At 51.8% G+C, this 70,315-nt stretch overlaps 1 protein-coding gene across 1 annotated transcript; it reads left to right on the plus strand.

Moving 5' to 3' along the window:
* The first annotated feature begins 20,068 nt into the window (after positions 1-20,068).
* SLC34A2 (solute carrier family 34 member 2) lies at positions 20,069-46,320 on the plus strand. Its single transcript, XM_002709262.5, has 13 exons — positions 20,069-20,352; positions 30,167-30,272; positions 30,377-30,511; positions 31,316-31,444; positions 32,888-33,031; positions 34,448-34,559; positions 37,195-37,390; positions 38,389-38,484; positions 39,191-39,311; positions 40,870-41,037; positions 42,186-42,302; positions 42,395-42,519; positions 43,946-46,320. The coding sequence occupies exons 2-13, from the start codon at positions 30,170-30,172 to the stop codon at positions 44,573-44,575; spliced, it is 2,076 nt and encodes a 691-aa protein (XP_002709308.1). The 5' UTR covers positions 20,069-20,352; positions 30,167-30,169; the 3' UTR covers positions 44,576-46,320.
* The last annotated feature ends 23,995 nt before the right edge of the window (positions 46,321-70,315 follow it).

Here is a 70,315-nt window from a genome sequence, read left to right on the forward strand (position 1 = left end):
AGCGAGGCCCTCACATGGGGGAGTGGAAAGGGGCCGTTCAAAAACCCAGAAAGGGCTCTGCCCCATGGTCCAAGCAGCCAAGGTCACGCCTAAGATCCTCACCCTGGTGATGAGGTTCCATTATATGAATCTGTGAGGCCAGGACACATAGAGTCCACAGCACCATGTGTTACCGTTTTGAATTCAGCATTTTTTGTCATATTGTATCATAAAGTGTTTTTCTGTTGCTATTTTTATAGCTTTTTTTTTTTTTAATTTATTTGACAGAGTTAGACAGTGAAAGACAGAGAGAAAGATCTTCCTGCCGTTGGTTCACCCCCCAAATGGCTGCCACAGCTGGAGCTATGCCTATCCAAAGCCAGGAGCCAGGTACTTCTTCCTGGTCTCTGACTCGGGTGCAGGTGCCCAAGCACTTGGGCCATCCTCCACTGCCTTCCCAGGCCACAGCAGAGAGCTGGACTGGAAGAGGAGCAACCGGGACAGAACTGGCACCCATATGGGATGCCAGCGCCGAAGGCGGAGGATTAACCAAGTGAACTACAGCAGTGGGTTAACGCCCTGGCCTGAAGCGCCAGCATCCCATATGGGCGCTGGTTCGAAATTTATTTATTTGAAAGGCAGAGTTACAGAAAGGCGGAGGGAGAGAGAGAGAGAGAGAGAGAGGTCTTCCATTGGCTGCTTCACTCCCCAAATAGCCGCAACAGCCGGAGCTGAGCTGATTTGAGGCCAGGAGCCAGGAGCTTCTTCTGGGTCTCCCACAAGGGTGCAGGGGCCCAGGCATTTGGGTCATCTTCTGCTGCTTTCCCAGGCCATAGCAGAGAGATTGGAAGTGGAGCACCCGGGACTTGAACCGGTGCCCATATAGGAAGCCAGCTCTGTAGGTGGTGGCTTTACCCGCTGTGCCACAGCGCTGGCCCCCTGCTGTATTCTTTCTATCCCTGCCACTTAGATTTTCTTTGAGAGGTGCAGCGGCGGGGTTGGTGGGGGGAACGCCAAGGGACTCTCATCCACTGGTTTACTCCCCAAATGCCTGCCACAGCTGGAACGGGGCCAGGGCCAGTCAGAAGCCAGAAATTCAGCCCTGGTCTCTCAGCAGGCAGGAACCCAACTGCTTGAGCCGTCGCTCTGCCTGGCGGGATCCACATCGGAGGAAGCTGGTCAGGAGCACAGGCAGGGATTGAACTCAGGTACTCTGATTTGAGGCTGGGGGGCGGGCATCCTAACTGCTAGGCTAGGCACCTGGCCCGATGCGATTTTCTCACAGTGCCTGAGAGTAGTCTATTTAGTGGGAGTGTCACATCACTCAGCGCCGGACCTGTGGTTTGCTTCTTTATTCCTTATACTACACATTTTCATATGTGTTTTGAATCTTTCTCCAATGTGGATTTCTGTGAGTGTAATTACTAGATCAAAGGATGAACTTTAAAAAAATAGTATTTATTTTCTTTACTTAATGTATGCTAAACTGATCTTCTGTATTGAAAATGAATCCTCATGTGAATGGAAGGGGAGAGGGAGTGGGAAAGGGGAGGGTTGCGGGTGGGAGGGACGTTATTGGGGGGAAGCCATTGTAATCCATAAGCCGTACTTTGGAAATTTATATTCATTAAATAAAAGTTAAAAAAAATAAAAAAATAGTATTTATTTACTTGAAAGGCAGAGTTATACAAAAGGGAGAGACAAAGAGAGAGTCAGAGATCTTCCATCCACTGGCCCACTCCCCAAACAGCCATCACGGCCAGGGCTGAGCCACGCCTAAGCCAGGAGCTAGGGTTTCCATTTGTGTCTCCTACGTGGGAGGCAGCGGCCCAAGCACTTGGGCCATCTTCCGCTGCTTTCCCAGGCACATTAGCAGGGAGCTGGGTTGGAATTTAAGCTCCACGCCTCCACGCCAGCCCCCGCGTGAGTTTCAGATGGTCTTGCCAATGCTGTGTCTTCTCTCCTGGCCTGGCCCAGGTGGCCTGGGCTCTGCCCACAGACAAGAAAGGAGAACAAGAGATCCAGCCGAGTGTGAGCTGAACCAGACAAGAGAGGATTAATCCAGCCCTGGAGAGGGAGATGGGCTCAACAGGGTTAGGGAGGCGGCTGGCCTGGGTGGGGCTGTTCAGCCCCTAAGGTGGGAGCTGAGTTGAGCAGATTACCGGGATTGGAGGTTGGAGGCCTGGGTGGGGCTGGCTGTGCTCTCTATAAAGCCTGGGGCCCTCCCCTCTCTCCGGCGGTTTCCAGCTGTTCCTGATAACATTCTTCCCAGGTAGGAAGACCTCTGTGGGGGTGGTCTGAGGGTCCTAGCACCTTTGCCACAGTGTGCTTGGTTTCCCCAAGTTCTGGGTGGACGGAGGTGGCCTCCGGGAAGGCAGTGGGGTCACCTGTGGCAGGCGTGTGAACGCCAGGCACCCTGGGCTCTGTGTTGGGGTAGGGCAAGGGGTTTGGTCTCCACGTCTGGTGTGGTGGAAATACGCGGTGTGTCTCTGCGCTCCCCACTGTTGGAGGGCTTGGGTCCCCTCAAGAGGCGACTCCACAGATTCGTCCCAGGCCTGTGAGAGGCTGGCGGGTAGTGGTGCCTCTGGATTGGAATCCTGACTGGACCAGAAACTTGGGCCAAATATCCTAGCCCGGCAGCCCAAGATGCGTATCTACAAAAGGGAGATGACATTACCAGATAACTTAGGGCTGTTGTGGGAATTAAACCCAGAGCCTTCTAGAGATAAGAAGCAATAGGTTGGAGTGTCCTAGGCTCCTTGCTTGATGTAGCAAATCTGCACGATGAACATTTTTTAGAAAATATTTATTTATTTATTTATTTGAAGGGCAGAACTGCGAGAGAGAGAGAGAGAGAGGTCTTCCATACACTGGTTTACTCCCCAGAAGGCGGCAACAGCTGAAGCTGCAGCTACCCGAAGCCGGGAGCCAGGAGCTTCTTCTGGGTCTCCCACGCGGGTACAGGGGCCCAAGGACTTGAGCCATCTTCCTCTACTGCTTTCCCAGGCCATAGCAGGGAGCTGGATCAGAAATGGAGCAGGCGGGTCTCAAACCGGTGCCCATATGGGATGCCGGCACTGCAGGCGGCGGCTTACCCGCTACGCCACGGCACCAGCCCCCACAATGAACATTTTTAAAAGTCCTTGGGAAAATGGAATGACAAGAGCACGTGTGTTTTCCGTGAACTTTTTTCAGACCCTGCATATTAATTAACGCTGAAGGGAGTTGGTTATCCAGGTCAGGGATTCCCACAAACACCTTGGAAGACGCAGGGCGTTCTGGGGAAGGTGGGGGGAGGGGTCCCTACTCGGATCTTTGGCAGGAGCTCTCAAAGGCTGGAAAGACTTCCAGGTTGTCGGGTCACTAGCTTCAAAGACTGTTTAGTGACAGAGACTTGGACAAGTTTTGAACCTCGTGTTCCCAATTTGTGTGGCGAAGGCTTAAAGACTAAGGATTCTTCCCAACTCTAACATTCCATGAGGTTTTTTTTTTTTGTTAGGGCAATGGTGTTTTGGGTTAGATTAATGCTGTTTGCATGTGAACTTGAAAGCTTTTAGGGCATGGCGTACCGTCTCCACTTTGCCTAACGCTTCACATTTGTGTATCCGTTGCCATCCTGCCTTTCCTGGGTTGACTTGCTTGGAACTGAATGCACTTGAGTTTCATTTATTATGTCAATAAATATCCATGGACTATCTATTGTGTATCAGGTGCTTGCTATGCCCAGAGAATAAGACAACCCCCCCCCCCAAAATCAGGAAGCTTATAGTCAATGGAAAAAGTAAAAAAAATACCGCTCCCTCCCCCCGCAATGTTATGTAGTGATAAGTTTAAAGGAAAGCAAGACAGGGCAAAGTTAGGGGCGAAATAACGCACAGGTAGTCAGGGAAGCCTTCTCAGAAGAGGTGTCATCTGAACAGAGACATGTCCATGAAGAAAACAAATAGTGTAAATACTTGGGGCGTTTAGGAAAAGGGACTAGAAAGACCAATGGCTCCGGAACAGGAATGTGCCTGCTAAGTTTGTGGAACCAGCAGGAATGCTGATAGGACCACAGAGGACGGAAATGAGGTTAGAGCAGTCTCCTTTGATCTTAGGAAGACTTTTTGTTGGAAGTGGGTTGGGGAGATACGGAGAAGTTGAGTAGAAAGGACACAGTCTAGTTTATGCTTCGTTTATGCCAAGGATCACGTTAGTTCCTGTATTGCGAGGAGAGTGTGCGGGGACAGGCGGGGGAGGGGTGGGCGTGGATGCAGAAAGACCAGACATGACCCTCGAAATAATTCCGAGAGAGTGGGTGGTGGCCAGGCTAGCAAGGTGCCGGAGATGGCGAGACGTGATTGCCTTCAGAATGTGTTTTGAAGGTAGAGGGATTGGAAGGATTTTCTGATGTGTTGGATGCGAGGTGAGAACGGAAGGCAAGGGAGAACGAATTCAGGCTCCCTAGGTTTTGGGCTGAGTGCCTGGCTGAGTCAGTGCTGCGATGGGGAAGGCTGGGGGAGCCAGGGGGTGGGGGTGGGGGTGGGGGTGGGTGGTGAGTCAACTGTGAAAGGTAGATGTGGCTTCCGGTGAAGCACTTGGGGTAATAGTCCAGTAGGCGGTGGGAGGTTCATGGCCAAAGCTCAAGTCCAGACTGGAGATGACAAATGAGGGTGTTGTCAGCCTGTAAGAGCCACTTAGGGGCCAGCGTTGTGGTACAGTGGGCTAAGCCACTGCCTGCAACGCCAGCTACCATATGAGCACCAGTTCAGGTCCTGGCTGCTCCGCTTCCAATCAAGCTCCCTGCTAATGCACCTGGGAAAGAAGTAGAAGATGGCCCACAGGCTTGGGTCCCTGCCACCCATGTGGCGTTCCAGGCTCCTGGTTTCCACCTGACCCAGCCTCAGCCAGTGTGCTCATTTCGGGAATGAACCAGAGGCTGGAAGATACCTCTCTCTGTCTCTCATTCTCTCTGTAATTCTGCTTTTCAAATAAATGCGTTTTTTTTTTTTTTTTAATTAAGAGATATTGAAAGGCATTTGAAGACGATGGCAGTGTTTTCTAGCTACAACGCTGACTCATTACTGGATCATGAAATTGATGGTGGTTCTGACGAGTACTTTAAGAGAAAAGCGATCGGGTAGTTTAGCCTAGTGGTTAAACTGCCTGTGTCTCACATCAGAGTATCTGATGTGACCCCCAGCTCAGGCTCCCGACTACAGCTTCCTGCTAATGCAGATGCTGGGAGGAGCAGTGAGGGCTCCAGTGACTGAGTTCCTGACATGTGGGTTGGAGCTCTGGGTGTTATTCACAGCCCCGGCCTGCCCCCTGCCTGGCCTGGCTGTGAGGGCATTTGGAGAGTGAACTGGCCTAAAAGCTCTCTCTTCATCTATCTTTCTATGTTCCTCTGCCTCTCAAAAAAATTTTTTTTAAGATTTATTTATTTTTATTTGAAAGGCAGATACAGAGAGGGAGAGGCAGAGAGAGGGGTCTTCCGTGTGCTGGTTCCCTCCCCAAATGACCTCAACAGCCAGGGCTGAGCCAGGCCACGGCGAGGAACCAGGAGCTTCTTCTGGGTCTCCCACACGGGTGGCAGGGGCTTAGAGCACTTGGGCCATCTTCCGCCGTGTTTCCAGGAGTCTGAGCAGGGAGCTGCATCAGAAGGGGAGCAGTCAGTACATAAACCAGTGCCCATTACGGGATGCCGGCGCTGCAGACAGTGGTTTTAACCCACCAAGCCACAGCACCGGCCCCTCAAAATTTTTTAGTAGAAAAAACTTTAAAAGAAAATTTCAGAGTGTGTTTTACGTTTCCAGGTTGGATGTTTTGTGGAGTATTCTATTTCAGTTGTACATGCTTCTATGTGCATGAACTAAGGGCATAAAATGAGTTTCTTCCTGTGACCTTGGCTGCAAAAATTTGAAAGCCATTGACTAAGAGGTGAGTGGCAGGGGACATCATGAAGGAAGAAGCAGAGTGCAAAAAGTCTTTCCGGCCGAGAGAGGCGAGGTGAGCACCCAGTGGTTGGTAGCTGCTTACCCAGGTCCTTACACTGGGTCCAGGGATGAAAGCCAGCGGTGGCATTGATAAGAGCTCCTTGAGTGGCTTGTTGGGAGCAAAGCCTGGCTAGAATGGGTTCAAGGGCGAAAGGGATGGAGGGAAGAGGTGCAGAGAGAACATGGAAGATCTTCGCAAGGGATTTCGCCATGGAGAGCGAGAGATGAGGCGTAGCTAAGGCAGGCAGGTTGTGTGAGGCCATCAGAGGTGGGGTAGCTTCTAAAGCTGGAAGGAGACCCAAGCAACGCCGATGGGAAAGATCGCTGTGGAAGGGAGTGGCGGTTCCCAGGAGGGAGCATGCGAGACAGGCAGAGACCCAGTGCCCCTGTAAGCGGCTGTGACGGGAGCCCGGAGTGTCAGCCATGGGGTGTGGCACAGTGCGGAATAGACGGGTACACATTTAGGAACGGGATGGGAGAGGACAGCACCTACCGCGGGCTTCTGTTCTCTCAGCGAGATTAGAAGCAGTGTCCTCAGCCGACGGGGGCAGGAGGAGTCCGATCCCTGTTCCCTTACCGTACAGGGCACTGAATTCTGTGGCTCACGGCCCACCACTGGAGCACGCCCCTTCCCCTCCACCCAGCCACTGTGGAGGCTTGTTGGGCATGTCCAGGTGCTGGCTTCACTCTGGCCTCTCCAGGGGCTAAGTGAGTCCCCGCTTTCCCGAGGGCCCTGTATTTGCCACTTCGGCTCATCACTATAAAGTGAGCTCACCAAGAAGGCGGGTTGTGGTTCCAAAAAGCAGAAAGCCTCATGGGAATTGAAGTCTGTACAGCTACAAAACAGGGACGTGTAGTGGGATGAGCAGGTGCACATTCGGAGAAATTTGTCACTGGGCCGTTTGGCCATCATAGAGACGTCAATCATAAGACTGTGCTCAGCGACCTAAGATGTCGCTAGGCAGTGTAGTACGGGACTGCCATCGTGTACACGGTCCGTTGGTGATGGAAACTTCGCTATGCACCACGTGACTGCTGCACCAGCACAAGCCCAGCCTTTTGTAGGAGTAGGAAGGGATGCCCTGGTCTTGGCCTCAGTTACCGAAGCAACCGCTGAACCCTTCTGCGAAGGAAAACATTGGCAACCAGAAGGAAACGCTTCTGCCGGAAGAAGCGGCTGCTCATCTCGGCCACAGCCCTTCTGCCCTAAACCTCCCCCGATGGTCCGAGCCCCTTTATGATAGAGGTCTTCGTGGAACTTTTCGCTTTCCCCAATACAAGGATTGGATCGGATTACCCCAGAGGCTGGGGTACCACAGCCCCTGGATGAGAAAGGGCTTCTCTGGAAGTTTCTGGAATGAAGTGAAATTTGATCAGCCTGGCCGTAAAGGGGAGGGACTATGACTTGTGCAGTGACCCCAGATGGGGAGAGGCGCATTTTCTGAAATGAGACTGGCTTGTGTCTGCCCCATGGGGCTGCCTCTGCCTGTTCCCATGAGACACTGTCAAGGATCCTACCCCCTGCAGACCAGAAAGTGTGAAGTAGCAATCGGCAGGAGCAGGTTCGAACACTCCTTGGCCTTTCTCAAGGGTTCAAAGCGTCTAGCAAAGTAAGGAAGAGAGCTCAGCTTTCCTGAGTCCCTTGAAGGTCAAAGAGCTTGCATTGTTCCTATGAACTGGCAGCTGTTCCCACGAGGGAAGGGAGAAGCAGATGGGTTTCCCGGGGTAGCCACCCATCATAACTCGAGGACACCTGTATCTGCTGAGCGGTAATGCGGATCGGAGTGACTGGTAAAGCCGGAGCTCAGAGTGTTGCCTCCGTGGTGCAGGTGTAGTATCTGTGTGAGCCGGGACTGGCCAAGGGCTGAGTTCATGGGCTCGAGTGACAGGCCTGATGTCACAACAGTTCTGCGAGTCACCCTGCTGACTTCCTCCTCAAAGCGGCAGCCGCAGCGTCAGCTGACTGTCACCACTAGGAATTGTGGCCAACATGGCACTTTCTCTCACATTTCTGAAGTCAGAAATTAAAGACATTTGGGTGACATTTCAGCATTTTGAAGTGTAGGCTCAAATTTTTTCAAAAGCACCCTCAAACACAATGCTCCCAGTGGCAACACAAGAAAGTTCACGGAACGGAACATGGAATTTATTTATTTATTTTGCTTTTTTTGTTGTTGTTGTTATTTGAAAGAGTTACACAGAGAAGTAAAGACACACAGAGAGGTCTTCCATCTTCTGGTTCACTCCCCAAATGGCTGCAACGCTGGAATGGGGAGGGTCTGACATTGAAGCACTGTTGTGTAACAGCTAGAGGTAAAATCTTTCTGTGGTCTTGCTGTGTGCTGAGCCTGGCTCTGGCACTGTTACTTGTGTCAGGTCACACGGTATGACAGTCCACGAGACTGTCACCTTCACGAGGTCAGGGACCAAGTCTTCACTTCCTCTCCAAAGCCAAAAGAACAGCTGGACACAGTAGGTGCTCAATAAAAGCTTTTAGGGGCCGGCGCCGTGGCTCACTAGGCTAATCCTCCGCCTAGCGGCGCCGGCACACTGGGTTCTCAGCAGAGAACCCGGTCGGGGCGCCGGATTCTGTCCTGGTTGCCCCTCTTCCAGGCCAGCCCTCTGCTGTGGCCAGGGAGTGCAGTGGAGGATGGCCCAGGTGCTTGGGCCCTGCACCCCATGGGAGACCAGGAAAAGCACCTGGCTCCTGGCTCCTGCCATCGGATCAGCGCGGTGCGCCGGCCGCAGCGCGCCGGCCGCGGCGGCCATTGGAGGGTGAACCAACGGCAAAAGGAAGACCTTTCTCTCTGTCTCTCTCTCTCACTGTCCACTCTGCCTGTCAAAAAAAAAAAAAAAAAGGATAAAAAAAAAAAATAAAAGCTTTTAGATTGCTTGCTGTGGGAGGATCTCTGTCTCTAGGATGGAGATGACCCTAGGGTCATCTGGGCTAGGAACAAGGGACAGGGGGGCCCCAGGTGCAAGAATGACCATCACCCCAGGGCAGGTTGCAAGCTGGACTCAGTCATGATCAATTAGCCTCAATCAAAGAAAACAGGGCAGCAGGGGACTGTAGAGGAACATTTGCAACTTAAAAAACAAAACTGGGAGCTGGCACTGTGCCACAATGGGTTAACACCCTGACCTGCAGTGCCGGCATCCCGTATGGGCGCCGGTTCAAATCCTGGCTGCTCCTCTTCCCATCTAGCTCCCTGCTAATGTGCCTAGGTAAATAGCAGAAGATGGCCCAAGTCCTTGGGCCCCTGCACCTGCATGGGAGACCCGGAAGAAGCTCCCGGCCCCTGGCTTCTGATCTGCTCAGCTCTGGCTATTATAGCCATTTGGGGAGTGAGCCACTCGATGGAAAACTCTCTCTCTCTCTCTCTCTCTTTCTCTCTCTGTGTCTGTCTCTACCTCTCTCTATAACTCTGTTTTTCAAATAAATAAAAATAAATCTTCAAAAACAATCAAGCAAACCAAAAAAACCTGATTTCAGGGTGGGCCTGTGGCCTGGCAGTTAGGATGCCCTTCACCGTATCCAAACACCTGGTCCAGTTTCTCAGCAATGCAGACCTTGGGAGGCACAGTGATGACTCGGGTAACTGGGCTCCTGTCTCCATGTGGGAGACCTGGAATGTGGCCGTGACTTTGGTCTGGCCCAGCCCCAGCTGTTGCAGGCATTTGGGAAGTGAACTAGCTGATGGGAACTCTTCTCTCTCTCTGCCTCTCAAGTAGATAAATAAAAAATTAGAAACAGCAACAGCAAACAAAGTCTGATTTCCTGGGGCAAGATCCAAACGTGAGCTGAGGCTGGAGGTCCTGAGGCCCTGACTCATAAAGCTGTAGTCTGTATTGCTGCTTGCGAGATACATGCATGCATAGGGTGCAGTGGGAAGGCTTGAGAGCCAGAAAGGCTGGGATTTGAGGCCCTGGCTCTGCTGCTAGTTGCACCAGATGCGTAATAAGAAACATTGAACAACATTTCCTGGGCTCCTGCTATGCATTGTGATAGCACTTTATGTTCATGAAATTACCAGAAACAGCTGTAAGTCAGACCCAGCTCTCCATGGGTCATGCTCAGGACCTGTTTGTAGCTGGGCAAAGCATTCTTTCTCTTACCAGTGTCCACTATCACGGGTGACCCGTGCATGGGGTCCTTGCCAGGCTCTTGACCCTGGCTATGAGCAGTCACCATCACCGATTTCCTAACTTGCGGTTTTGGTCTAGCTGTGGCTGCGACTCTAGGGTGTATGAAGAGGCACCAGCATGGTGTCTGATGAACGCAAGCATTCAATAAATGGAGCCATTCCTGTTTGGAGAGTTCTTGGTTGATTATACCAAACAGCCTCATCTGAATACGCACGCAAGCATGTTTAGAAGTAGGCGGAGCAGGGAGTATCCCTTTGTTTTGTTTTTTAAAGAATTATTATTTTATTTACTTGAAAGATAGAGTTACAGAGAGAGGTAGAGCCAGAGACTTCTTCCATTCCACTGGTTCACTCTCCAAATGACCGCAACGGCCAGAGATAAGCTGATCTGAAGCCAGGAGCCAGGAGCTTCTGCCAGGTCCCCCATGCGGGTGCAGGGGCCCAAAGGACTTGGGCCATCTTCTACTGCTTTCCCAGGCCATAGCAAAGATGGATCGGAAGAGGAGCAGCCAGGACTAGAACCGGCGCCCATATGGGATGCTGGCACTGCAGGCTGGGGCTTTAACCCACTGCACCACAGCGCCGGCTCCAATACATATGTAGTTTAAAATGTTTGAGAGGAAGGGAGATGCACAGAGAGCTCCCATCTGTTCATTCACTCCCCAAAATGCCCCCTTCAGCTAGCACTGGGCGGGGCTGAAGCCAGCAGCCAGGAAACCATGACTTGAGCCATCTCCGCTGCCTCAAGGGGTCTGCATTGGTGGGAAGCTGGAGCCAGGAGCCAGAGGCAGCAATCAAACCTGGGCACTTGCATTTTGAGACCCGAGTGTCTTAACTGCTAACTTAAATGCCCACCTCCGCTACATATTTAAGCGAGATCGAAGTGAGCTCTAATTATGTTAGTCCTGTGCGGTGTTCCTGTAGCGTTTCTCCATTTGAACCTGATTCTTTGAAGGTGCTTTCTTGTGACGATGCAACACATTATTAAACATTTCTTAAGTTCTGGCCGACACCAAGGGGAACTGAGCAAACCGAAAATTGGGCCGCCACCGCCGCGGGGCCTCCAGGGAACTCCTAATGAAGGCGAGAGTTCAAAGCCGTTTTGTTCCGGTCTTGATCCTGGCGCATTCTCTGGGGCTTTCATGCAGGTGCGCTTCAGTTCTCTTATCTGCAGCACCGGCAGCTGGGAGGAAGGGCGGCGGCAGGCGGCGTGGCCACCTCTGGCCTCAGCAGTGGGGACCTGAGCCAGGAGGTCCCGCACGCGGCCACCTCTTCCCCAGGCCCGGCCGGCTCCGCCTCTCGCCTGGCTTTGGCATCTGGCGGCCTCTGGGTGCTGGGGCCTTTGCAAGGAGCAGGGGTTTTCCCATCAGCCTGAATGAATTCCTGGATTCTCTCGGGCGCTGTGACTCAGAGGGTGAGGCCGAGAGAGAGAGAGAAGTGAGAGCTGGGAGCAGAGAGAGAGAGAGAGAGACAAGTGAGAGCCGTGGGTGTCTTTCTCTGCCGGGACAGCATGTCCCAGCAAGAGTGTCATCCCTCCCTCCTCTGTGGAATCTCCTCGCTCTCGCTCTCGATCTCTTGGCCACCCCTGCCTTGGGAAGAAGACCATCAGCCCCCAGGAGTGAGGCAGACATCAGGAGGAGCAGCAGTGACTGGGGACAAGTCACAGACGCTGAGGGGTCAGGCACGGGGCCGGGGTCGGGACACCTGCGAACCTGTCCCCCGCAGCATGGACACAGGCTGTCCACACACAGGCTTTGTTTTCCTGTGCCACATGGGTTTTACTATTTTTTTTTTTTTTAAATAACTTCCCCCACAAAACCCTGCAGCTCTGACTTCTCCAGAGAAGTCCAAAGACCCAGCAGCACACCCCGTCTTGTCAGGGACAATGGGCAGCTGAGGAGCAGTGGCCACCACAGGGCATTTGCTTTCTGCATCACGGAGCCCCCTCGCTGCCCCCTCCTCCAGGCAGGCACCCGTCTGTTTCCCGGTCTGCTAAGCAGCACTGGCGGCTGAGGTTCCCCAGTGCAACAGCAGTGCTGCCCCCCCAACCCCCCAACCAAAGACGGCCACATTTGGGGAGGCCAAGTCTCAGGCAGCTGGATTTCCGGGAAATAGCAGATCTTTGAAGGAGACTGGGGAGTCTCGGAAGCCTTCCTGGCTGCTTGGGCTGAAGGGTTGGGTGCCCAAGGAGTAAGTGGGTTGCTGAGAAAAGCATTTCCAGAGAGGCGGGGCAAGGGCGGGGCAACCCTGCTGCAGGCCACGCCCCCTTCCCCTGAGGTCCCCTGTGTGTGCATCACAGGTGCGCTCTTTCCACAAGTCACAGGGGCTGGGGACTACCCTGAAATCGTTGGGTCCGCCGGGCGAGTGAACGCCGTGTTCTACGTATTTAACATAACCGTGTGTGTACGCACGCATGACGCTGATACAGTCCAACCGGCATCCGTCCATGTAGCTCTTTACAATCACAAATCGCTTTCCTTAGGTTTCTTCCAGAATGTTTTCACCTGTGTATGAGTTAAGTAGGGTGAAGTTGAATGTTGCCCCCATTTCACAGGTGAGAAAACTGAGGCCCAACTGAGGTGGCTTGCCCATGCTCATCAGTAATAAAACTAAATGGATGGATGGGTGGACAATGATTTTAAACCTCCTGTTCTCATGCCCACATTAGTGCGCATGGATATATGCACTAATATTTTATTACATAACCTGAAATATGAAATCCTTTAGTTATCCTTGGTAATGTTGGTCTCTGTCTTCTAATTGTTTTTAAAGATTTTATTTATATATTTGAAAGGAAGAATTACAGGGAGAAAGAGGGAGAGAGATGGAGAGAGATCTTTCATCCACTGAGTTCATTCCCCAAATGGACCCAACAGCCAGGGCTGGGCCAGGCTGAAGCCAGGAGCCAAGAACTCTGTCCAGGTCTCTGACACGCATGCAGGGGCCCACGCACTTGGGCACATTAATGGGGAGCTACATTGGAAGTGGAACAGCTGGGACTCAAACTGGCATTCATATGGGATGCCACATCACAGGTGATGGCTTAACCCACTGTGCCCCATGGCTGGCGCTTCTAATTTTTTTTTGAATCTGTACAAAGCTACAGCTCTGGTCTTTCTCAGTGTTTGTCACTGGCTCCTGGTTGTCTTGATATGAGGGTGTATGATGTACCGTAATGGACAGTAAATGTCCAGCTTTCCCCACTACCCTAGTTCTCTTGCTAATAACACAGTCCTGCACATTGGTCAGGTCTAACGACAGGTCTGTTCCGGCTTAGGCTGGTCTGGGGTGAGAAGGGCTGCCCCGGGTGCTAACCTCGCTGCTTGTGGGCTCCCAAGGCAGGGCAGGGGTCACATGGGCAGGAGACAGGCAGCACTGGAGAGAAAGGCTGTGATGTGTGGAGTTGGTACACATTCATTTTCGTGGTGGCCAGTTGTTCACCACCCTCCTTACCGTGAGCAGCATCCAAGTACAAAATAGTTTGTTAGCAGGGCCACTGGGAGCTGTGGGAGCTGAGGCCAAGTGGGACCAGTTGTTGCGGGGCCAGTGGCATCTTTGGAGCTCACACACACACACACACACACATGTGTGCGCGCACACATACCTCTTTTCTCTTTCGTGGCTCCTTCCACATTGGGTTCTCTAGGTTTTTGCTTTGTTTTGCAGGTGGGGTGGGGGTGGTTGCCTATGATGGGAATCAAAGCTGTCTTGCAAGCTGTTGGGAGATGTCCATTCTGAAGCCGGGTGGGCCCAGACACAGCGGAACCCAAGGGAGAGTCAGTGGTTCTAGATGGCTTGCAGACAGACTTCAGTTGGGAGCTGAAATTATCTTATCTTTGTTTTGTTGACTTATCATTGTGAGTTAACTGCAGATAACGTGATCATAAGTTATAGTGTCTAACTTGGAATCCCCGTGGTTAAAAGTGTTGAAAGTGAAATAAATCTTCAGGGAGCGATGCTGACCCCCAGTCCCAGGAAGAAACCATTTGTTTGGTCTATTATGGAAAAATATAAATCACAACATCCTCTATGGAGGAAATCAAGATGACATGATAGTGGGGGGGGTGCTTAGTAAACTGTCTCAGGATGGGAATGATAAGGAGTGTGTATGTAAAAATCTGGGAGGAGAATGTTGTAGAAACTAGAGGACAGCCTGAGCAAAGGCCCTGGGGTGGGAATGGGTGTTGGAAGCCAAAGGTGGACCAGAACGGCAGGGAAGCTGCCCCTTTGTCTGCCTTGGACTCCTGGCCACCACCCAGCAATGATGAGGTCCACAGCTGGTTACCCCAGGCCCCCTCTGTGGCATCAGCCTGTTAGGTTTGTTCTGGTACGGTGTATCATTGTCAGAGAGGAGTTCAGTGTCATTGCCTGCTCCATGGTAGAACCCAGCCCAGTTCCATATGGTAGGAATCAGCCTCTGATGATTGAAAGTTGGTGTTATTAGTTCTGGATGTTAAAAGAAAGTTCTAGATAATCAGACCCAGTGGTCCAAGACTTATGTACTCTTATTTTACACACAGTCAAAATGACTGCTAATGAAATGGATAAAGAGGTGAACAGTTTTCTTAATCCACAATAAATTATAAATTGCAAAATGACACTAATGCCGGATGTGATGATAAAGTGGGGAAGCCTGGTCATAACTCAAGTGCCTATTATGGTCTACCTGTTAACGCTATGCAGCAAGGGGAGCGGAAGAAAAATTACTTTAAAAAGTGACAGAAAAAAGAAATTCATGAATACACATATACACACAAGAGATCTTCCAAAAGTTCATGGAAAATGGAATTACAGGATCTAAGCTTATCTTCATGCAAGAAAAATTGTCAATGAATGCATACAAGGGATCCTCAAGTTTATGGAAAATGCACATTATGAAAAAACTGTCTCTCAATGTCAAGAGTTTTGGCACCAGATGCGTTTTTAATTCCATTTCCATGAACTTTTGGAAGTACTTGTCTGCACACACACACACACACACACACATTTCATAGTCTGTGCCTATGCAGGAGATATTAAGACATCTCGGAGACACTTAAGGAATACGGGGCTGTCGCTGGGTCCTGTAAGTGACCATAGGTCATGCAGACGTTGTTAAAATTCAGTTTGCTCCCAGCAGGAAAAGGTCTTGGGTTTTTATTGTATAGTTGGTTAAACATTTATGTGACACATAAAAAGCTCTGCTTAATCTGGAGACCTTACCCACTGGAAGGTACATAAATTCTGAACAAGGCAGTTTAGCCAAAGAGCGTGGATTTTAGTTGAAAGTAGAGATGTCGGAGCCAACTGACCTGGATTATGCCACTTGCCAACTGTGTGACCTCGTACAAGATACTTAATCTCTGTATCTCAGTAATCTCTTCAATAAAATGGAACTAGGACATTTATCACCGTAGGAATGACTGAATCAGCCTGCGAGAGTGCTTACCGCAGTATCTGGCACACACTATGTGAGCCGTGGCTCTGCTGACGAGAACAGCATTCGTGTGCGAGGAAGCAGCTCGCAGAGAGTGGCTGCCACAGGGCTCAAACCCCCGCAAATCTCCCGGAGCCCACCTGCCCTAACCGCTCCACTGGACCGGCCTCTCCCCGTATGGGTCCACTGTGAAAGCTCTTGCAGCGTGCATGAGTCCAACTCAGTTTCACCACAAAGCAAAGGAGCACAATCAAGCAAGAAACGAGTGGGGGCCTCGAACATCCTTCCCCCTCCTCCTCCCCAGTCTTAGTCCCTTTTCCCCAGTCAAGGGAGAAAGCCCCTGCTTTTCTCCAGAGTTTGTAACCACTTATGCGTGCATGTGCCAGCACTGAGAGTTCTAGCTGCTTTTGGAATCTCATCTAAGTGGAAGCAGACAGTATGGACTCGTATGTCTGCCTTCTTTGACTTAACGTCATTGTGGGACCCATCTGTTTATTTTTTATTTATTTTTTTTACAGGCAGAGTGGACAGTGAGCGAGAGAGAGAGAGAGAGAGAGGTCTTCCTTTTGCCGTTGGTTCACCCTCCAATGGCCGCCGTGGCCGGCGCACCGTGCTGATCCGAAGGCAGGAGCCAGGTGCTTCTCCTGGTCTCCCATGGGGTGCAGGGCCCAGCACTTGGGCCATCCTCCACTGCACTCCCGGGCCACAGCAGAGAGCTGGCCTGGAAGAGGGGCAACCGGGACAGAATCCGGTGCCCCAACCGGGACTAGAACCCGGTGTGCCAGCGCCGCTAGGTGGAGGATTAGCCTATTGAGCTGCGGCGCCGGCCCCCCATCTGTTTAGTTCCATGCAGCAAGGAATCGTTCATCTGCATTGCTGTATATTATCTGGATGCTTTTGTCTGCAAAAATGGTGCTTTCATGGTAGTATTTCATTGAGTGCTTTCTAGTCACACTCCCTTCTATCCATGGAAATGGACGTCCGAGCCGCTTCTAGGCTTTGCAGTGCCACGTACTCTTGGTGAACATACACACATATTTCTCTTGGTGCATGTCTGGGAATAGCCATCTACATCTCTCTTTCCATGCTGCCTTGCCTGTCTCTGAAAACTATCTTTTCCTTTATGGTTACTGCATTTTTGTATGGCGTGTAGGCAGTCTTCTCCTACCCTGAGTTCATGCATATATGGTTAGGTTGTCTTCCAGAAGTTCTATTGTTTTGCCTTTAAGCTTTAGATGCATTTCTTGTGTCTGTGTGGTGTGAGGGTTGGGGTCCAGTTTCACTTGTTCCCATTTGGCTATCCATTGATTGCAGATTATCTTTACCCTACAGCTCTGCAGCGATATTATTGTAAATCCAAGGGTCCATATACCTCCTGGGCTGTCTATCCTATTTCATTCTACTCATTGCACAGTCTTCTGGGTAATGAAATACTCCAGTAGAGGAAAACAGTGTAAGAAAATAGGAAAAACTTTGCTAATTATGTGGGTGAGACCGATAAAACATCATTCTGGATTAAGAGCTTAACTGTGACATTTATCAGTGCTATGACATGACGGAAGTTTAAGTTCTCTAGGGCTCCATTTCCTGATCTTTATATATCTAGCTCACAGAACTACAGGAAGTAATGACTTTAAACTGTAGAAGAGGACTTGCACATGGCAACAACCTAGAGCCCACCTCCCTTCGATAATACTGGTCACAAACTACCTTGGTGTCAAAACCCCTACCTTGAACTGATACAGAAAATTGAGGTTATTCCACTTAGTGTCAGTTCTTACACTTTTTAAAAGCCAGGAGCCAGGAGCTTATTCCAGGTCTCCCACATGGGTACGGGGCTCAAAGGATTTGGGCCATCTTCTTCTGCTTTCCCAGGTCATAGCGGAGAGCTGGGTAGAAGGGGAGCAGCCAAGACTAGAACCAGTGCCCATATGGGATGCCGGCACTGCAGGTCAGGGCTTTAACCTGCTGCCCCACAGTGCCGGCCTCAACACTTTTTTTTTTTAATTTATTTTATTTATTTATTTATTTATTTTTTTGAGAGGCAAAGTTACAGAGAGAGAGAGAGAGAGAGGTCTTCTTTCCATTGGCTCACTTCCCAAATGCCACAACAGTCAGAACTGGGTTAATCTGAAGCCAGGAGCCGGGAGTTTCTTCCGGGTCTCTCACGTGGGTGCAAGGGCCCAAGCACTTGGGCCTTCTTCCACTGCCCTCCCAGGCCATTAGCAGGGAGCTGGATCAGAAGTGGAGCAGCCAGGATTCAAATCAGTGCTCCTGTGGGATGCCGGTGGCACAGGCGGAGGTTTAACCTACAGCGCCAGCCCCAATACTTATGCATCTTACAGTAAAGCTATCAATGGTTTGACTGCAAGGTGCTATCCGGATCCCACAGGAGTGTCTGCATCTTCCTAGAAATGGAAAGTTCTAAATTCTGAAACTCCCCCAGCCTCAAGGGCTCAGTAAGGGATTTGGGTCCTGCATTAGCTCAGAGCTGTGTAGCCCCGGGAAAGACTCTGGGTCCCAATTTTCCTGTTAATGATATCATTTAATCTCATTAAATTCCACTGTCTATCTAAGACAACAATAGGCACCAAAAAAGCATGCTGATACGATTCTGGAAAATGATATAGGTTTCAGAAGTTTGCCTGTAAACAGAGGATAAGCATATACAGCACTAAATGGTGATAGAATTTTGTATTTGAGATGGAATGAAGATAGGAAGCCATTCTTCAACAAACTATGTTCCCCTAGGGGAGAGATTATAGAGTGATACACACACACCATCCTGACCGTCATCGACCTTTCTTCTACATTTTGTGTAAAAAGTGCCGTGCAAAAGGACAACCCCAAACCAGAACCAGACAGACACCACCCTTGGTGTATTCCTGAGGTCGGCACAGGCTAAGAAAAAACAGCTGGGTTGAGCCTGGCTTTTGCCCTTTCAATCAGTACACAAAAGGGAGCTCCCTCTTTCTTTCTCCCAGCTTTTTGGCATTTCAGTCTTGCTTGCATTAGCTCCTGGTTGGGAGTGACATCAAAGCGAGAGATAAGCAGCTGGGGCTGTACCTGCCATCAAAGCCCACAGCCACTGGGAAGAGGCCCAAGGGGAGGAATGGGAACCCTGAGCCTGTGGTCTCTGCCGCCTGCCTGGCACTGGGGCGAGGAGGAGAGCAGATCTCAACAGCAAGGCTCTCTGGGAAGACAAGGCTGGGGGCGAGCCCAACGGCCCTGCACCTGCTGGGTCCCCTGCGGCCAGAGCCGGCCTGAGGGGCGGGGCTCCTGTGCTCGTCACCCGTGCACTGGGCCGTGGCAAGCACTTGGTGGAAAGGCACTGGCTGGTTGGCCACTGTCTCTGAGGACTGCCTTTGAAGTCCAGCACCCATTCGCAAAGAAGCAGCAGCAACTCAGGTTGACTTGATTTCTCCAGGGCCCGCTCTCGAAGGCCAGTCTCCTGGCCCCAGGGTCGATGTGGATGGCGCTTCTACTTGCAGAGTCCACACTTCCCAATGGACCTAATGACGACTTCCCATCCACCTCCCAATGCCCAAGGTTCCCCGTGAGGCACTTAAAACACATTCAGTACTGCTCAAGTGCCCAGTTCAGTTCTACACGCTCCCAGTATTGTAACTCCTCTTACTCCAACAGAAACCACCATTCCCATTCTACACATGAGCAAACCGAGGCAGGAGAGCAAGGGGCAGAACCGGAAATCCACGTCACAGTCTGGCCCCAGAGTCAGGGTGCTTAACCCATCTGCCCTTCAGCCCCAGAGATGGCCAGGCTCTGCAAGTTCCTGGAAGCAGTGCTGCGGCTGTCCTCCCCTGCCCAGTGCAGACGGCTCTTGGGTTTGGAGTGGAACCAGCCAGTTCCAACGGGGCACTTTCATATCGTGTGTGGGCAGCCGGACAACTGGGCAAGCAACACGAGAAGTCTCACTTTCCTCAGCCATTAAACAAGCGAAGGGATCTGGGTTTCTGAATGAGGCTCAGCTTGGCTCTCCTGCTCAGCAAATCCTGGGTCATCCTGTGTCTGTCCCCTGACCCCTCTAACCTCAGCCAGAAAGGTTAGCCTGGCGGCCCCAGGGAAGGCCGTGAGAGACAATGTCCCACAGTGCTGGGGGTGTAAGCAGCAGGCTGTTAACCGTAAGCAGGAGGAGGGGCTCTCCCCGGGAACCGCGGGGCCGCATACCTGGGACACAATGACTGGGCAGGATGAGTGCAGCTGAGTTTGGCAAGCTCCCCAAGCTCCCGGCGTACCCAGCCCCTTTGCCTGATAGACTCAGAACCTGAGCCAACCACACCGCCCTCAAGACCCTGAACAATCCTGGCATTGTTGTTTTGGGGGGTAGGGGGCAGATCTGAGTTTCCCACTGGCTGCTGTCTGTGGCGCTAGACTCCCACACCGTGGCTCTTTGGGAAGACAAGGCTGGGGGGGAGCCCAACGGCCCTGCACCTGCTGGGTCCCCTGCGGCCAGAGCCGGCGTGAGGGGCGGGGGCGCGGAGGGCGCGCGGGGCGCGGCGCGTTCGGGGCCGTTCGGCGGCGGCGGCGGCGGCGGCGGGCCCGTCTGAAGTTGCTCCCCGCAGTCCGCAGCCGGGCCGGCCGCCGCGCTCACCTCCCGCAGCGGGCGAGGTCACGATGGGCTCATTAAGGCGGCAGGTAGGCAGTGCCCCGGCCGCGGCGGCGGCGGCGGCGGCAGGCGGGCCTGGAATGTGCGAGGGGCGTGATGACAGCGACTGCCGCCGGCCGCTTTGCGCAACACCTTGGCTATATATAACCGGGGCGCCGCGCAGCCGTACCTGGTGCCTCCTCCAGTCCCTTACCTGCGAAGGGAGCGCTGGTGAGTAGCCGCCGGGGCGAGGGCGCTTCCCAAAACCTTTCACTGACTTCTTCATTCTTTCAGCTGCTGGGACATCGGGCTGCAGGAGAGAGAGGAGAAAAAAAAAATCACAATAAACCTTTCCGAAATTTTCAGATCCACTTGTCTTGGGAACATGACTCCTGCTGCACCGTGGTTGGGGACTGTGGTATTGGCCTGCCGCCCCTGGGCATTGGGCTAGGGCTGTTTTGAGAGTCGTGGTCAGAGGAGGAAGGAGAGCTGGGCACTAGCTGGCTGTCGGGCTCAGTGCAGGTCCCCGTGAGCCCCTGGGCTGGCTCCCCACCCTGCTTGAATGGGGACCAGCTCTGTCCTGCCTGCCCTGAGCAGTCTCAGTGGTGGCTGCCAGGTGAAAGGACGCCCCCAGTGTGACTTCCACGTGCCCTGGGGGCTTGTTTGCAGAGCTGTTTATCTAAGGCCTAAGGGACAGACCTGGCTGGTGCTCTCATCAGCACAGGTGGCCACCGCCAAAGGGCTCTGTCCCTGAGCCCTGCTGGGGAGGACAGAGCCCCTAGCTGGTGCTTTCAGAGCCAGAGGGTACCAGGCTGGGGAGATGGCCCCTAAGGACGTGTGTGCGTGCAGGGGGTTGGCTAAGGGGACCGAGCATCTTCAGGCCCTCATAGGAGGCGCACGCTCGGGGGGTCAGTTCAGTTCCTGAGGCAGAGGCCTGGCACAGGTGGCTGGCACCGAGGGGCCTTGGGGTCTCCTCTCTTGTCCTTGGTGGGGAGGTCTCTTTCTTTCTCGGACTGGCTGATTTCCGCTAGGCAGCCTGTGGATTCCGTGGGATCCCCTCTTGCAGCTAGTGAGGTTGCCCAGGAGGTTTCTGGCCTGGGGTTCCTGGCTCCGGCCCGTATCTGTTTGCTCTGTCTCCTGTGCTGGGAGCTCCTTCACTTGTTGTGTTGGGTGCTGTTGGGTATTGGGAGAGCGGTGCCTCCAGGGAGCGACCATTGTTTCAGGTTCAAAGACGGAGGCTTCTGTCCTCTGGCAGCTGGTAGTGATCTCGTGTCTGCTTTCTGTAATTTTGTACATGGCTGGCAAGAAGGGCAATGCTCTGTAAAAGTTTTAGATGCTACACGAATTGCTTCCTTCTAGGACTTCCCCCAAATACTCAGCCATCTCATCGGAACAGGTCCCCAGGGGGTCAGGGATGGGTGCTGGATGAGTGCTGGGAGACACAAAGTGGCCATGAAAATAGGCCGACAGTTCTGGGGATCAGAGTGATTGGGAATAAACTGAAATCTAATACCATGTGCCCCCACCCCACTGCCTGCCCGCCCTGCAGTTCTCACCTGCACACAGCTCCACCTCCATTCTGGGCCCAGACCAATGGGAGCAGCAGCAGGGAGCAACCAGGACAGCTCAGGAGATGAATTGGAAAATGCGAAAAGATGGCAATATGTTGAAGATGTTTGTGTGGACACGTTCCACCCCTGTCACCCCTCTAATACAATGCCAGATAATTGAGGTAGTTGCCCGTTACGGGTGGGATGGATTTTTGAAGTTGAAAGACAATGTGAAAGTGACTAGGGCGTTGCGCTTGGTTATCAGGTCCAAGTTTAAAGTGATGGGACAAGGTCTTTAAGATCCCATCAGCACATCTCAGCAGAAGTCTCAACCAGGGAGGCCCGGGCCGATTTCCTTCTTTGCCTCCACTGTCTCAGACATACCTCTTCCCTCTGTCACCACCACCACCACCCTGTCCTTGGCAGTATTTCCCCCCTATCCAGGCAAAGGGTAGTCACCATCACCCGCGTGGCAATTTTTCAAGCCTTGAGTCCTTGGGCACACTGAGAACACTGGATAGTATGGTTTGAATTCTCCTGAGAGGTACAGTGTTGGTGTGACTTTAAAACAATCCGTGTATCCGGGCCTCAGTTTCCCCTTCTACAGAGTAGAGATAACGTTGGTTCTGATACATAGTGTAACTTTACCTGCAGCCGTGCACGGCTGTGAGATTAAATCAGTTCATTTGTGCACAGGACTGAAAACAGCAGCTGGGCGGGCTCCTGTGTGACAGACGCTGTGCCATGTGCCCAGTTGCGGTGGGCTTCCTCCCCGCACTTATGACGCCCAGTCCTAGTAGGAGGATGAGTACCTTTATCTTGGTCTCACTCCAGGGGCCGGCTCCTCTCCCCACTTCTGATGCCCTTGGCCATGGAGCTGCTGCTGCCCAAAGCACAGTGGTCCCGGAACAGGTTCTGCTTGGAGAAGCCCCGATGATGTAAAGTGGAGGGGGTGCGTGGCGGCCAGGTGCCCCACTTCCCACATCCCTGAAGAGCCCCGAAGTTCCATCTCCTGAACCTGCAGAAAGAATACAAGATCCTGTTGGCATAGATGCACATGTGGATGGAGGAAGTGGAGCTAAGAGCTAAGAGCGGTGCTGGGGAGCCGGGCAGCAGACGTGTGAGCACAGAGGACCACTCATAGCCACTCACTCCCTCACTGGGCACTGCTATGGCACGGCCCTAAGGGATGGCTTTGCCCCTCCTAGTGGCCGCTGGGAACAGCAGGGCCACAGCTACATTAGGGAAGACAGGTGGGGGAAGCTCTGGGGACCTCCAGTGGGGACCTCTGGTGCTGCCCGAGTCCCCTGCAGTGTCTGCTGAGTCCCTGGAGACCGGCTAAGAACCCTGCCACGTCCTGTGGCTACTGTGCTCAGGACCCCGGCCCCTGCTCAGTGGAAAGACCTGGAGGGTGCTGACTGCCGGCTCCTGGGGACCCCGCAGCCTCTGTCATTGCAACATTCCTGGCTGGCAGGGCTGGCCATCCGGATGAGCAGGCAGCAGTGCTCCCTGCAGTCTCAGTGCCCCCTCCCAGCTCTCCCCAGGGAACTCACAGAGCCCCACCTGGCCACCAAGCGGTCCCTGGGCGCCCTGGTACTCGCAGCCTTGCAGCTCCCCTGGCCTCTGACTGTGAGGGCTGGGGAAAGGCTCCGGCTTAGGGACCAGCATGGGAGCTCTGAAGTCCAGATCCTGACCCGGCTGTGGGACTTGGGCAATTTCTGCATTTCTCGGGGCCTCCGCGGCTCTGTCCGAGAAGAGGACCCTTTGCGGGTTGTGGGAGGTCACAAACCTCCCAGGACACTCCTCGGCCACAAAACAGACTCTTAGCACCTTTCTCTCACATGCTCAGGGTTCATTTCATCAACACGTATTTGCCGAGGGTCCGGTCCTTTGCTGAGTGCTGGGGGACGAGGAGCTTCCAGCTCAGAGCAAAGTGGAGTTTCGGCTCCTCTTGGCTCCTGATGCTGTGCGCTTCAGCGGTGCTGAGTGTTTACTCTGCCGGCACTGTGCACGGCACCTACGCTCGCTGGTCACGCAGCCCTCCCAGCAGCTCCTTGGGGAGATGGTATTGTCCCATTTTTGATACGACAAACTTGAGTCTCAGAGAGGTTTGGGTCAAGCTTTAACCCACGGTGTAGTTCTGGATCCCCACCCCCCATGTCTCAGGGGGTCACCTGGCCCCTGGGGCACCTGGCAGCCCTGTGGCCCTGCGTAGCCTGCAGGGCAGCCTGGGGCCTTGGTGGCGCAGACAGCAGGGTACAGGTAGAGTGGCTGCTTGACTGCCAAGTGCCCTACCTGTCCCCACTCCCCCGGTCCCTGGAGGAGGTGCTGGGGCTGTGGGGGTGGAAAGGGTTGGGAAGGGCGTGGCCGGCAGTTTCCGAGAGCTCTGGGCTGCCTACCCAAGATGGGGTCGGTGCCAAGGCGTGTGCCACCTGCAGCTCCGTTCACCTGCCAACGTCTAGCCCGGTGAGCGACCCATAACCGGGGATGGTGGAGGAGACGAGAGGCCCAGCACTAGGTGAGGGGGGTCACTGCTTCATCAGGGAAGTGTTTGTCAAGTAGTTGCATTCAGGAAAACCAGAGTTCCAAGAAGAGAGAGTGGAGACATTCAGTAGGAATCCAGTCTCTTGGTTGTTCAGTGGCACTGATCAATGCCACGTGGTGTCTGGAGGGGAACGAAGCCAGCTCAGCCCCTGCCCAGAGCAGGCAACGACTTCTGAGCTGGTTGGATCCCTCTCGCGTCGCGGGCAGTGAGCGCTCGGCGTGGTGGGCTGTAACTGCATCATCTACGTGAGCGTAGTGTCTTTATTCCCAGTACACATTGTGCCCAGTATTTGAAAGAAAATGATTCCGACCAGTCATAGAAATCCAGTCACAGGAAACATGATTTATTTTTTCGACTTAATATTTTATTATTTTTGAGACAATATTTTTAACATTTTTTTATAGTCAGAGGCATAAAAAGTTTCACAAATAAAATGACCATTGTCCAGTAAGAAAATAGACAAGGGCGACAAAGAAGAATCAAATGGAAAGATGTTCACTCATAAGTACATTTTAAAATATTGCTAAAATCGTTAAAACTACAGTAGTATGCAGTTCCCATTAGTTTCTTTGACAAAGATTTAAAACAATTTGACAAAACACTCTATTTGCAGCAACTGGTAACATATGGGCCTTTCTTTTCTTTAAAAAAAAAAAGTGTAGCTGCCGCATATAAGGGAGAATGTGCAGTGTTTGTCTTTCGGTGTCTGGCTTATCTCACAGAAGACATCATTTAGATAATAGGTTAGTAATCACACATCCTACCTCGGACTGCTGACAAAGTTTCCAAATGGGAAGGTAGTCTCTCCATCCGGCTGCTCCAGCCAAGAGAGCTGGCCAACCCACCTGTGTGCGGCGGTGAGGGACAACCACCTACCGGGGAGACAGCTTTGAGTTGGTTACCGACCAAGTGCATTCCTTTGGTGTACTTCATATGCCAACACCCCCATTCAAAAAGTTACAGTGCAGTCTGCTGGGCCCCGAATGGAAATGGATAAGGGACAGCTCCTTCCTTCTAAGGGGTTCCACTCTATTTGGAAAGGTACTGTAAAGCATGCATAAGAGATAGGGAGAGAATTTTCAAATTTAATTAAGGTTATTAAAGAAAGATGGTAGAAGGTCACAGTCGTTTTCATGTTTGTGTGTTCAGGGGCAGAGCAGAGAACCAGTTCTGTAAACCTTTGTCTTTGTTTAAAGATGTGTTTATCTTGAACGTCAGTTAGAGAGAGGGAGAAACAGAAAGAGAGCCATCTCCCATCCTCTGGTTCATTCCCCAGATGGCTGCAATGACTGGCACTGACCCAGGCCAAAGCCAGGAGCCAGGAGCTTCATCCAGGTCTCCTGCATGGGTGGCAGGGGCCCCAGGACTTGAGCCATTTTCCTCTGCTTTTCCCAGGCTGTTAGCACGGAGATGGATTGGAAGTGGAGAAGTGGGGACTCCATCTGGGATGCTGGCGTCACAGGCATTGGCTTTACCCGATATGCCACAACGCCAGCCTCTCTGTAAACCTTTAAACACCTGTGGGTGGCTCTGAATTGCTCATTGCAACCTAAAAGCAATTTTTGTGCCCTGTGGTTTTGTTCTTTTTGACTTAAAGAAGTCTGGCATTCCATACCGTCATCTACTTGTTTTTGTAGGATTGCTGGTAATCACACAAGGTTTATGATGTCCCTGGCATCGCGCTGAGAACTTTTAAGACACAACACACTTACTCATCACAATGATCCTTCAGAAGTAGTATTGTCCTTGTCTTCCCCATGAGGAAGCTGATGGAGGGAGACAATCGAACCAGCCCGAAGCCACAAAGGCAAACTCGGGAGTTGAATCCAGACAGCTGGGATTTGAACGTCCAATCTCTTAGCCACTGGGCCAGGGGCTCCCATCTCCCAAGTGATATTGGGCAACATCCGGATACAGTTTGGACTGTGCACGGTGGGGTTAGGGGAGAGCTGGTGACTTGCGCTCAGCAGAGACCAGGGAAGCTGCCAAGGGAACTGTCAGTGACAGGACAGCCACTCAGTCGCACGGAACTACCCAGCCGCGAACGCCAGGGTTGCTAAAATGAAGAAACAAACCTGCTCTGTGTCAAAATCGTTTCTCCAGTATAATTCATCCATCAGTCAAGTGACTTAACATTCCCCTTCCCCAGCTATGTGGGTAAAACTCGGTGCTCCAGGAAGACAGCTCGTGTTTCAGTCGCAGCCCGGCTAGTGTGGATAAGAACCCCAACCTCAATGACAGGTAGAACCGTGTTTAAAACTGGCTCTGTCACTCGCCTGCCGCACAGCCTTGTCTGAGCTGCTTTGCCTCCTGGGGCTCCAGGCTTTCCTGTTTGCCGAGTGGTATGGCCAGGATCCCTTTCTTGCATAAAGATGGGAGGAGGTCATGTATGTCAAGCCCCAGCACCTCTTGCAGTCTCATTAAGTGGCAGTTGTCCTTGTTTTTAGAAATCAATTAAGAGATGTCACAGTGGTGTGTGATGGAGTGCCAGGTGAATCACCAGGACAGTGCATGCTGGGAACACGAAAACACGAACAAGAACAAGGCTGAGGGGCTGCAGACCAGGCAGAGAGGAAGGAGCCCCTGGGGGTGAGGGCCGGGACAGAAAGATGCGTGTCAGACCTTGGAATGGGAGAACTGCCCCCGTGAGGGCAGAGGTGAGGCTCTGGGGAGTGTGGAGGGCCCTGCATTGGGGGGCAGGTGTAGGTGAGTGGAGAGGAGGGATCCTTTGGGGAGCAATGGACAAGAGCAGATGAGCAGTCAGGTTCTGTCCACACCACAGCTGTATGTTGGGAAAATTCACCTTTGAGAGACCCTGTGGCCCAAACCAGTTCAACAGGCTGCTGCCTTAGTCTGGGTGGAGTCGGCGAGGCCCGGCCAAGGAGGTGGTACCAGGAACTAGGACTCACGAGAGCCATGAGCAGTGGTTACAGTAGATCCACGGTGCTGGCCAGGGCTGGGGGCGGTCGGAGGTGACTGAGATTCCACAGAGGGGACCGCTTCGGTGGCAGGAAGGGGTGCGTTAGGCTGACATTAGGGTGCTGGACGTGGCTCTTGAGCATTGAAGATAGGCGGCCGTGGGGCTGCAGGTGGGTCAGGTGCATGTCCCGATCTGCACGTGTCTGGGGCAGGAGCCGAGGCCAAGAGCACCCCATTCTCCCCACCTCCCCAGGGCTTAACCCCTATGCCATTTTCCGCCTGGGTGGGGTCACCCACATGGTGGCCTTGGCGTTTGCCCAGATCAGCCCTGGTCACTGCTCCCCAGCCACCCTTCTCCACTCCACTTCCTGGGACCCTGCTCAGTAGCAGACTCCGCACAGCTCAGGCAGCAGGAGCCCCGGGCAGTGGAGCCTCCCCTCAGGCGATGTCTTCCTGGAGCAGCTTTGCACCGAGCCCCTGGGACAGTTCATACCTTTGTGACCAGAAGACAGGGCATTGGAAAGGAGCTCTGCCCCTGGGCTCTGGGAGGCACGCAGAGGGCACTCAGCCCAAGAGCCGCTGCAGGGAAGTCTCTCAATTCAAACTTTGGAGTCTTGGGACAAGTTCCTTAACTGACTCCTGCCTTAGTTCCTTCAGCTGTACAAGGGAGAGGGAGAGGACCTCCCTCCACAGGCAGCAGGGCCTGGCTCGGTAACTGGTGGCTGTCTGCTGCAATGGCGGGTGCTGGCATCACACTCAGAATGCATATTGCAGCATGTGGCGTGCTGGGTGCTTATGAAACAAATGGAAGCCCTACTCGGTGCCTCCATGGAAGCTAATGACCAGAGGTCATGGAGGGCTGTGCTGTGCTCCATGGCTGCGTGGGGAGAGGCCAAAGTGGCCTAGTTGGGTTCAACAGCTTCGTGAAAGCCTCCCCTTCCCCGCCTCCATGAGAACTCACAGAATCGGCCGCATCCACCCTTGAACTTGATGCATAGGAAGAACAGAAACAGCACAAGTGTCACTGGCCCACCACATATCTGTGGGCTTGGGGCTGAGTGTCAGCTTTTAAAAGGATTCAGGGATTTCAGGAGAAAGCACAAGACACCTACACTCCCACCACTCACCGGCAACCCCACGGATCATGTCAGATCAAGTTGAACTCATGCTGTGAAGAAGATAAGCGAGTGTATCTACAGCCATTTTCCCATGTTTTTGCTGACACTTCATAACCTTTTAAATGGCATGCTCTTACACTACGTGGATGTACCATACTTAGTATGATACCTTGCCTATTATTTTTTAATTTTTGTTTTTCAGCTGTGTAAGTGACAGAGTGGAAGGTGGTCTGTGTTGCATTCATGCTGTCCACGTGAATTTATTGTGTGTTGTTAATGTGCCAGGCAGAGCTCCAGGGCCCAAGGATGCAATGAAGAATAAGACAGCGTCTCTTTTCTGGGTAGCACTCGCATTCCAACAGACAGGAAAATAGATTTAAGAGAAAGGGAAAGGGGTCGGACAGACGCAGGTTCTGGGAAGGCAGGAGCAGAGTGAGAAACTTGTTCCTTAATACATTGAATATTCCCAGATTCCTAATTCCTAGAAGTGGCGTTACTGGGTCAAAGATGTGTGGCAAATGTAAAGCATCCTGGACATGTTGCCACCTGTTTTCAAAGAATGTCCAGCCTGCTCATCTCAGAACATCTTCTCCAGCACAGCCTGTTAATACTCTTAAAACTTTTGTGCTACTTTGTGGGTTGTCACTGTTTGGATTTGCATGTCTTGGTTTGCTAATGAGGTTGAACACTTATTTTTTTTTAAACAAGGAATTTAGCCCTTTGTACTTCCTTTTTCTGTGAATCGTGTGTTCTAGCCCTCTGAATTGCTTTGTTTAAAGTACGTCAAAAGGCAAAGGGTGCAAGGAGTGGGCTGCCAGATGTGCCAAGTAACTGACAAAGGCTTTGTGGAGAAAATGGGTTACAAGGAAGTCTAGAGGCTAGAAGGCTAGAAGCAGCGTGGTTCTGACAAAGGGTCATTAATCCAGGCAGCAGGGCGTGGCAATCATTGCTGCTATCAATCAGAAGCCTACTGTGTGCCAGGAACTTTGCAGACCTTAATCTCATCATTAATCTCAAACTCATTTCACTGTTAATCTCATGGCCCCGTAGGGCATGAAGAATTGCCCCATTTTATAGATGGGACAGCTGATAGTTTCTGCTCAGGGTCACAGAGGGACCAGCTAAACCCACACCTGCCAGTGATGGCCACTGCTGGGTTGCGAGGCAGGTGTATTGTACACAGGTTAAGCTGTCCAGCAGGGGGCGCCTTGTGCAGGGGCGCCCTTGAACTTGTGTGATGTAAGAAGCAAAGAGGGACCCCGTGGAGGACCGTGCAGCTGTGACATACAGTGAGATGAAGAGGGAGGCACTTGTGTCATCCAGAGGCTGAGGCAGAGAGAAGTCGGAGGAGTCAAAGGGGGCAGCGCGAGTTGCCTGGATCCGAGGCCAGAGTAGAAAAATCTGGAAGAAGCCGTTTGGTTTGGGAACAGCCTGGGGGCGGGGTTAAGGGAGCAAAGCAGGGCACACAGACCCCACAGTGCAAGGATCAGTGAGCAGGACACCCTCCCTGCCTTCCTCTCCCAAGTAGGCTCTCTCTCTCCCTCAGCAACTGGGTGCTGCTTCTCCCAGTGGCTGCTTTTTTTGTTTGTTTTCTTAAAGTTTACTTATCTGAAAGGCAGAGTGACAGAGTGGGAGAGATGCAGAGAGACCTTCCATTGACTAGTCACTCCCCAAATGGCTGCGACAGCCAGCGCCTGGGTCTCCCACATTGGGTGGCAGTAACCCAAGGAAACCCAGCCACCACCTGCTGCCCTCCCAGGTGCTCTGGCATGGAGCTGCATCGGAAATGGAGGCAGGACTCGATCCCAGCCACCCTGCTACGGAACACAAGTGTCCCAAGTGACCATTTAACCCACCGCGCCACAATTCCAGCCCCCAGGGGCAGCCTCTGAGCCTGTGTTTCCCATCCACAGATCATGGCTCCTTGGCCTGAGTTGGAAAATGCCCAGCCTGACCCCAATAAATACATCGAAGGGGCTGCAGACCAGCAGCCGGCCAAAGACAAAGAGACCGACAAAAGTAAGTGCCGCACCCCTGGCCGCAGGCAGGGGAGGTTGGGGCCCACCGGGACCCCCGGAAATGCAGATCTGGTTTCTCACGGGCTTTGTCGCTTGTTTGTGCAGATGCCACCAGTGCTCCCATAACCAAGATCGAGCTCCTGCCGTCCTACTCCACTGTGGCACTGATAGAGGAGCCCGCCGAGGTGGACGACCCCTGGGACCTGCCCGAGCTCCGGGACACGGGCATCAAGTGGTCAGGTAAACAGGAGGCCAGGTGCTGTTGTTCCCAGTGTCTCCCTCCCTTTTTCAATGATGCCCTGGCTCAGCATCCAAGCAGTGTGGGGGGTACATTGGTAGGGATGGGGAGGAAGGATCTTTTGTCCTGATCCAAGGTGCCGGGCACTGGGGTTGCAGCCATTGCTCCCTGTGATTCTGCAGGCTGACCAGGTTCTGGGGATCATGGGAGGTACAGAGGGACAGCCGTGGACAGACAAGGCCTGCTATCCGAGAGCTGCGCAGGTGGTCCCTTCATCTAGACGTGGGTACCCAGGGATGCAGACAATGCAGCCAGGACAGTGTGAGGTGGCAAGGGTGACATTTCTGAGCGCAGGGCAGAGGTCTCTCTGGGAGGTAGGGGGAGGGGAAGGGACCAGGGAAGAGCAAGGCCGTGAGCAGCCAACATGCAGCATCCCGGGAAATCGGAGGCGCCCAGCGAGAGCTCCATAAATGGAGGCTGTGATTGCTACGGGACAGGCACATTCTAGAAAATTGGCTACAGTCTTCCGAAGGGGCTGTGGAGAGCCATTATCTCCGATCCTGCACTTAGCAGGCGGTCAGCGCTCTTCCCTGCTTGACAGCTCCAAGCCCAGACCACAGGGCTCCCTCCTGCCCAATGCAAATCATTTCAGAAAGTCCCTCAGGGCCCAACTCCAGGGCCTGGGAACTGATAGCTAGCAGCCTGGGGTGGGGGGGGGATGGGGGGTTCTGAGCTCCTCACCAACCTTCTCAGTGTTACAGGTGCTCAAAGCCTTTGTCTTCTCCCCACCTCCTGCCCCCTCGCAGAGAGAGACACCAAAGGGAAGGTTATCTGTGTGCTCCAAGGAATCGGGAAGTTTATTTTGCTCCTGGGATTTCTCTACTTGTTCGTGTGCTCCCTGGACGTCCTCAGCAGTGCCTTCCAGCTGGTTGGAGGTAGGGGGCGCAAGGCTCAGCCATCTGGGGCGGGCTGGGGGTGCGGCACCTGAGCTCGGTTGGAAGGGAACAAGTCAGCAAGCCCCTCCAGCTGCCTCCTAAGGTTGTAGGGCTGGGCCCCTCGGTAGGTCATCCTGTGACATCTATGCTCCCATCGTATAGATGAGAAACACCCAGGTCTGGCTTGGCTCCGGCAGCTCAGGCCAGGAGCTGATTGCAAACTCTTAGCTCCTTGAGTTTGTCTCAGCCGCAGGCAGGAAGCTCTTTGATAGAAAGACTTATCTGAGGAGTTTGTGCTGCTGCTGGTGGCCTCCCTACCAAGGACACTGTGGAATAAGAAAGAGCATTCTCTGGCCAGGGCATGGAGGTGGCCTGGGCCGGGGGAGTCTGCCTCCCCCAGCAGTGGCCCACACCTCTCAGGACCGAGCGTGGTTCTGCAGTGTGGGAGGAGCCGGAAGTGGGATGATCATGTGCTCCGTAGCGGATGGCTACAGAAATAGGCTTCACTCTGAGTGCAGGCATTTTCAGGGCCCTGTCGCAAGCATTCCATCCCCAGACACTTGCCATTTGCAGAGGAAAGAACAGGGGCCCAGAGAGAGCGCCAATCTACCCAGAGCTTCACGGCCTGGAGTTAGTGTAGCTGGATTCAGTCTCAGCTCTGGGTGACATGAAGGAGCGTGGATCTCTGCATCCCTTGGTGCCTCTCTTGAGAACCCATTTTTGTGGCCTGAGAGACATGGGGAGGGGCACCCTGCAGGGAGCCTGGGGGGTGCACTGACTCCCTGGTTCCCGGCATGCTTCTGGTCTCCCTGGTCCATGACAACGTCAGCGAGAGGCTTTGCGCTCTGATTCTCTGAGACGAGTTGCATCCACTCCCCAGGCCTTGTCTTTGTAAAATGGACTGGAGAGTGGGTTGACTTTCTCCAAGACTCACCCACATAGACGACTCTCAGCGTTCAGTTCCAGGCCAGCCCTGGGCTGAGGCTGCAGCTGGGGGGGTGGGTACAGAGGAAGGAAGATCCATGGCTAGAGGACAAACTGCACTGGCAATACATCCCAGAGGCAAAGGAATTGGGCCTCAGGAGGCTGACGGGCACCCACAGGGCCAGGATGGAATTTAGGCCAGGTTCATGGTCAGAGAAGGCTGGAGAAGGGCTTGCTGACTGAGGGAATGGTTGGAGCCTGGGAGGCTGCAGCGTGAAGGGACAAGGGGCCGATGGTGGGGAGCTAGATCAGAGAAGTGGAGACAGAGATGCATGTACAAACAGCCTGCGCGTCTCCTGCTTTGTGATGGAAGGAGGAGGAGGAAGCAAGATGCCATGGACAGCAGTGAGGCTGGAGCTGGGCTCCCCAGCCCCAGCCTTCTGGCCTTGCACAGACCCGAGTGGACTCCCTGGCTGCCTCCACCCCTCCCCGTGACGGGCCATGGCTTTGTTTTCGCAGGCAAGGTGGCCGGGCAGTTCTTCAGCAACAACTCCATCATGTCCAACCCTGTGGCCGGGCTGGTCATCGGGGTGCTGGTGACCGTCATGGTGCAGAGCTCCAGCACCTCGTCGTCCATCATCGTCAGCATGGTGTCCTCCTCCCGTGAGTGGGGGCGCCCGCGAGCTCGGGGCACAGCTGGGAGCCCCCGTCCTTCTAGAGAGCAGCCTGGGATTTCCTCTTGCCACCGTCGTCTTCCTCTCTTGTCCAACCAGCGTGGGTCCTGCTTCCACTCCAATGGTTGGGTCAGGAAACAGGCCCTGACGCTGAAGGACTCAGTTCAGAATTTTCTAGAACTGCACTGCCTAATCCATCCATCTGCCAGCTCATGTGGCTAGTTCATTTTATTGGATTTTATTTAAGTCTAAAATAACAAAAAAATTCATTTTCTCAGTTGCCTGAGCCGCCTGTGCCTGGCCACTGTCCTGTTGAACAGTGCAGACATAAAACATTTCAATCCCGGCTGGCACCGCGGCTCACTAGGCTAATCCTCCGCCTTGCGGCGCTGGCACACCGGGTTCTAGTCCCGGTCGGGGCACCAGATTCTGTCCCGGTTGCCCCTCTTCCAGGCCAGCTCTCTGCTGTGGCCAGGGAGTGCAGTGGAGGATGGCCCAAGTGCTTGGGCCCTGCACCCCATGGGAGACCAGGAGAAGCACCTGGCTCCTGGCTTCGGATCAGCACGGTGCACCGGCCATTGGAGGGTGAACCAACGGCAAAGGAAGACCTTTCTCTCTGTCTCTCTCTCACTGTCCACTCTGCCTGTCAAAAAAAAAAAAAAAATTTCCATCCCTGTAGAAAGTTCTCTGGGAGGGGGTGCTAAGAACAACGACATCCAATGAGATCCTGCATTGGCCTTGACACAGCTGAACTTGGGGGAGATGGCGTTCCAAGCTAGTACCTGCCTGATATTTGCTCTGGCTAAACTGGAATACATCATCCAACCAGTTGGAGCTGAATTTTCAACCCAAACCAGCATTTTAGTCCAAAGTAACCAGACTTTTTCCATGCCTTAGCTGGAAAAAGATACTCCTGCTTCTTACTATGTGTCAGAACATTGAGGCAAGACACTGATTATTTGTTAGAGAAAGAAATAACCTTGCCAGGAACTCGGCCTCATAAACACACAAACGTTTGATGTCTGGCTTGTGAGTGCACCCCTGAAAGGAGAGACTTTGTGCATGGCCAGCTGACTCAGTTGTACCTTTGAGGCCTGCCGCTCATTCACTTCCATCCTTAAACACCGGGTACTTCTTGGTCTCTTTCAAGCTGGCCTCGCATCTGTAATAGGGAGGCGCGAGGAATTTAGACAGGTTCCTAGCAGAGCTGCGGGGAGTCTGTCGATGCTGGCACGTGTGCCTGTTTCTCTGATGACCATCCTGAGCTTTCATCCAACTCCGAGCGCGGTGTGCATGAGCCACAGAGCTTACGGAACTGCCGCTTTGGGGGCTTGCCGCGAGGGTGAGTGAGGACGCGGGGAGACAGCCCTCCTGAGCTTGCTAATGGCTCTTTCCCACCCTCCAGTGTTGACCGTGCGGGCTGCCATCCCCATCATCATGGGGGCCAACATCGGGACCTCCATCACCAACACCATTGTGGCGCTCATGCAGGCAGGAGATCGGAGCGAGTTCCGAAGGTAGGAGGAAGTTTCTGAGCCGGCCTTGGCTGCCATCAGACTTGCTTGTGGCCGCGCTGCACTGGCCTGGAGTTGGCCATGAGGACGTGCGTGCTAGGCTCTCTGCTTGTGCTCCTGGAAGAAGCCATGGGGGACTACTGCTGGGGCTGGGGTCACTTCCTTACCCATTGATTGAACTCAGTCTGATAATAATAGTGGCCATCACCACTGTGTCATCTCTCTGATTTATTTCTTATTTGAAAGTCAGAGTTACACAGAGAGAGAGAGAGAGAGAGAGAGATCTTCCATCTGCAGGTTCACTCCCCAAATGGCCACAGTGACCAAAGCTGTGCCAGGTGGAAGGCAGGAGCTTCATCTGGGTCTCCCATGTGGGTGCAGGGGCCCAAGGACTTGGACCATCTTCTACTGCTTTCCCAGGAGCATTAGTGGGGAGCTGGGTCAGAAGTGGAGAAGCCGGGACATGTACCAGCGCTCATATGAGGTGTCGGCATCGCAGGCGGCGGCTTAACCTGAGCCACAACGCCAGCCCCACCGCTGTGTCATCTTAAGGATTAAATGCAATTGTGTAGTTAGGTGTTTAGGAAAGTAGTTGGCACGCGGTCAGAGCCTACTGAAAGGTAAGCTCTGGCTGGAAACTTAATCTGCTGGCTGTATAATTGAAACAAGGCCAGTTAGGGTCAGATTGGCTGTCTCGCCTAGTCATAAATAATTATAACTTCCTGAAACTCCCATTTTTGGCCAGTTCAGTGCAACATTTTTTCTTTGATCCTCACTTCCTTGGCAATAAAAGGCAAATTGTAGGTTTTGTGCATGTGGAAGACCTGAAAATAGAGCAGGCTGAATATAGACAAGGGAAACACGTTTTTCTTCCAAAAACTTCATGTGAAATCTCCCAGAGTTCAGGATGGGCTTTTCCCGAGCTGGTGAGCACAGAGGAGCAGCTCCCGGCTTGTCTCTGTGGTGTGGCCACCAGGAGGTCAGCCTGTTGGCATCCGCCAGGCTGGCGGGGGAGACGGCCCACGTCATCCCGTCTGTCGGTGAATTAGCCGAGTCGGTGGCTGTCCTCAGAGCCGTTCATTTGGCCCCTGATAAAATGTGCTGATGGCCACAATCATAGCACACGTTCCACGGGGCGTTTCCTAATTTAATCTTCTCAAGAAGCTGAGTAGGCTTCTCCCTACCAGTTTATTAGCAAGTGTGGAAACCCAAAGCAGAAGGCCAGGTGACTTCACGGCGGGGCGGGGGTTGGGGGGTGGGGCATGGCTGGGATTCCACGCAGGTTTTCTTAGTCCAGATTTGGAGTTCTTTTCACTTCAGGCCTCAGGGTAGCCCATGAAATGGAGACGGAAGCCCAGTGGGGGCGCCTGCACGTAGGAATGTGATCGACCCAGATCACCCTTGGCAATGTCTCAGTACACTTTCAACAGAATTTTTTTTTTTTATTTGAAAGGCACAGTTAGAGAGAGAGAGAAGAGAGATAGAGAGAGAGATCTTTCATCCAGTGGTTTACTCCCTAAATGGCCAAAACATCTAGGGCTAGGCCAGGCGGAAGCCAGGAGCCAGGAGCTTCATCCAGGTTTCCCATGTCGGTGCAGGGGCCCAAGCACTTGAGCCATCTTCTGCTGCTTTCCCAGGTGCATTAGCAGGGAGCTGGATCAGAAGAGGAGCAGCCGGGACTCAAACTGGCACCCATATGGGATGCCAGGGCTACAGGCAGGGGTTAAACCCACTACACCACAGCCCCAGCCTCTGAACAATATCTTTGAGGGCGTATCTTTCTCTCCTGGCTGTTTGGATCACTTTCTTAGATTCCTAGAGTAATAGTTACTATATCAAACATTTATAAAGCTCTTAAAAACATTTGGCCATGCACGAAGAAATATTTGCAGCACTTTCCATGATACCAGCAGGGTATGAAAGTGCTTTAAATCGCCCACTTGGGGAAGAATAAAAAACATTAGCTCATAAGATAGCTGAAAACTTGTCCTTGCCAATGCATTTCTTTTACTAGGAGTCTAGCTAAGCATTCCCCACCCCCACGCTCTGCTCCCTGTCCACTGGGCGTTGGGTGTGGCTTGGATCCGCAGGTGTTCTTTGAAGGGGAGATTTTTCATTGAGGAAAACAGAGGTAAAGCAAAGTTTCTGAAGGTGGAGATGGGCAGGAGTTCAGCAGGAACCTCTGACCTGGCTCGGATAGACAGAGTGTGGTGTGCACACGCCCTGTTCCTTGAGGGTGCTGTCCATGGACTTCTGCAGACTTGAGAGCTTTAGAAGGCTAAGAATTCGCTTGTGGCGGGCAGGCTGTGCTAGTTACCCGCCTCCTGGTCCCCACCTTTCCAGAGCACAGTCGCCTTCAATATGCAGAATTCCAAAGGGATCAGAGGCAGCCCTCCCAAGCGGGGCTTGGCTAAGCTCCTCATCCCAGCCGGAGCGTTCTGGCTGGCTGCTCGCAGCTCCTTCATCTTTTGAATGGGAATATGATGACCACCCACCTTGGGGACTGCCATGAGGAGACTGTGGCCCTGTGCGCACACAGACAGGTGACACTGTCTCAGCCGGTGGCAGGAGGTCCGGGTTCCTGGGGTGCCCTTGCTTGTTGACTCACCTGGATGTGGGGGTTCTCATCCGGCCACAGGGCTTTTGCGGGGGCCACCGTCCATGACTTCTTCAACTGGCTGTCCGTGTTCGTGCTGTTGCCCCTGGAGGCCATCACCCACTACCTGGAGATCCTGACCAACCTGGTGCTGGACACCTTCCGCTTCCAGAACGGAGAGGACGCCCCGGCGCTTCTCAAAGTCATCACGGACCCCTTCACGAAGCTCATCATCCAGGTATCCAGATGGAAGGAGCCACTTCCTGCCCCTCTGGCCCCCGGCCCAAGGGGAGAAGTAGGTTTAGAAACAGCACTCTGTGGCCAGAGCTTAGGGACACCCGACAGTGTGACTGGCCCCACTGGTTTCCTGGGTGTCACTGCACGTGCTGTCTTCCTTGGGGTGAGGGAGGATAGTGGTGTGTACCTAGGGCTGTCCACTGGAATGCTGGGACTGCCTTGTTCTCACTGCCCCCAACACCAGTGAGCTCACCAATGATTAAAGCTCCCACCCATAACCAAAGAGAAGGGTCTGCCTCCTCTTCTCAGGAACCATCTCACCCCTGGCTCCTGGTGTCTGTCCACATTATGGAGATGAAAGGCTTTTGGATGTTGCCCTGGAGAGAAAGGGCCGGCTGGGACCTTGTGTGTCCACTCTTCCTTCTGGTATTCTGTCTCTCAGTCTTCCAGTGAATCCCTACTCCCTGCCCCCTAGTCACCAGTGCCTTTGTTCACAGAATCATTCATTCGTTAGTCAAGCACCTGCTAACATCCGGGTACTACCCTGCTCCTTCTGGGGATGCAGCTAGATGCTAACATCCGGGTACTCTGGGTGACATCTGGCTACATCTGGATACCCTGCTCCTTCTGGGGATGCAGCTAGATGCTAACATCCGGGTACTCCATGTAACATCCGGGTTCATCTGGGTACCCTGCTCCTTCCGGGGATGCAGCTAGATGCTAATATCTGGGTACTCCGTGTAACATCCGGCTACATCTGGGTACCCTGCTCCTTCCGGGGATGCAGCTAGATGCTGCTAGATGTTACTCTGGGTAACATCCGGGTACATCAGGTACATCCTTCCTGAGGATGCAGCTAGATGGAGCCCAGCCCACCTCTTCAGGGGCTCGTGGTCAAGTTCATCTCCTTAGAGCTCCTCCAAGAGCAGCTTCCTGCACTTCCACCCCACATTGGTTCCAAAGGCATGCTGACTTTCTTCTTTCTATTGTCTTTCTCAGTTGGATAAAAAAGTTATCAATCAAATTGCAATGAATGATGAGTCAGCCAAAAACAAGAGTCTGATCAAGATTTGGTGCAAAACTTTAACCAACGTGGTAAGTTTCCTTGAATATTGCAGGGGGTGGGGAGGCCCATGGGTGGTGGGACAGTGGTGGTGATGGTGGCATACGCCCTGGCTTCTGAGCATTGAATAAAGTCTTTCATGCAAGAAGGGGCAAGTAAACAATCATGACAAAGAAAAGTTGGGGTCTCCTACAAAAAAACCTCAGAGCTAGTCAGGGAGCTGCCTTGAGGAGGTGAGTCCTTGAATGCTGGGTGAGCTGCAGCAGTGGGACAGACAGACACAGCACGTGTGGCTTGTCATTACTTTCACACCTCTTGGAGGAAGCTTATCTCTGGCTGCTTCCGGGTTCCCATGCCTGGAGGGGCCATGGAAACAGCGCATCATGGTGGATAGGTGCCGGCAGCAGGTGGCCTCTCTCAATGCCCACAGAAGCTCCAGAAAATTCCTTCTTGGAAAGCCCACACATTCCAGCCTTCCCGCGTCGGGCCGTTACCTAGTCTGCTATGTGTTAGGTCTGTGGCTCGCTCTCACCTCTTGAGCGAACACGTGGTTTTGTTTTTTGTGGGATACCAAAGGTTGAAGGTTGATTTTGTTTGTCCCTGGTGGTTCCATCAACATGAATAAGCAGCCCTTAAGAGATAAAGCTTGGGATGGAGCCACCACACGCCTGCTCCCCCGCTGTGTGCCATTCCCATCGGAAACAAGTGTCGTGGACGTGTGTTGTGTTTGCCTTCCAGACTCAGATGAACGTCACTGTCCCCTTGCCTGAGAACTGCACTTCCCCGTCCCTCTGTTGGACGGATGGGGTCCACACCTGGACCCTGAAGAATGTAACCCACGTGGAGAACATCGCCAAGTGTGAGTGGAAGCCAGCAGACCGACCCCTGGGGCGGGCCAGGCTGCTGGTGGCTGTCACTTTGTGCGCAGCCCCAGGGAGGGAAGCGCAGAGGGGCCGTGTGCTTTCCCAGCAGAGGAAACTGAGGCTTGGGGACTGAGGCGGCAGCCCCAGGTCTGCAGGGAGAGGCAGTGGCGGGATGTGAAGCCCAGTTCCTCTGCAGTTCCACTCCAGCTCAGGAGAACTCCCTACGGGGTTCTAGCGTGTGTCCTCCATGGGCGTCGCCAGTCCTCTGTTACCAGCTGGGGAGGTGACAGCCGATTTTCAGGAAGTTGTGGGGCCACACAGGCTGTGTGAGTCCCTGCTGCTGCACGGCGGGTCCCCACAAGGCACTGGGCCTGTAGCTCTGAACATGGCAGTGGGCCTGTGCCATTGAATGCTATGGTTGGTTTTGTATTCTTTTAAAAAACTTATCTTTATCTTGAGAGAGAGAGAAAGAGAGACTGATCTTCCATTTGCTGGTTCACTCCCCAAATGCTTGCAATAGCCAGGGCTTTGCCCAGACCCAGGGAGCCTAGAACTCCATTTGGGTCTTCTGCGTGGGTGGCAGGGACTCAGCCACCTGAGCCACCACCCACTGCCTCCCTGGTTCCTCGCCCACAGGCAGCTGGATGAGAAGCAGAGGAGCCAGGCTTCAAACCCAGGCACTTGATGTGGGAGGAAGGCGGCCCAGGCAGAACCTCAACCTCTCAGCCAATGATTTCCCCTACAGAATCAAGTGAATTTCCCACCTCCCACGCCCTGGGTGCTATATATACACTGACAGAACCGGAGCGTGCTGGAATTACCACGAGGGCATACTGGGATTTTGAAAAGCAACAGGTTTCTGGCTGGCGCCGCGGCTCACTAGGCTAATCCTCCGCCTTGCGGCACCAGCACACCGGGTTCTAGTCCCGGTCGGGGTGCCGGATTCTGTCCCAGTTGCCCCTCTTCCAGGCCAGCTCTCTGCTGTGGCCAGGGAGTGCAGTGGAGGATGGCCCAGGTGCTTGGGCCCTGCACCCCATGGGAGACCAGGAGAAGCACCTGGCTCCTGCCATCGGATAAGCGCGGTGCGCCGGCCGCAGTGCACTGGCCGCGGCGGCCATTGGAGGGTGAACCAACGGCAAAGGAAGACCTTTCTCTCTGTCTCTCTCTCTCTCACTGTCCACTCTGCCTGTCAAAAAAATAAATAAATAAAAAACTAAAAAAAAAAAAAGAAAAGCAACAGGTTTCCGATAAGCGATACCCCCTACTCCAACTTGCCCGTGCTGCCCCGACTATATGATTATCACAGGTGATAGAGGTGGCAGAACTGGGTAGGAGGCCTGATGAGCTGTGCAAAGCCCACATTTCCCAGTTTTAGGAGGTCCCCTGACCAGAGCGTGGTCTCAGGCCCCACTTAGCTGTGCTGATTCTGGGCCGCCATGTGCATCGCTAACAACCTAGGTTCTACTACTACGAGGAGGGGAATGCTGGGAGTAAGTCTCGTCCTGGGCCAGCATGGGGGTCTGTGTCCCTGACGAGGCTGCCGTGGTCTCTTAGGCCAGCACATCTTTGTGAATTTCAACCTCCCGGATCTGGCCGTGGGCGTCATCCTGCTGATCGTCTCCCTGCTGGTTCTGTGCGGCTGCCTGATCATGATCGTCAAGCTCCTGGGCTCTGTGCTGAAGGGACAGGTGGCCGTCGTCATCAAGAAGACCCTCAACACCGGTAGGCCTGCTGCCCCCGAGCTGGGCATCACGAGGGCCATCCCAGTGGGCTCCTTTGATTCCTGTCTGACAATGGCTTTGCACAGATCTCCTGTCTTGCGTCTGCTAAACCACCCAAGTCAAGATGCCATTTGCCCGGGAGATTTTCCCTGGCCTTGTGGGTGGGGTCTGGATACAGGTATCCACCCTCCTCCCCACTTCCCGTCAGTCTGGGGAAGGGAATGTGATTCTGGATAACTCCAGCAGCCTCTTGGGGCAGCCAGTGAGAGCTGACCAGGCCAATGACATCGCCACTCCGGAAAGTTAGTGAGATGCAGCCAAGAAAACCCATCTCACCAGGTTGTCAAGAGACGGAGCTGAGCAGCCCTGGGCTCTGGGCAGGGAGGCACGGCCTGCTCCATTGCCAGTGGGCCCGCAGGGCTGCTCCCCACGGCTGTATTTTCTCGGTGCTCCTGGAGGTGGGAAGAAAGGAGGAAGGTGTGCAGTGGTGGGCGGCCAGGCTGGGAGCCAGCGTGGAGGCCTGGCTGCTCTGAGTTCCGGCACCTTTAGTGTCTCTCACCTGACCACTGCGAGTCTGGTTTTGTCTTCCTAACACTCACCTGCATCCTTGGTTTCACTTTCTGACTATGCGGGTGAAAGACCACAGAGAAGGAAATGGATTTTATTTATTTATTTATTTGAGAGGGAGAGTTACAGACAGAGGGAGAGACAGAAAGGTCTTCCACCTGCTGGTTCAACCCCCACATGGCCACAGTGGTCAGAGCTGGGCTGATCTGAAATCAGGAGCCAGCAGGGGCTTCTTCCAGGTCTCCCACATAGGTGCAAGGGCTCAAGCACCTGGGCCATCTTTCACTGCTTTCCCAGCCCATAGCAGAGAACTGGTGTGGAAGAGGAACTGCCAGGACTCGAACCGGCACCCAAATGGGATGCTGGCACTGCAGGCGGAGGCTTAGCCTACTGCACCCACAGCTCCGGTCCCAGGAAACTGACTGCAGTCCAGTCTGCCCAACCATGGCTGGGCTTAGCAGTGGGTGGAGAGGCCCCAGCCCAGCCACTGCCCCAGGTTGCTGTGCAGCACAGTGCACACCTGGGCTTCCAGCTGAGCCCTCTTTGGGGTTGCGAAAGTTCTCCTCGCCTTCTTTCTTGCAGACTTCCCCTTCCCCTTTGCCTGGGTGACTGGCTACCTGGCCATCCTCGTGGGGGCGGGCATGACCTTCATCGTGCAGAGCAGCTCCGTGTTCACATCCGCCATGACCCCGCTGATCGGTGAGTTTCTCCCTGCCTTCTCCCTCTGGCCGCCATTGCCATTTCCCGTCATCCCCTGGGCCGAGCGCCATGTGCTTCGTGTTTCGCCCCAGGTATTGGCGTGATAACCATCGAGAGGGCCTATCCACTCACGCTGGGCTCCAACATCGGCACCACCACCACCGCCATCCTGGCCGCCTTGGCCAGCCCCGGCAATACATTGAGGAGCTCGCTGCAGGTCAGAACACGGCATGGGGCAGGGACTCTGTGGGTCTGGATGGGATACAACCCCGTGTGCGCATTTGCAAACTGGTTTCTAACAAGAGCCAGGCTTGTCTCTGATCTATCCAGAAGATGGAAGTAAGATGCAGGGGGTGGACCTGAGGAGCTCGCTATGAGAAGTGGAGGCCACCAGCTCCCTTTATAGGTGGTCTGCCCCCCATCACTGGCCATTGTTCAAATCAAGGTGGGCTGGCCACCCAGTAGAAAGGAGGAAATCGTGTTTAGGATGCCCAGACAAGATACCACTTCCCAACTCCTCGCCCCTCTCTTGGGGAACTGTGCCTGGGCAGTAGCCAGAAAGGGCATCTGGCAAGAGCCTGGCATTACACCAAGACTCGGGGCACCTGCCTGGCCTGGATAGATGAAGTTCCCTTGGGCTACCTTCACTCCCCAGATGCCCACAACAGCCGGGGCTGGACCAGGACAAAGGGAGCCTGGGACTTAATCCAGGTCTCCCACACGGATGGCAGGGAGCCAGGGATTTGAGCCCTCACTGCTACCTCTCAGGGTGTGCTGGAAGCTGGATCAGAAATGGAAGAGCTGGGATTTGAACCCAGGCAGTCTGATGTTGGATGAGAGTGTATCACACGAGGAGACTCATTTTAATAATGTATTTGATTTAACCCATTATCACTTCAACATGTATTCAACACAGAGATTGTTTGGGCTAAGTCTGAAATCCACCTGCTAGTACATCTCAAGGTGGAGTAGCCCACCTAAACGCTTAGAGCCACCTGTGGCTGCTGGCTACTATACTGTCCAGGGTCAAGCCCTGGGTGTGGGCAAGTGGCCAAGGGCCTGGCTTCTGGAGCCAGACCTCCTGGACTTGAATCCCACTCCCCATCTCCCACCCATGTGACGTGGGGAAGAGAGCTTAATTTCATGGTGCCTCGCTTTTCTTCTGTGTCTAACAATGGCTGCCCCTTGGCAGGTGTTTTTGAGGATTGAGCCTAGCCGTGCGAAGCATCCCCAGTGATCGCTTCCCACAGACTGGAGACTCAGTGGTCACTGTCGCCATGGTGTTTTAGTGACAGTAACCATCCTCCCCCAACCCCCACCCCACCCCACCCCCTATCCTGAGAATGGGCCATTGAGCCCTGTGAGTTTTCCTTCTGCCTACCAGCTCAGAACTGCCCAGCGGGAGGCCACAGGACTAATGCAGCTCGGGTGGCAGTGGGCAAACCCATTGTTGGAGCCTAAAGGACTTCAGGCCCTGAAACCTGAGCTGGGATTCAGCCTCCTCTCCTCGCCCCAGACACATAGTAGGGCCTCGGAGGTTGGACCCATAGTGGGACCTCGGGCGCCACTCCGAGCCCAGCTAGAAAGATGAGGAGGCTTCCCTGGGCAACAGGCCACTCACTCATCCACCTGCTGTCTTGCAGATCGCTCTGTGCCACTTTTTCTTCAACATCTCCGGCATCTTGCTGTGGTACCCGATTCCATTCACCCGCCTGCCCATCCGCCTGGCCAAGGGGCTGGGCAACATCTCGGCCAAGTATCGCTGGTTCGCCGTCTTCTACCTGATCTTCTTCTTCTTCTTGATCCCGTTGTCGGTGTTTGGGCTCTCGCTGGCCGGCTGGCCGGTGCTGGTGGGCGTAGCGGTGCCCATCCTCCTCCTGCTGCTCCTGGTCTTGTGCCTCCGGCTGCTGCAGTCGCGCTGCCCGCGGGTCCTGCCCAAGAAGCTGCAGAACTGGAACTTCCTGCCCCTGTGGATGCACTCGCTGAAGCCCTGGGACCACCTCATCTCCCTGCTCACCAGCTGTTGCCAGAGGCGCTGCTGCTGCTGCTGCCGCGTGTGCTGCCGCATGTGCTGCCTGCTGTGTGGCTGCAGGTGCTGCCGCTGCAGCAAGTGCTGTGAGGACCTGGAGGAGGGCCAGGAGGGCCAGGGCATCCCCATCAAGGTCCCCCAGGCCTTCGCAAACCAGACCATGAGCAGGGAGGCCCAGGATGAGGTCAAACTCCCGATCGATGCCCTGGGCACCAAGAGCACCTGCAACAGTACAGCGTTCTAGGGGACACAGCCCAGTGGCGGGAGAGGACCTCAAGTCTGAATGTGCTCTGCCCGCTCCGTCCCTCACGTCACCCCCCTGCCCCGCACTCCTGGGGATGTGGTCCCCATCAGGGAACGGAGTGGATCTCAGTCCTGCCTCTCCTCCCCTCGGCCCAGGCTGTCAGCTCTGCTCTCTGGGCCTTCTTTCCTGGAAGACGTAGGAAGGCCACTGAGGGAGAAGTAGACAAGGCCTCCGGCTGGACAAGCTGGTCACTGTGCGCTTGTGTTCCCTCGGAAGGAGAAGGACCTGGGGGCGGGACTTCTAGGAGGCGTAGAGGTCATTGTGAATGTTTTGTGTGTGCAAACCTCCCTTTGCTGTGACAGCCCTGGTGTCTCTCTCTCTCTCTCTCTCTCTCTCTCTCTCTCTCTCGTCATACGCTGGTTTCAACCAGAAGCAACTGCTCCCAGCATCTCAGCCCCAGCTCAGCCCAGTGCAGGGGAGGGAGTGTCCTTGTTTGGAGACCCGGAAGAGAAGCCCACATGTGTGAGACTTTCCCCCTTCCCAGTGCTCCCCAAGCCCCCTGCCGGGGCTTCCTCACCTGGGCAGGGCTGGCTAGCCCAAGCAGTCGCCCTGCACATCCTAGTCCTCAGGCTTCTTGGGTGGCAGCCACAGAGAAGGACTGATACCCTTGGCTCATGGGTGCCTCCACCTTCCCAAGAGAACGTGCTTCCTGCTCCTGATCAAGGCCATGATGGAGAATGACAGACAGTAAGGGATGGTCAGCGTTTGGGAGGCTACGGCTTACCTGCCAAAGAGGGCCCCAGGTTCTTCTCTGGGCTGACTTAGAAGCCACATTGCAGAAGCCTTATGCCCATCTTAGAAGCCTGATGCCCATCTCTTGGTCAGACTAAAAAAAACATCCCTGCTGGATCTTCAGGAATAAGAAATGTGAGTTCTGTAAGCCCCCTGTCTCCACTGCCGCCACCTTGAATCCCAGGAGGCATACGGTATAGACCAGCTCCACACTCCCTCTGGGTCGTCTTCACTTCCCGTGCAAGGTGAATGCAAAGCTCCACACTTTTCCCACGGGGAGGAGACCAGGGCGTGGTGGGGGCTGCCCTCAGAGCCATGACCAAGTGCAGTGGGGCACACGTGTGCCTGGGGGACAAGGTGTCCTCCCTGTGCCTTCTGGAGCTCCTGTTGGATTCCTACTGTTGCTCCTCTTCCCTCACCACGCCGGCGCTCCCGGCGAGTGAGCTTCAGCCTTCTTCAGGAAAGGGGAGTTGGCGCAGCTGCACCCCTGGGTCCCGTCCCCACCCCGACTCCCCAGCTCTCATGAGTTGGGGCCCAGCTGAGCCCTCCCCAGATGCCCCGTGTAGATAGCGGTTCCCAACAGAGACATTTAAACTCTATATTTATAGTCATGCACCATGTACAGCATTTTTCATAAGTTATATAGTAAATAGTGCCTGTGCTTTGTTTTATAGTGCTTTCCTTTGGAAGTGAGGCAGGGTTCTTCTGGGAAATGTAAAGAAACAGCCACCTTTGTATATTTTGTTACGCCCACCTGCTGGGCACACGCTTGCGGCCCCGCCCATGCCGCACACCCTGTAAATATGTAAGTTAAACCCAGGCAGCGGGCCTGGCATCTTTGCACTCGGATGATTTTGAAACATTGGATCCTTGTACCTGTGTTGATTGTTTTTTTTTTTTTTTTTTTTTACTGGTTGTGGGAAGGGAGAAATAAACAAGATAATCAAACCCGAGAGGAGAGTGTGGCTTTCATTTGCAGAGGTCTGGGGCCTCCTGGGATCTGCTTCCGTGAAAAATCCTACCGCACTTAACATCGTTGCTACCTAACACCCACCACCGGGGCAGCTACACAATTTGTGGGGTCAAGTTCTGTTGCAGGTAGCCAAACCGGAAGTCTTTCGATCCTTCCTTGGTGTCTCTCTTGCTATGTCACAGAGATTTGCTACAGAGTGCTACTCAAAGTAGAACATCTAAGATTCAAATTATTTTACACTTCATCCCTTCCTGTGTCATTGCATTTTAAGTGCAAACGCAAGGGCTTTTGACTTGCATACAGAATTACTGAAATCACACAGTTCCGATTCCGTGGCTCCATAGCGTGTAGTTTGTTCGTATGAAGACAGTGGGAACACTGGCCAAATCAATTATTGTCTGATTTAACTTGTGCATTCTTCCAACACTCTCTGCCTGCAGTGAGCAAGGAAGAGTCTGCGTCACCGTCTTTAGCGCAGTGGCTGGCCTCGGGGAGAGAGGATATGGCAGGTTCTTTCGTCATCAGAACACCATTGCCTTTTTGCTGTATTCTAACAAAGTTCTGATTTGGGGCCGGCGCTGTGGCACAGTGGGTTAAAGCCCTGGCCTGAAGCGCAGGCATTCCATGTGTGCCGGTTCTAGTCCTGGCTGCTCCTCTTCCGATCCAGCTCTCTGCTGTGGCCTGGGAAGCAGTAGAAGATGGCCCAAGTCCTTGGGCCCCTGCACCCACGTGGGAGACCCGGAAGAAGCTCCTGGCTTTGGACCAGCGTAGCTCCGGCCGTTGAAGCCATCTGGGGAGTGAACCAGCGGATGGAAGACCTCTCTCTGCCTCTACCTCTCTCTGTAATTCTGACTTTCAAGTAAATAAAATAAATCTTTAAAATAAAAGTTCTGATTTGAACAAAGTGTGGATTTTGTGGTGTTGTTGCTCTCTGAATAGTTAAGTCTCAAGGAAGGGTTGGTTTCAGTTAAATTCGTGGGAGGGGACCACAACGAGGAGCACCTGTTTTTAGAGTGGCTGACACACATGCTTATGGTTGGGTCAGTAGCATCGAGGGATGCTGAACTTGACCTTGGGGTAACTTGGCGAGCTGGGTTCTACTTCAGGTACTGATGTGTACTTTCTCAGCATCTGTTACAGTTGCTCATTTGGAAAACGGGGCAGTAACACTTGGCTTCCGGTGGTTATTAAAATGAAGCAATATAAGTAAACATTTGGCCCAGACTTGGTTTACTGTTAGTGCTTTGGGATACAGTTATGCCTCAGAATATAGGCAATTGGCATGCATGGCAGTTGTTTGCATTTTTCTTCCTTTGAGGATAGCAGGTCACTGATTCATGGTTCCATCTGTGGTTTTTATTTTATTTTATTTTACAGAGGTGTGAAAATTATACACCTTCAAAGGAAATTTTACCTTCAATGTTGGGTTTTGATCTTGCTCTTGGCCAGCAACATGCATACAGTCTGATCCTCCCTTGGAAGCTGGGCAGTGGTGGCAACTGCAGCTCCCAGCCAGTCATGTAAATCGTGAAAGCAAACCATTGCTGAGCTAGGAAGCTCATGAGGTTGGGTGTATTCAATGCATTGTTTGACTTGTGATCTTTTCAGCTTGCAATGAGTTTCCTGGGACGTCACCTCATTGTCAGTCCAGGAACATGCATGGGTACAAAGTGAAATGCCGAGTCAAGATGGCTGTCATCAACCCAGGAAATAGAGCGCAAAACTGGCCTTGGCTTATTTTATTAGGACAAGCTGGACAAGTGTCTTATGCCTTGAGGTCAATCCAAGGACCAAGCTGAGAAGCCAGCAGAGGACAGGATGCAAAGAACACATGGTATTTCCAAAACAAAACATTGTGCTGACAAGAGATTCCACGTGGGACTCTAGTCCCAACCAGTGGCAGTGGTGGATATTTGAATAAAAGGTTTTGCATTATTTTTGTCAAGAACGAAAGTCAAGTAGTTCTAGAGAGTTTACAACAAACAGCGCCGTCCTTTGTTCTGTGCCTCCACAGTCTCGCAGTCACAGCCCTTCCTCTGCCTTCTAGGGTTCTCTTCCAGTGTTCCAGAGTTATCCTATGATTAGAATGGCCTTTTCTTCAAACATCCATTGCCCTGGTTTTTGGTAGATGGAGTTTAGCACTTTCCACCCAGCCCCTGCCTCCAACTGCTCCTTCTCCAAACTGTGGAGTCAACATTTACATGATTATTGCTGTGTAAATGCAACAAAGCACAGAGGTGAATGCTGCACCAGGGTTGTTTTTCTTTCTCTGTCAGCGCTCTTAGTTTTCCTCTACTTGCTGCCAAGTGCCTGCCAACCTCTCAGTCGGTCTCTTTCTCTTCCTCTCCGTACACCTGCCCCTTCCTCCGCGCCATTCTCTCCTCGTGGTTTTCTTAGCCTTTCAAGCAACTCTCGTCTTGGATTTTGCCACTCCTCCAGGTTGGATCCCCTGCTTTCTCAATTTCATGTTGTTGGATTTTTTAAAACATCTTCTGTATTCTCTAGTTTGTTTTGAGTACCCTAGAAAAGCTGCAAAGGAAATAAAATTTGGGGGGACAGTCCCATGTGAAAATGTAATTAATCTGTCTCTCCCTCTCTCCGTCTGTAACTCTTTCAAATGAATAAAATAGATCTTTAAAAAGAAAATTTATCTATACTCACACTTTTGACTGACAACTTGAAAACCACTGCTTTGGTGTGCGGCAGATGTTACTGTAGCGTCTTCTAGAATCTTAGGGAGGTAGGACCATGCTGGTGATGTCGGCCGGCTTGTTAATAGCTTTCAATATCAATAATCTTGTGGGTTCTTGCCATGGGTTCAGAGAAGAATTCTGAACACTGGCTCGAATAGATCAGGCAACATGGTACATTTTTAAGCTTTTTATTCAGTGAGAGGAATACACAGGAGAGTGAGGGCTTTGTTTAGGGGAGAAGAAGTCTAGAAGCTAAGTTGGGTCCATACCAAACAGGGAGCAGGCCAGGAGAGAGCCATGTGGAGCAATTGTATGGTTATGAGCGGCCACAGGTAGCTGAGCGTGGGTAGCAAAACAAAGGCAGAGAGCAGCATGAGCCACGGGGAGCAAGCATGCAGGCGGGAAAGCAGAGAACAGGTGGCCGAAGGCCACGTGCCTGTGCCCTGCGCTGCAACAAGGAGGGGGCCCACTGTGCTCCAGGCCTTTTATTTACTCCCCAAGGGGGAGTGGTTACATGGCCTGATTAGCAGGTGGGCATACAGGTGGGGTCAGGTAGGGGCATGAGACCACACAAAGGGCGTGGTCTTCCAGCTCACCAATCTAATCGATTTTATCCTATCTGCCTGCCTATATCAATGAGAAGAAGGCCTGGCAGACAGCACCATGACCAGACACGCGAATGAATCTTAGCCCATCCAGTTCCTTCATGTCAGATGAGACCAGTGGAGCAGCCTAGACTCTCTCATCCCAACTTGCTGATCACAGAGTAGAGTAACAAAAAGGTGGTCATTGTTAAGCACTAGGTCCTGGGGTTGTTTGTTACGCAGTATGATATAACTGATACACAACCCGACTCTTCCAAGCGTAGGCTTTGGCTTAAGTCTGCTATATTTCCAGCACCTCAATGCCTAGCCCCTGACAGTTCCACCACGGCTCTGTTGGTTCAGTTCACTCAGAGAACCAGCTGCCTATCCCCGGCCTGGAGTGACAGAGCAGATCCACAGATCACCAGGCTACGTTGTTTAATCAGTACTTCAGCTTTCACGTCATCGGACTGTCATATTTGCTGAGTCAATCACCGTCTGGAGGCGTGGCTAACGTTCAGGCTATGAGCATAGCATAAATTACGCTGCCATAAACTGGAATTATGCCTTCTCATTTGGCTTCGGGCAATTACAGAAGATCCAAAGGGGTCCCAACCCCTGCCTGTTGGTGCTGAGGTTGTAATTTTGCATCCTTCTCTTTGTGGGCGTCTCAGGAAGTCAGTCAACAGCATTCCCCTTTTCCTCTACAGAATTTGGAATCAATTGAAAAATAAGACACAGAAGATCGGTGGATGGAGATGAAGTTATCTATTTTCTTCCTGAAGAAGCTGATTGTAAGATCTGGTTTTAGATTTGTGGGAGTGGAGGGGAGATGGTTGCTAATACTTGGCCCTTGGATTCAACCACTTTTCTCACCCAGTCACAGGCAGAGGTGAACGCTACAGACGTCGCCCATGGGGGTAGAGTGTGCCCTGGGTTACCATGCGTGACCAGCATAAATTACATCTATGCGTGGGCTGGCTCCAAAGCTGAGAGCACTCTGTTCTTCTCCCAGAGTTGCTAATCAGACCACAGGGAGGCCCAGCCCATGATTGCTGTGGAGGCTGCAGGGCAACTGAAAATCCCCTGCGACACGCTCACTGGGATGGCTGCTGAGTCCCTTCCCATGCACCACGTCACCGGCTCATCCTAGCCTGACAAGCGCGGGGCTATTGCCACTTAGCAGACAAAGAAGCACCAGGTTCTGAGAATTCACCCGATGATCCCAAGTGCCAGAATTAGGATCCAGAGCCCAGTGCTCTGGCTGCTGACCCTTGCTGCCATGTGACTCACTGGCTTCCAGGCTCCCAAGGTTAGAGAGCAGGGCAGAGGTAGTGGAGATGAGGTGCCAAGGCATCCAGAAGGAAGCATGGAGAGGGGAGCGGACAATCAAGGTGGGAGGTGGTGGAATGAGAAGGCTGTGTCAAGACGGCGGGGCGAGTGAGCATCAGTTACTCAGGAAATGGCTTCAGAACCAAAGAACAGGCAAAGGAGACTGCCTGGCAAAAGGCAGTGATTGGTTAGGGCATAAACCGCCCCTTGACCAGATTGGCTGCCTCAGTTATATAAGCTACTGCACCAACTGAAATAAACGAGTCTGCAAGCTGCTCACCTCTAGCAGGCTTTCACCTGACTCTCGGTGTCTGTGTCGTGACTCTGCGCTTCTTGCCTTACCGTGCTCCTCCTCTCAGAACGAATCCACAGCAACAGTGGAGGGGGTAAAAGGCATGAGACTCAAATCCTATCTGACACATTCAACACATGCCAAACACCCCAACTCTCTCCAGCAACCCCAAAGCCAGCTTCCTAGCCCCAGGGGCTGGGCCTTTGCTCTTCTTGTGTGGGGTGCATCATGGGTAATGGCAGGAGAGTCACTGCCAAATATCCTGGTGGAGGGACCCAGGTGAGAACCGTGAGATCAGCTCTTGGAGAGAGGAAGTTCTCACCTTTCTCCCCCCTGGAGTTCATAGTCCCAAATGGTCAATGGCGAAGGTTGGTCAGGGAACTGTGTCCACTCCTTGCCTGGATCCCGCCTCTGACCCCATCATTCTAAGAATGGTTAAGAAGTCTTATTCTTTCTGTTAAAATAATGAAATGGGAGCCCCAGAAGGCTGACTGGGCATTGGTGATACCATGTTGGATTTCCACTGTGATGGTCTAAACAAGGCAATTGCTTAGATTTTCTTTTTTAAGACTTTATTTATTTGAGAAAGAAAGTTACAGAGAGAGGGAGAAACAGAAAGGTCTTCTGTCTTGTGGTTCATTCCCCAGATGGCCACAATGGCCAGAGCTGGGCAGTCCCAAAGCCAGGAGCCAGGAGCTTCTTCTGGGTCTCCCCATGGGGGTGCAAGGGCCCAAGGACTTGGACCACCTCCCACTGCCTTTCCAGGCCATAGCAGAGAAGTGAATCTGAGTGAAGTCGGGACTCGAACCAGTGCACATATGGGATGTCTGTGCCACAGACAGAGGCTTAGCCTACTACACCACAGCACCCACCCCCAACTGCTCAGATTTTGATCAAACAATTCCTCCACTTTCCACCTGGCAAAAGTCTTCCCCTCACGCCTCTCTGGCAGAGCCTCGAGCCACTTCCGGTTTGGGGATGCTTGATTCCTGGCACGCTGTCTGCTGAAATGAACACTGGAGCACTTGCGGCGTGGGAAGAGTTGTCTTTAACACCTCTTCCGGCTTTCTGTCACTCTCCTCCTGCTCCTCAAGACGGAAAAACACGAAGCAATCTCCATGCCACGGAGGGAAGGCATTATTACCCGACACTGGCGACAAAGCAAGGTGTTTAGGCAGAAGCCGGTGGAGCTGCGGGCGGCTCAGGCTGCCGCGGAGGAGCCTTGACTGTGCCCATCCATCTCCTGGTCTCCACCGAGCGCCAGGCCAAGAGAGGCCGCGTCCCCCTTCTCCCGAGTCCGGGGAGTCAGCCCTCGTGGCGCCGTGGGGGAGCAAGGTGGTTCTCTGCTGCCTGCCTTGCAGCGGAGAAGCCCACCGTGCTTGGGAAGTCACCGGAGCCCTCTCGGACGGCCAGCGAGGGGTGTCCGGATGGCACCTGCACACGCACACGGCTGTGGCTGGGACTCCGCGGGGGCTGCCCACCGGAGGACCTTCCTGCTTCCATGTGGCTCTGCTCGTAGCCTGGGCGTCACACCGCGCAGCCACTGGGTGTTCCAGGAACAGAAGACAATGCTGAGCTCTGAAACCTGGCTTCGGAGTTACCCGTGTCACTGCTGCCGCCAGCTATTGTCACAACAGGGCCAGGCCCGGGTGGAGACTGCCCTCTTCCACAGGGAGAACGGTGGCCAGCATTAATCCATCGCACTGGATTTCCGACTGTGAGTCCAAGTTTTGTTTTGTTTTGTTTTGTTTTTAATTAAAGAATAACCAGAAAAATTGGAGGGGGGGTAATGTGGAAGCAAAGATGGGATTTTTCACTGAAAAAAAAAATTTTTTTTGACAGGCAGAGTTAGACAGTGAGAGAGAGAGAGAGACAGAGAGAAAGGTCTTCCTTCTGTTGGTTCACCCCCCAAATGGCCGCTTTGGCCGGCGCACTGCACTGATCCGAAGCCAGGAGTCAGGTGCTTCCTCCTGGTCTCCCATGGGGTGCAGGGCCCAAGGACCTGGCCGTCCTCCACTGCCTTCCCGGGCCACAGCAGAGAGCTGGCCTGGAAGAGGAGCAACCGGGACAGAATCCGGCGTCCGGACCAGGACTAGAACACTGGGTGCCGGCGCCGCAGGCGGGGGATTAGCCTAGTGAGCTGCAGCGCCGGCCTTTCACTGGAAAATGTTAAACATCAGTGGGAGAGGGGAAATGCAATCTCATTGTGACTGTGTTGTGTGAGTCGTTTTAATCCTTTTCTCTGAGTGCAGGGACGGCTTTGAAACCAGTCCACTGGTACAGAATCTAGATGCTTGAGCCCCTGGCCTGAAACAGCACAGTACTCGCACACAACCTACTGACTTTCTCGTATATTTTGAATCATCCCTAGACTACTCATAATGCCTAAAGTAAACGCTATCTCAGTAGTTGCTAGGCTGCATTGTTTACAGAACAAGGACAAGGCAAAATGTTGATGCATGTTCAGCACAGAGGCCATTTTTTTCTAGTATTTTCTACCTACAGTTGCCTGGATTTATGGGTATGGAAACGGTGGGTTCAGAGAGAAGACTGCACTTAGTGTTTCAGCTCTGATCATACAAATTATAACAACAGGGGCCAGCACTGTGGTATAGAGGATTAAGCCACTGTCTGCAATGCCGGCATCCCATATGGGCACCGGTTCAAGCCCTGGCTGCTCCACTTCCTATCTAGCTCCCTACGAATGCACCTGGGAAAGCAGCAGAAGATGAGACAAGTCCTTGGGCCCCTGCACCCATGTGAGAGACCTGGCAGAAGCTCCTGGCCCCTGGCTTCGGATCAGCTCAGCTCCGGCTGTTGCAGCAATTTGGGGAGTGAACCAGCAGGTGGAAGATCTCTCTCTGGCTCTCCCTCTCTCTCTCTCTTCTTCTCTCTCTCTCTCTCTGTAACTCTGCCTTCCAAATACATAAAATAAATACATAAAATCTTAAAAAATTGTAATAAAAACCCCCACAACATTAAAATATCTAAAGCAAAACACAGGGAAAATTTGATAGAAAAAATTCATCAATGGAAAAAGGTTTAATCTAGATTTTTTATTTTCATTTTTTATCTTTTTATAATAACATACATAAAAGTGAATTTCCACAAACCCTTCACTGAGCTTTTGTAATTACTAATTAGAGCCAGCAGTACTTTTTAAAAATTGCTTGGTTTGTTTGGGAGAGAGACAGTGAGAGAGCTAGCTCTCCCATCTGCTCATTCACTCCCTAAATGTTCTCAGTAGTCAGGGACTGGGCCAGGCCAAAACCAGGAGCCAGGACTTCAACCCAAGTCTCCCGAGTAGGTGGCAGGAACCCAATCACTTGAGGTGCATTCATGGGCAGCTGGAGTCAGGAGCCAGAGCTGGGTATCGGCACTCTGGTATGAGACACAGGAATCTTACCCACTAGGCTAAATGACTACCAGTGTTCTTTCAGCTATACTCTAACCCACTCCCTCCCTCTCATATTGTTTGGAAGTTAATATCAAAAATCATATATTCACGGAAAAATACTTCAATATGCATTTCTAAAAGATAAGAATGTTTTAAAAATACTTGTAATACCAGGGCCAGTGTTGTGGCATGGAGGGTTAAGCCGCTGCCTGCAATGCGGGCATCCCATGTGGGCACTCAGTTCCCTGCCAGTGCACCTGGGCAAGCAGTGGAAGATGCCCCAAGGACTAGAGCCCCTGCACCCACATGGGAGACCCAGAGGAAGCTCCTCTCCTGGCTGCTGGCTTCAGCCTGGCCTGGCCTTGGCCATTGCAGCCATTTGGGGAATGAACCAGCCTCTCTGCCTCTCCTCTCTCTGGCTTTCAAATAAATAAATCAATCTTAAAAAATACTTATAATTCATTGTTCCTTCTTCAAAAATGTATCCGTAATTCCTTAAAAGCAGTTGGAAATTTTAACACAGCGCCATTTGATAAATCTGTTTCATGAGGATGATTCAGAACTCCACTGTTCAGTACACGGGGCTGCTGACACTTGAAATGCGGCCAGTGTGAATGAGAGGTTGAATTGTTTATTTTATTTAATTTTAATAAATTTAAATATGATTTTTATGTGATACTGGATTTGCTATTGACATATTTTTAAGAATGTTTAATCTTAGGAGGGGAAGTAGCACCATGTTCCTAAATCCGTATATATGAAATACATGAAACTCGTATAACTTAAATAAAATTTAAAAACAAATTTTAAATAAAAATTGAAAACAAGCATACTTATTACAACTTTAGGATCTGCCTCTGCTTTTCCATCTGTCAATTTTGTGAAATCTAAATACCTCTCAAGTACTTTCAATGGCATTAGCATCTGAATTGAAGTGTGGTGTTAATGGATTTTGAAGAAACAAATGTAAAATATCTCACTCATGTATTTTACATAGACTACGCATTGAAATGTTAATAGTTTGGGTATATTTGGTTGAATAAGCTGTATAAATTTTAAGCTCCTGGCTCCTGACTTTGGATCAGCTCAGCTCTGGCTGTTGCGGCCCATTGGGGAGTGAACCAGTGGATGGAAGACCTCTCTCTCTCTCTCTCCCTCTGCCTCTCCTTCTCTCTCTGTGTTACTCTGACTTTCAAATAAATAAATAAGTTTAAAAAAAAGAAGTAATGGCCGGCGCCGCGGCTCACTAGGCTAATCCTCCGCCTTGCGGCGCCGGCACACCGGGTTCTAGTCCCGGTCGGGGTGCCGGATTCTGTCCCGGTTGCCCCTCTTTCAAGGCCAACTCTCTGCTGTGGCCAGGGAGTGCAGTGGAGGATGGCCCAAGTGCTTGGGCCCTGCACCCCATGGGAGACCAGGAAAAGCACCTGGCTCCTGCCGTCGGATCAGCGCGGTGCGCCGGCCGCTGTGCGCCGGCCGCGGCGGCCATTGGAGAGTGAACCAACAGCAAAGGAGGACCTTTCTCTCTGTCTCTCTCTCTCACTGTCCACTCTGCCTGAAAAAAAAAAAAAAAAAGAAGTAAATTCAATGTAGCCAATGTTTTCATTCTCGAGCAAGTAGGAATGAAAGTAACTAAATTAAGCATTCAATCTAAGATTTAGAAAACAAAGTAGTTTGAAGGAAGCCAGGAGAAGAAAATACAAAAAAGAAAAAAAAGAACTGGAAAAGAGATAAATAGTCTCAGATCCAAAATAACAATAAAATAGCCAACATTTCACTTTTTTTTTTTTGGATTTCCTTAGTTTTATTGTTCGTTTGTTTTTTAATCTAATGCCCCTTTTGTGTCCCAGGATCCTATTCAGGACACCACACTGCATTTATGTATCATGTCTCCTTAGGCTTCTCTTGTTGTGACAATTTCTCAAAATTTCCTTTTTTTTTTTTTTTTTTGACAGGCAGAGTGGACAGTGAGAGAGAGAGACAGAGAGAAAGGTCTTCCTTTGCCGTTGGTTCACCCTCCAATGGCCGCCGCAGCCAATGCGCTGCGACCCTCCAGGAGCTGATCCGAAGCCAGGAGCCAGGTACTTATCCTGGTCTCCCATGGGGTGCAGGGCCCAAGTGCTTGGGCCATCCTCCACTGCCCTCCCGGGCCACAGCAGAGAGCTGGCCTGGAAGAGGGGCAACTGGGACAGAATCCGGAGCCCCGACCAGGACTAGAACCCGGTGTGCCGGCGCCACAGGCGGAGGATTAGCCTAGTGAGCCACAGCGCCAGCCCATTTCACTTCTATAATAAAGAAAAAAGGAAAAAAGAAACCCTGAAATGCTCAATATTAGATACATAAAAATAGTCGACCCTTAGTATTTCCTGTGTACCAGACACCACACTAAGTGTTCTACCTGCTCCAGGTCACCTCCCGATGTCCCTGTGAGATGCAAAGTGCTCTTCTCTCTATCTTACATTTTCTGCATGTCTGGAATCCAGGCTTCCAAAAAGCCATTGGGTTAAGCTCCTCGTAGAAGTAGGTGGTAACATGATGATTTGAATTCGCATCCTTTGGACTTTAGATTTTGCCATTTTAAATCTCTCCAGTATATGGAGCAGTGAATAAAATTACAGATAAGGGAATTTTAAAGTTCTACATTTGGAAATCGTTATGAAGGATTCGATGCCCTCGTAAAATGTAAATGATCAAACTTGAATCAAGAACTAGATAACCTTAGCAGAGCAATAACCATGAAGGGAAAGTTGATCATTACCTCCACAAAAAAGTCTAGGGTTTGACTGTACAATAGAACTCTTTTTAATTTTTTTTTTTAGTTAAAAAAGAAAAGATTGATTGTTCATTTGAAATATGGAGTAGGAGAGAGAGGGAGCGACGGAGCTCTTCTACCTGCTGGTTCACGGCCCAAAGGCCAAGGCCAGGAACTCCACTCAGGTCTGCCGTGCTGGTGGCAGGGGCCCACGAACTTGGGCTGTCTTCCACTGCCTTCCCAGGCCGGTGAGCAGGAAGCAGAATTGGAAGCAGAGCATCAGTGTGACTGCTTAACCCCTCGTGCCACAGTGCTGGCCCTGAGGAAACTTGCAAAAAAGACTCCCAAGAAACACAAAATCTCCATGACGAAGGAACTGTTCTAAGACAAGGGATAAAGGAAACTGTGGGCTGTGCCACAATCCCCTTCCTAAGACTCTTTAGTACAAGGCTCCCCCAGAAACCAAACAGGTGCAGGCCTCATGTGCTTGGGTTTCCAACCTCTAGAACCACGGGCCGAAATACTCCTCAGTTCCTCCTAAACCACCAAGTCTCGAGTATTCTGTTGTAGCAATGGGGAACGAATCGTACAATGTTAACAGTCATAATTGCCGTTTTTGTGTTCAAATGCTAAATGCCACAAAATAACCTTATCAACTTCCTTATTGATTGCATTATAATAAACTGTCATCAGATCTTTATGGCTAGTTTAAGGCTTTGTGCTGTCTAAAACAGTTATGGTTTCATTCTGATAGTTTTCTGAATGCTCTGAGAACAGCTATGATATAAAATTATAATATATTTTTAAAAGATTGGCAATTACAGGCTTCTAATAAATTTAATATCAGACTATTAGACTGAATAAGATTTTCCAGAACTTTAATGGAAACCTGATGAACTCATGAAACTACTAACCAACTATCAAGCAAGGCAAAAATTGATTACATGAGATTCAATTAACTGATGAGAATAATTATAATTTTATGAATTTTTATTTAAAATTTGCTGTTTCTTTAATGTCTTCTAAATTGAAGAGAACTTTTTTCTCTTAAGCTGTATGTAACTCACAGCACTTTGATAAAAAATATATATATTTTTTGACAGGCAGAGTGGATAGTGAGAGAGAGAGACAGAGAGAAAGGTCTTCCTTTTCCGTTAGTTCACCCCCCAATGGCCGCTGTGGCCGGCGCACCGCGCTGATCCGATGGCAGGAGCCAGGTGCTTCTCCTGGTCTCCCATGGGGTGCAGGGCCCAAGCACTTGGGCCATCCTCGACTGCACTCCCTGGCCACAGCAGAGAGCTGGCCTGGAAGAGAGGCAACCGGGACAGAATCCGGTGTGCCAGCGCCGCAGGCGGAGGATTAGCAGCCTATTGAGCTGCGGCGCCAGCCAAAATATACTTTTATACGTAAAAATTGATATTTTTCTCCCTACTTGGTTACTCCAGAATTTGAAAACTCTTCCTAAATCCCTTATATGTAGAATCCCTATTTGCATAGGCTCCATAAGAACCATTCTCCTTGCAACAGGACATAACTGAGCAAAGCTTTCTTGGCTTCTTAGCCTGGAGAGGTTTGTGAAGGTCTGGTTTGAGACTTCTCGTTTCCAGATGGCTTTGATACAGCTAAGGCTGGCTGATACAAAGCAAAGGAAGGGGCCGGCGTGGTGGTGCAGCGTGTAAAGCTGCCGCCTGCAAAGGAGGCATCCTATATGGGTGCCGGTTCAGGTCCCGGCTGCTCCACTTCCGATCCAGCTCTCTGCTGTGGCCTGGGAAAGCAGTAGAAGATGGCCCAAGTCCTTGGGCCCCTGCACCCACGTGGGAGATGGGGAAGAAGCTCCTGCTTCAGATCTGGCTGGCTCCAGACGTTGTGGCCATTTTGGGAGTGAACCAGAGGGTGGAAGATTCTCTCTCTCTGCCTCTGCCTCTCTGTAACTCTCTCTTTCAAATAAATAAATAAATCTTAGAAAAAAAAAAGCAAAGCAAGGGAAGCTTATCTGATATTTAACCAAAGCTATTAACAAAATATGTTTTGAAATATGCATAGGATTACCAATCTTATTGCATTTCTGTAAATAATCAGGTCAAGTCTAATGAGATGGAATTTATTTTTGTAAAAAAATAATTCATTTCACTGAGATTTTTTTTAAAAAGATTTATTTATTTTATTTATTTATTTATTTATTTATTTATTTTTGAGAGGCAGAGTTACAGAGAGAGGGACAGACAGAGAGGTCTTCTATCCACTGGTTCACTCCCCAGATGGCTGCCATGGCCGAAGCTAGGCCAATCTGAAGCCAGGAGCTTCTTTCGAGTCTCCCACACAGGTTCAGGGTTCCAAACACTGGACCTCTTCTGCTTTCCCAGGCGCATTAGCAGGGAGCTGGATCAGAAGTGGAGCAGTGGGGATTGGAACTGGTGACCATATAGGATGCTGGCACTGCAGGCAGAGGCTTAACCTACTATGACACAGTGCCACTCCCCATTTAAAGGATTTTTTAAATTTATTTTTTATTTTTATTTTTTTTGACAGGCAGAGTGGACAGTGAGAGAGAGAGACAGAGAGAAAGGTCTTCCTTTGCTGTTGGTTCACCCTCCAATGGCCGCTGCAGCCGGTGCACTGCGGCTGGCGCACCGCGCTGATCGGATGGCAGGAGCCAGGTACTTATCCTGGTCTCCGATGGGGTGCAGGGCCCAAGGACTTGGGCCATCCTCCACTGCACTCCCTGGCCACAGCAGAGAGCTGGCCTGGAAGAGGGGCAACCGGGACAGAATCCGGCGCCCCGACTGGGACTAGAACCCGGTGTGCCGGTGCCACAAGGCGGAGGATTAGCCTAGTGAGCAGCGGTGCCGGCCTTAAAAGATCTTAAGAGACATATGCAAGTCTTCCATCAGGATGGTGCAGCCTCCTCCATGGATTTATTTTCTTGGTTACATCTTTTTTTTTTCTTTTTGGAGATTTATTAATTTATTTGAAAGAGTTACACAGAGAGAGAAGGAGAGGCAGAGAGAGGTGGAGAGAGAGAGAGAGGGAGAGAGAGAGGTCTTCTATCCGCTGGTTCACTCCCCAGCTGGCCACAACGACCGGAGTTGCGCCGATCCGAAGCCAGGAGCCAGGAGCTTCTTCTGGGCCTCCCACGTGGGTGCAGAGGCCCAAGGACCTGGGCCATCCTCTAGTGCCTTCCCAGGCCACAGCAGAGAGTTGGGTTGGAAGGGGAGCAGCCGGGACTTGAACCTGCCCCCATATGGGATGGCGGCACTGCAGGCGGCGGTTTTACCCGCTGTGCCACAGCGCCAGCCCCTGATTACATCTGGGCTCCTGGGAATCTCCGAGTCCTTGGGTGCTCCTCTCTGTGCGTAGCCATTGTATTCCTCTCCCTAGTGAGCTCTACTTTTTCAAGAGTTTTAAGTGCTTCCCAGCAATCATTTAGTCATCAAATGATTGCCAGCAGGATTAAACAACTGGGAAATCAACAGTCCAATCCTTCAAGCCTACAGTGAGCATGCAATTTTGGAATAATCACGACCACGTGCCCTTGCCTCTCAGGGTGATGGGTGACACTGATAACATCTCTACCTGACTTCTTCGTCATCAACAGAGGCCAGTGTGGCCCGAAGTAAGGCTACCTTGTTCCGCGACAGTCTCAGCTTGCGGAGAGGATGGCCAAACACAGGATAGTTAAATTCAACTGGAGGCCAGGTCTGCAGAATCCGAAGAGCCCTCAATAAATGCCAGACACTATGCTCGACTGGCAAACCTAAGCTAAACTTAAGTTGCACTTGCAAATGCCTGCATTAAAAAGAAATCAAACTTAAGTGCACCAATCGGAAGCAGCTCCTAAATGTAAAATTATGTAACTAGAGATGTTCCAGTGGTGTAGATCAAATAAGGTGACTATGTAATCGTAACCAGATAGTCTCCCTGCCTGCCTTCTGCATCCGTTCTGTAAATGCCTCTGTCTTGGATTCTCCTGGTGGAGCTCCGAGCCACATGGTGTGAATTTGCCTGACTCACGAATTGCTGTTTGCTCAAATAAACTCTAAACATGCTACTGTGCCTCAGTTACCATTTTTGTAACTCAGAGCCGAATGTGATTTTTTTCCCCCTCTCAGACCACTGGGGTTCAAATTCCTCAGTGAGTCAAGTGGAAACTTTCTGTAATTAGATGGCTGTAAAAGACGCCAGAGGGCAAGCATGGCGTGATAAAGCTTTTCCAACTGGGTAAAGTCCTCAATCCCAGATAGCCAGCACCTGAGGCTTCTGGGCCCCTCGGCCATCCAAGGGCCCCCCTCTTCCCGCTGAGGGTGAGGTCCCAGCTCAGGGCAACGATGAGGCTCTCCTGGCCAGCTTTCTTTTCTAACGCCACTTCCTAGGTACAACTCTGTCTCCAAATCTGTAGGGTTCCCTGGAGAGAGAGGGAGAGGCGGGGGGGTGGTGGTGGTTCTGGGCACCTGTGTGTCCACCCAAGGGCAGCTGTGGTCTCTACATGTCTCCTTTAAAATTCCCTCTCTGTCTAGGATAACAGAAATTCTGGATTCCTCCTCTCAGCTTCTGGGGATTGCTCCAAGTGCTCGCCCGTGCTGGCTGAGGGTTGGTCACCTTTCTCTCTGACTGTGGCTTCTGTCTGCTGCCCACTGCTCCTGGCAATCAGATTACTGCACAATTCACCTGCCGCCTCTTTACCCTTTCCATCATGCTCCCGTGTGACTGAGCTGCTCCAAGTCAGGCTTTTCTGAAAACTTGAAAATGTCACAGGGTGGACAACACAGGCAGGAAAACATAAATCTCAACTCAGCCCAGGCCGCCTGTGGCCACCTGGAGTCCCCTCCTCTCTGGCTTTCTTTTTCGATGGCCTCTGCGGTGCAGGCCAGCTCCCTCCTCTCACAGCGCAGCTTCATTTCAAGACCCCCTTCCCCTCAACTCCCTGACTCACAGGTGTCCCTAGAGGGAGTCTCAAACCAGCTGACCTCGCAGCAGGCCGAGGTGGACACGTGTAGCCTGTACCCCCCAGAATGCTTGAGTTCTTTCTTCAGAATAGCAGAGAGTCTGGCCGGGCCTTGGCACACTCATTGAGATGGTTTCTTCCCTGCACAAAGCTGTCCTCCAACCCCCTCACCCCACCCTGTACCCCAAGATGAATCCTGTGAGCCATCTGTCCCAGCGGGATTCTCAACTTTGCGAAACCTGTTAAAACACAGCACTCCGGGGCCCACTGCAGGAAACTTCAGACTATGCCTTGGTGTCTGTGGTGCAGGCGAGTCTCAACCACACACACCTGTAAGGTTGTGCAGAGGGCAAAACTAAAGACCTTTCTTAACAGCTTGTCAGGGCTCCTCTCTCTCCTTCTCCCCCTCCCTTCCTTCCTCTTCCTCTTCCTCTTCTTCTTTTTTTCCCTTTTGACTTCCTTTTCTTTCTCATCCCTCTCCTTCTCTTCCACCCCTTCTATCTTCTGCTTTTTGCTCCGACACCAAAACGTTGACAGTCTTTTCTTTCTGGGTGGCGAAGTTCCAAGTCATCTTTATTTTCCTACCTGCCTTTTTTGACCCTCCTGCCAATTTTTGCACCATGACTCTGTGTTATTTTTCATTAGTAAGAAAATGCAATAAGAAAACCTCCAATGACCTCCGGAAGTAGGTCAGTTGGGAACCCGGATCTCAAGCAGGAGTCTCCTGTTGCTCAGGGGACAAGGCTTGAGTTCCTCTTATCTAAGGGATCAGGGTTTGTTTCTAGGGTTCCAAAGAAACATCTTGAGTATGTGCCAAGGGCAGGACGTTCCTGTGGCTTTGAGCTAATGAACTCAGAACCTAGGAAGGGAGAAGTGGCCGAGGTTCAAGGTCATCTGCCTCCCAGATGTGCAGAGTGGCTCTGACCATTCCCCCTCCTTCCCTCTGTCTCCCACCCTCCTGCCCCATCTCCCAGCATCACTGGGTCCTCTGTGGTGTCCTGGTGAGTTTGATCCTCTCAGTCTCTCTCTGAGCACGCAAGCAAGAGAATGGAAAGAAAATACCTGGCCGGCGCCGCGGCTCAATAGGCTAATCCTCCGCCTAGTGGCACCGGCACACCGGGTTTTAGTCCTGGTCGGGGTGCCAGATTCTGTCCGGTTGCCCCTCTTCCAGGCCAGCTCTCTGCTGTGGCCAGGAAGTGCAGTGGAGGATGGCCCAAGTCCTTGGGCCCTGCACCCCATGGGAGACCAGGATAAGCACCTGGCTCCTGCCTTCAGTTCGGCGCGGTGTGCCAGCCGCAGCACGCCGGCCGCGCCGGCCATTGGAGGGTGAACCAACGGCAAAGGAAGACCTTTCTCTCTGTCTCTCTCTCTCACTGTCCACTCTGCCTGTCAAAAAAAAAAAATACCTGTGAACGGGCTTTGTGAACTGCACACAGTGGAGCTCCTCATCTGTCCCACTGCGATCGTTTGTTCTTTCCATAGGGCCCTGGTGAGTTCAAGTGCAATGGCAAGTGCACAAGGCAGGGGATGAACAGACCACGAAGGTGCACTCCTACCTCCCAGGACCTTCAACTGTCCATTGAGACAGAGAAATCGCCAGCTTTCCTAGGAGAAAGGAAGACAGAAGGGCAGAAGGAGCCAACTGAACCCGAGAGCAAATTCCATGGACACCGCAACTTGGAAGTTCTTTGAACTTCTGTCGTTTCAGCTGTGTGAGCCCTGGTTTCTATCTCACGCCTGCGAATGCTGGGTTCAAGTGAGGATTCAGTGCCATTTCCACAAACCTCAGATCTCGCCTCCCCCCTTCCAACTCTGCAACCTCCGCATTAGGTCATCAACATCGCCACCTACTTTGCTTCGTCCCAAGCAAGAATATTTGTGAAATCAGGGGTTTGATGTGCAGGTTCTATGATTTCCCTAGTAAACATTAAAGCAAATGCACAGCTATTAGAATGGTAAAAGTTCAACTGAGTCCCCCCTAGAAACATCGCATGTGCCTCCCCCTATGCCCAGGGCACAAATACAGTGCGAAGACCCATCATTAAAACATCCAGCACATTGCTTGGTGCTGGGAGCCTTAAATACACATGCTTCTGGGGCCAGCATCACAATGCTGCATACGGTCAAGTCACTGCTGGAGACTCCTGCATCCCGTATCAGAGTGCCAGTTTTACTCCTTGTTGCTCTGTTTTTGATTCAATTTCTTGCTAATGCTTCCTGACAGGTAACAGATATGGCCGAAGTACTTGGGGTTCCTGCTGGCCAAAATACTTGGCTTCCTGCCACCCATGTGGGAGACCTAGATGCAGTTCTGGGCTCCTGGTTTTAGTTTGACCCAACACACTAGCTTGTGTGGGCATTTGGGCTACCAGATGAAAATTCTCTCTCTTTCTCTCTGTCTCTTCAAATAAATTTTAAAAATACAAAAATATTTTTTAACATACACGTGATTCTGAGAATTAAGTACAGAGTAGTAGACAACAGGACCCAACACATGGGAGTAGGGTGGAAGGGAAGGAAGAAAGGTGAGCACTGTACTGAAGCCTCAGTTGTCACCAGGCAGGTAAAAGGCGTTGAGAGTGAGAGGAGAGGAAGAAGAGGGAGGTTCTTTCCAAGAAGGGAGCAAAGGCCAGGAGGTGAGAGAGGGCAAGATCTTGGAACATTCAAGGAATCGCCTTCAGGGCGGCACCAGGAGAAGTAGGGGAGAGATGACTGTTAGGGAGAGAGACAGGCTGAGATGAAGATAAAAACAGCGGCGGAGCCTCTGAAGAGCTTGACCTTGATCCTGATGGACACAGTGACACACAGGAGGCTCTGCATGCCCCAGTTCACAGCTCAAGAGCTCCGGCGCATCATTCAGAATGGTCCAGGATAAGGGGTCCTGGCTCCTGTTTCTTTGTCCTTTCTTTCCTTCCTTCCTCCCTTCCTCCTTTCCTCCCTCCCTCCCTCCCTCCCTTCCTTTCTTTTGAGAGGCAGAGAGACAAAGGGAGGGAAAGCTTCCATCTGCTGGTTTACTCCCAGATGCCTGCAGTGCCCAGGGCTAAGCCACGCTAAAGCCAGGGGCCAGGAAATCAACCCAGATCTCCCGTGTGGACTACAGCAACCCAATTACTTGAGCCATCATCTGGGTGCGCATTAGCAAGAAGCTGGAATCAGGAGCAGAGCTGACATGGGACATGAGTGTCTTAAGCACCGGGCCAAGTGCCACTCCTCTCTGCTAGTTCTTCTACTGGGGCTTCCAAATAAATCAGCCATCAGGAATTTATTACAACAGAAAGAAGCGCTTAGTTTCTGATAACAGCTTCTACTCTCTCATGGTTACAATCGCCAGTCCAGGCAAGCCCCTCAATTCATCTTCTGTCACAGGAGACATACATTCGTGTATCTGTCTCAGAATGCTGCTGTGGGTGTTCTGTGAGATAGTCACGGCATCTAAGAGAAGTTCAATGAAGACTTGGCATCAAGAGCGTAACCGCATCCTGAGCCCCCATTCTATTCATTATAGCTGCCTAAAAACCCAAGTGTAGGCGCTCACGACAACAGTGATCATTTATTATTAATGTCTCTGAGGGTTCTGGGAGGTGACTGGGTTCAGCCTGATAGCTCTCTCAAGCAGTTGCAGTCATATGGGATTAGAGTCGGTTCAAAGTCTTGCTTGCTTACGTGCCTCGTGGTTGACATTGGCTGCTGGCTGGCTGTGACCTCAACCGAAGCTACTATTCAAAGTATCTGCAGATGGAAGGTATCTCACCTCTTGGGACTTAGCTTTGGAAACAGCAGTGTCATTTCTACACCTTCTAATCATTAGCAGTGAAGACCTAAAGCTTATTCAATGGAAGAGGAAGCAGACACCACTTGTATATGTGAGAGTGTCAACAAATCTGCAAATTTTTTTTTACAACCACCACATTTCACCATCTGAACACAAATCATTTACACTCCTCCTACTTGCAAAATACATTCATAGCCTTCCAAGACCTCCGTAAGTCTGATATAGCAGCATCTGGCTCAGGTTTCAAGTTCAAGATCTTGTCAACTAAGTTGGGCCCAGCTGTGGTTTCTCAGGTACAGCTCCTTAAATGCCATTCCTTTCAATCTGAAGTCCCATAAGCTAAAGAAGCTGACTGTGTTTCTTCACACACCCGAGGAACAGTGGTGAGACAGGCACAAGTGAATAAGCCCTCTCATTCAAACGGGGAAAGCAGAAGGCACAACCAGTCAGGGGTCCACAGCCATTCTGCGATTCAGCTGGCCACACGCTTCCAGATTGCAGACTGGGGCACAATCCTCCTGCTGGGGCTGGTTGTCTCCACTGTCCGAGCTCCTGCTTCTGTCCGCTAAGTGTGCTTTCCTTGTCTATAAAATACAGCCTTGTTTGGCTCCCGAGTATGCTTCCTCCTTGGGGGAATTTGAGGGCCCTTTGTTCTCTTTCGATTTCGTGCTGCCTCTGTCCATTTGGTTCAAGCTGACAGTACGATTCTGCCAGTACGATTCTCTTAAAAACTTTCTGGTTTTCTTACCAATCTTATCGTAACCCACCCAGTTTGCCAAACCACAGTCATAAATCTCATGGAGTTTAACCTTTTTCCATCCTGAATTCCTTGTTAGTTTGCTAAAGGACTATTCCCTTAAGATTCTTAGGAGCCCAACTGTGTCATGGAGTGGAGATGAACGGAAGGCTTTAGAAACCCTTGGAGCCCCTTTGCTCCGTTTGAAAGCATCTGTAAGGCACCTGCTTAAATGTTTCTGAGGTGTTGACAGAAGGTTTCACAGTCATGCCCGCGACTTTCCTGGTAGATCATGTTCCCCTGACGCGGGTCCTGCATTTGATCTTTGCCCGGAGTCATTTCTCAATTTGCCGATTGGTGCCACTGGAGAGGCTTGAAATAAGAAACAGTTTAATTTTTTTAACCAATTTATCTATTTATTTGAATGAGTGACAGAAAGTTATGCTTGAGGTTTTCAGGGGCTAGGACTCCAAAACATCTTCTCGGGGGAGGCACAGTTCAACGCACAACACTGGGCTGGACTAAGTGCTTCTCACTTAGTTTCTCCCAAGAAATTGCTGTTAGATGCCACCTTGGGTTGGAGTCATCTTGAACTTGCCTTCCTTGATTGCCTGGTGGTTGACCTTGGCTGTTGGTTGGACCTCAGTGGGGGCTATCAACTAGAAGACCTTTCTATATATATATATATATTTCTAAATATATATAATATATTATATAATATATAATTATATTATATATATAATATATATATTATATATATAATATATTATATATATTATATATATTTAGAACTTTATATATATATATACATATATATATGAAGTTGGGGTTACAGAGAGACAGGGAGAGGCAGAGAAAGAGAGGGAGAGAGAAAAATGTTCTGTCTGCTGGTTCACTCCCCATGTAGCCTCACTTCATCAGAGCATGGCAGCCACAGGGAAGAAAATTAATTCCCCTTCTTGAGAAGTGTCAGTGGAGACAAATTATAAAGTCACTACATCCTCCATGTCCTAACCCTTTTACTGTGTGACCAACAACATGGTGTTTCCAAGATGCAGATTTGACCGTGCCATTCTCTTGTTCACAATTCCTTTTTTTAAGAAAAATTTATTTTATTTATTTGTAAGACAGAGTTACAGAGACACACAGATCTTTCATCCACTGGTTCACTCCCCAAATGGCTACAAAGGCCATGGCTGGGTCAGACCTAAGCCAGGAGCCTGAAACTCCATCTGGGTCTCCCACGTGGGTTGCAGGGGCCTGAGCACCAGGGCCATCTTCTGCTGCTTTCCCAGGCCATCAGCAGGGAGCTGAAACAGAAGTGGAGCAGCCAAGGCTCAAACAAGCGTCCGCACGGGCTGCTGGCATCACAGGTGGGAGCCTAGGCTGTTGCACCACAGTGCCAGTCCCAGTGAGATGGGATCTAAGCCTTCACCTGACCTTCAAAGTCTTCATTTCTCTGCCCTCTTTACCAAGGAAGGTGTCAACACCAGGAAGCTTGTCAGTGCAATGCCTCCCTCTCGGGGGATTGGAAGTAATGAAACCTGGTTACTATCAGAGAAAGGGAACATTCCAGATCCATGCAAAACGAAGCTGGGACAGAGATCTGCAGCCAATCAAAGGAGACAGAGTGGCCAACAGAAAGTCACCACAGTGGGAGAAGTGGAACTTCTCAGAAGTGGAACTGGTCAGCCAGAGGCCAGTTGGCAGCATCCACTCCAGCCTCAGCAGGAGGGAGGCAGGGCCTGGCCCAAGGTCTGGATGTTCATTCTGAAATTCTTACTGTGGAAATGAGCTGAGTTCCAGTTCCAGAGATGCAGGCAGCCTCTCTCTGATCGCGATCTGAATCCATTGTAACTTATTGTGGCAGGAGCACCAGCAGGAGGAGCCTGTGGCTCCAGTCGCGGGGGTCTGTGTCTTATCCCCAAGAGATGTAGCAGATTCTTCTTTGCCAGGTTTTTTAGAAATGGCACAGCTCCCGAATGACAGTTCCTGTGTTGCAGCTCCTCTTCTCTGCCAGGTCCATCGTCTCGTGATCACAAAGAATGAGGCACACACACAAGGAAGAGTGAGCAAAGGAAAGGAAGTTTATTGAAAGAAGCAGAGAAAGCTCCCGGCAGACAGGAGGGGTCCCTCCAGGTTGCCTGCCTGGACTGCCTAGCTTGAGATATTCATGCATTTCTAGAAGTTCACCTGGTTGGTCAGGGTTATGCTAATGAGGTGTTGTTCATGAACGAAGCAGGGAACTGACATTGGAGTAGCCTCTTTTGCACAGCAATTTGCAGGATGCTCAATCAGGTTGGAGACGGGCAAGACTTCTTGCCGATGTGACATCTGAAGATTGCATTGCATATGGTTCTCCCTTCTCCCCCTCTTTCAGGGCTCCAAGTTGTGCTGGTCAGGGAATCTGGCTGCTACAGCAGTTCCACATCTCTATAAGTAAATAAACTGCCTTTTGGGGTTAGCCCGCAGCCTCCTGGATTGAGCCAATGGGAACCTGTCACATGTGCTCTGTGTGCCTAGCTGATGACAGCACACTTCTGAGCCAGTGTGGGTAAGGATCAACAGGATGAAGCTCAGGTGAGGCAAACAGGGCGCCTGGCACACAATTTAAGGAGGCTCTCGCTCTCAGGGTCTTGCAAGTGCTTCCTTAAGTTTTGTGCCCCTAGTGCCTTTGTTGCCTTATCCTAATCTCGGCCCTGGTGCATTCAACAAATAAGTGCTACTTTAGAGTCATCTTTGCCCAGAGATCAATCTCCTAGCTCCAAAAGTGGCAAAGCCACCTGGGTGACCTACTCTAGAGGAGTGGGACTCTGTACAGAGAACCAGACTTCAGCTGTGAGTACAAAGCAAAGCAAGGTCTCACAAAAGCTTCTGGGGACCTTAAGAGCAGCGGGGTAGGAGGAAGAGGGGAGAGCCCAGCCCGAGGTTTAGGATCACAGCAACACCCCTGGAGGACGAGCATGGCTGCAGCTTATGAAGGAGGTGGGGAATGTCAGCTTCCAGACTGCCCCGGGAGAGGAGTCTGCTGTCAATCACCAGGAGACACAAGCTGGCTCACGGGCTGCTACCGTCATTACTAGAATGTGTGTGTGTGTGTGTGTGTTAAAGATTTATTTATGTATTTGAGAGTCAGAGTTACAGAGAGAGGAGAGGCAGAGAGAGAGAGAGAGAGAGAGAGAGAGAGAGAGAGAGGTCTTCCATCCTCTGGTTCACTCCCCAAATGACAGCAGTGGCCGGAGCTGCACCGATCTGAAGCCAGGAGCCAGGAGCTTCTTCTGGGTCTCCCATGTGGGTGCAGGGTCCCAAGGACTTGGGCCATCTCCCACTGCTTTCCCAGGCCATAGCAGAGAGCTGGATTGGAAGTGGAGCAGCCGGGACTAGAACCGGTGCCCATGGGGATGCCAGCGCTTTAGGCCAGGGCATTAACCTGCTGTGCCACAGCGCTCCCCTAGAATGTGTTTTGACACTTTCTTCC

The sequence above is a fragment of the Oryctolagus cuniculus genome, chromosome 2 (genome assembly GCF_964237555.1).
Source record: "Oryctolagus cuniculus chromosome 2, mOryCun1.1, whole genome shotgun sequence".
Lineage (NCBI taxonomy): Eukaryota > Metazoa > Chordata > Mammalia > Lagomorpha > Leporidae > Oryctolagus > Oryctolagus cuniculus.

Coding starts and splice junctions, on each gene's coding strand:
- SLC34A2 (XM_002709262.5), top strand. CDS start 30,170: ATGGCTCCTTGGCCTGAGTTGGAAAATGCCCAGCCTGACCCCAATAAA. Junction 30,273..30,376: donor AGACAAAGAGACCGACAAAA/GTAAGTGCCGCA, acceptor TTGTTTGTGCAG/ATGCCACCAGTGCTCCCATA. Junction 38,485..39,190: donor GCAAAACTTTAACCAACGTG/GTAAGTTTCCTT, acceptor TTTGCCTTCCAG/ACTCAGATGAACGTCACTGT.